At 37.9% G+C, this 72089-nt stretch overlaps 1 protein-coding gene and 1 long non-coding RNA gene across 2 annotated transcripts; one reads left to right on the top strand and one right to left on the bottom strand.

Moving 5' to 3' along the window:
- Positions 1-41450: 41450 nt before the first annotated feature.
- ATXN7L3B (ataxin 7 like 3B) lies at positions 41451-45165 on the bottom strand. Its single transcript, XM_043879638.1, has one exon. The coding sequence runs from the start codon at positions 44782-44784 to the stop codon at positions 44491-44493; it is 294 nt and encodes a 97-aa protein (XP_043735573.1). The 5' UTR covers positions 44785-45165; the 3' UTR covers positions 41451-44490.
- Positions 45166-65334, top strand: LOC122679226. The gene is made up of 4 exons (XR_006336350.1): positions 45166-45397; positions 55843-55881; positions 60641-60860; positions 64330-65334. It is a non-coding gene; the product is annotated as an uncharacterized LOC122679226 (long non-coding RNA).
- The last annotated feature ends 6755 nt before the right edge of the window (positions 65335-72089 follow it).

The raw sequence follows: 72089 nt of genomic DNA, 5'->3' as shown, positions 1-72089 counted from the left end.
TCCTTCTGTGCCTGTTTTCTGGAGAGTTTTTATCATAAATGGGTGTGGAATTTTTGTCAAAGGCTTTCTCTGCATCTATTGATATAACCGTATGGTTTTTATCTTTCAATTTGTTAATGTGGTGTATCACATTGATTGATTTGTGAATATTGAAGAATCCTTACATCCCACTTGGTCATGATGTATGATCTTTTTAATATGTTGTTGGATTCTGTTTGCTAGAATTTTGTGGAAGATTTTTGCATTTATGTTCATAGATAATATTAGGATGATGGTGGCTTCATCAAATGAGTTTGGGAGTTTACCTTCTTCTGCAATGGCAGGTGGGTTCTTTACCAGTATCGCCACCTGGGAAGCCTGTAATGAAGTGTAGGAATGACTTAAATTTAAGACAATGGTTTTATACAATTGACTCTTATTAAAGATGACAAATCATGTTTCCTGATTTGTTTTCCATACAAATTGTACCTTCAATTTTTTGCTTGTCAGTTTATTTTTAAATCTAGTTTCAGAACTCCATATTTATCCATATATCCATTCTTTTTAGATTTACCCCATATTCAAACTCTATATGCTTATTTTTATCCTCTCCAAATTGTTTGTTGTTCTTCCTAAACTATATCTTCTAGATGATTAAGAATAGGCATTTCTTGATATGATCAGGTATCATTTATATACTTAATATAAATACATTATTTCATCATCTTTTGGAGGCAGTATTCAACCATTTAGGAATTCTTCTAACTTTATGCCAAGTTTAAATTTCTCTGTTAATATCCACATGATATTTCAATAGACATTGGTAAAATTCTTAATAAAATCCAAATTATAATTACAGACACCAAGCCAACAGATGGAGTCAGAAATCCTAATAGATACATAATCTGGACTCTGAGGGTTTAGAAAAAAACAGAAATTCAGTGACTACATGCACTTTCCACCTTCCATAGGCCTCTGTTGTTGTTATTTAGTTGCTTAGTCATGCCTGATTCTTTGCAACCCCATGGACAGCAGCACACCAGATTCCTCTGTCCTCCACTATCTCCCAGAGTTTTCTCAAATTCATATCCACTGAATCAATTGATGACAAAGATGTCATCGAACCATCTCATCCTCTGTTACCCACTTCTCCTCCTGCCCTCAATCTTTCCCAGCATCAGGGTCTTTTCCAATAAGTCGGTTCTTTGTGTCAGGTGTCCATAGTGTTGGAGCTTCAGCATTATCAACAGTCCCTCCAAGGAATACTCAGGGTTGATTTCCTTTAGGATTTAGGCCTCTGTGCTCTTTATTGATTTATGTCTACTCCTTCATACAATTATGTTTCTGATTTGAGCCCTCAAAAGTATTTGAGTTTGAGGCCCCTGTATGATTCCCCACATCTACCAGCTTTTACCCATAACGTATCCATAATAGCCAGTTTATGATCTGGCTTGTAGGGTTTGCCAGTTACCCTCATTTTAAGTATACACAGAACACTGTTAGAAAATTAATTCTTGACTGTTTCCCTGGTTAAATATTAGTTACATGTACACTTCATTAAATGTTATTAATTGTGCATCTAATGTCTCTACCTTCTTGAAAGGTATGGCTCTATTTTTTCATCTCTAATCTTCACATGATTATGAACATATTGTGGTTCATGGTAGTAACTTATCATGTGAAATTTTTCCAATTCTTTGGGATTTTATTTCTCAAAACAAGAAAACTTAAACTTCATTTAGAACATGTAGGAGCAAACCTAAAATCCTGTACCCATCTTGGGATTCAATTCCATCTGAATAGCATTTGCTTAGTATGTCCTTATTCCTGAGAAAGAAAAAGGTACATATCAGGAGATGAAAAGTGGTACTTTGGTTATTATTAATCATTAGTTCCCACTGGCCAAGATAGCTTTAGAATCCTTTGCTTCACTAAATTTTAGACAAGTTTCTTCCTGACAAAAGACCCCTGACTTCCCTTTTCTTAGAGCTTTTACTTTAGAAAACTTGCAACTGTAAATTTTCTCTCTCCCTTTGAGATGTAAATCTTCCAGCCGCTGGCCCATTTTGCAACACAGGAATGTCTTTCTCAAGGACCTGGGAGCCATTCCTTTGAAATGTAATCATCAAGAAAGATAGTACCCCTGTCTCCCAAGCTCCAAAGCAGGAACCTAACTTCAAAAAGCACCAATTAGCAAATACATATGACTTATTCACTGTGACCAAACTCCCTGCTAATATGGGCTAGTATTTTTCCACTTGTTCAACCTAGCATAAAACACTCTCTGCCTTTTGTTTCAGGAGAGCCAAATTGAATTCTTTTCCCCTACTGCAACAGTATTGAATAATATCTTCCTTGCCTATTTGACTTATCTGGTACAATTTTTCTTTGACTTCATTAATAACTAACCCAGCTATAACTACCTAACTATAAAAAGTTGAAGTATTTTTTTTTCAAGAGTAGTAGCATTGTGTATTGTTTGTCAGTCTGTACTTCTATCCTCTTCACAATAAAACCAAAGGAAAGGTCCTGGCATTGCCCCTGATTGTGAATATCAGCAAACTAAACTCAGAGAGTTTGCTCATTTGTTTGAGATTAAGTGTGTTAGTCACTCACTATGTCTGACTCTGCGACCTCATGGGCGGTGGTGCAAAAGGCTCCTCTGTCCCTGAAACTCTCCAGGGAAGCATAGTGGAGTGGGTTGCCAGTAGCAAAAGGCAAAGAACCTAAGCGCTTCCATGGTGGCTCAGATGGTAATGAATCCACCCGCAATGCGGGAGATATGGGTTCAATCACTGGGTTGGGAAGATCCCTTGGAGGAGGGCGTGGCAATCCACTCCAGTGTTCTTGCCTGGAGAATCTCCATGGACAGAGGAGCCTGGCAGGCTACAGTCCACAGGGTCACAAACAGTTGGATATGAATGAATGACTAAGCATAGCACAGCCAACCTAAGCATTCAACTCCAAAATTCATGCATTGCACTGTTAGGCTAATATGCCTAGTTTTAAATAATATTTAATACTGCAGATTATTCTTCAAATCAGCCTTCCTTATTAAAATAACGATATTTCCCTTCTAGCTTTGTTTGTCTTTATCTCCAATAATTTGGCCACCTGATGTGAAGAGCTGACTCATTAGAAAAGACCTTGATGCTGGGAAAGAGCTTCTTTCCCAGGAGAAAGAGGGGATGAAGAAGGGGATGACAGAGGATGATATGGTTGGATGGCATCACTGCTTCAGTGGACATGAGTTTGAGCAAGCTCCAGGAGATGGTGAAGGACAGGGAAGCCTGGCATTCTGCAGTCCATGGGGTTGCAAAGAGTCAGACACGACTGACCGACTGAACAACAACAATTCCTATTTTTAAAGTTATGTTTTTTAAAAATCTGAACTCAATGGAACTATCAGTTATACTTCAACTACTTTCATTCCAATAGTTTGATATTCCTTTGAGCATCTCAGTGCTATCTGTATTCTCAACTTTTATATTCTATCTTTCTCAGGTTTGAAATATATTTATTACATTCACTCTTGGAGCTATCACTAACTTGAAAATGACATAGTCTCTTTTTCCAAAGGTTAAACAACATGTGTTCATTTTCTAAATAATGTAATGAGGCATAAAAAGTAAATTGCAGTAGCAATAGCAGCAAGATCAGATTGCTGATAGGAGAAGTGTTTAGAGGTATTATTGATGACACTGTCTGTAGAATTTATTCTTTATTGGGGATGACAAAAAGAATAGACTCACAGCAATCCACTAGACCATCACAGACATCCGTAGTGTGTAACTTGACCATCACCCACCCTTGGGCATTCAAAACATTAGATTGCTATGTTTTTTGCTTCATTACCTTGTTAAATCTTTCTGTTTTTAGTAACAATGGTTCTTTTCAAAATGTATCTTAATTTCAAATATGATATTATTTTATAAAATAAATTATAATTGATATTTTGATTTGTGTGCTATTCACTTAAAATGCCTTACATGATGATGTTTGTTACATGAATTTCTTTGGAAAAAAGTTTGGCTATTTCTCTATATTCTTCAAAAACATCTATCAACTGGAATATGAATAATTTATATATTAACTGGACTTGTGACTTACAGATAAATATTTTTATAACTTTTGGCAAATACCAGTCAGTTAACAAAGACACAGAGCTATACACACACACACACATGCACACTTTACTATATACAACGTAAGAGCTACCTATCTATCACTACCAGAGAGAGAAGCTGACTTCGTTAATACACACTGTCCCATGTTAAATCTTTTGTTACCTTTCAGGAAATCTTAGCAAAACATTAATTTACAAAGTAAAAAATGTGAAAAATCAAATGAATTTTATTTTAGTACAACTATAAGTTAAAATATAATTTGTAAGGGGAGCATGAAGTTTCATTTGAAGACAGGAAACTTCCTTCTCTCTGAAAATGCAAGATACGTTTTCTTCTGTGGAATTTAATAAGCTGATATGGATCAGTATCTTAGCATTCAGCTCAGAAGTGGAAAGCAAAATTATCTTTCTGGACAAAATGGTGACACATAATTACTCATTCTCCAAAGAAATCATTAGCACTACAGCACTTTTCAGTGCACATTTGCCTAGACATGATATCTATCTTGAAAAGTATTATTTAATGCAGAATATTCTGTCACCCTTTGGAATTTAACTGAATGTGCAAGTAACCAGAAACCAAACTCTGAGTAGACGGTCAGTATATTTATTATGCTTATGACAATGTCATGTATAATATGAGATACAGAAGATCACTGGATATAAAATACAATAATCCAGGCCAAATATTTCTCATTTAATTTTTTTTTAATTTAAAATGCAATTGCATGTCTTTTACCTTTTATACCCACTGAATTGGCTTATAATATAGGCAATATATTCTGCAGGAAAAAAAGAAAACTTGTCATTGACCTAAATTAAAAATATTTGAAAGAAAAGATATGTGGATATGAACAAGTCAAGGTCTATAAGGATGATATTTTGAATTCTATACTAACTAAAGTTACAAACTTTTCTACAATTAAGTGTAAGAAAAATTCATCATTTGGTGACCTACATTAATATTCTGCAAATTTGCCTGCTTGTTTTAGTCATCTCTGCTTGATTCCCAACTGGATTCAAGGTATTTTAATAAATGTTTCAGACCATAGCTTATGAGAGTATTCTTATTTGAAATACCATCTCATTATGAAATTAGTGGTATGTTTCATTTAACATTAATAAAGCAGAAATTAACTATGATGAGGAATCTTGATTATTCAAGTTGTAGTGAGCTGTAATAATCTATCATTATGGATTTTTTTTTCCTGTTTTGTGGACATAGGTCACAAATTTCTGACTAACTCAATGTTAAAGCTTATCCCAAATATATTTATTAGTATTTCAACATAAAAAATCTAGCTTTTGCCATGGATATTTTAGTCCTCACTAATGTGTAGGTGCATGAAGTATGAAAGAAGGCTTATGAAAAATCTCTAATTAGACAAATGCACCATTAAAAAAAGAAGACTTGGAAGTGAGTTAATTCACTACATCATTTGAGAAATGAGTAAGATGAAGAAAGCAAAGGCATTTTTTAGAGTAAGAAATTTATACTTAATTTGAGAGGTATTTAGTATCTTACTCCAATTTGTATTGGAATTAATTGTCAGTGTTTCATGAGTTTTTGTGTGTGTGAGTGCATGCATGCATGCCTAGTTGTGTGTGACTCCATAGGCTATAACCAGACTCCTCTGTCCATGGAATTTTCCAGGCAAGAATACTTGAGTTGGTTGTCATTTCCTTTTTTCTTTTTCTTTTTTTTGTCATTTTTCTTTTTCTGTGTGGGGGTATGCTTATAATTTTTCTTGTTAACCTCTATATAACTGCCTCACATTAAGAGAATTATCTCATCAGCTGGGAAAAGCCTAATATCCACAGGTTTTTGAAGAATCCAAAGGATTAACATTGCAGTTTACTGGCAGGAATTCCACAAATGTTCACTCCTGCATGATAAAATAATATTTTGTTAGAGCTGGTGATTGGAGTGGGAAATAAACTGGTGGTGGAAAGCATGCAAACCATTGATGCAGGACCATTTACAGAACTTACTTTAGAGCAACAATTCATTCAGTCTATTGAAATAAGCTCAAAATTCATAGATCAAGTAATTATCATGAAAGCATTTGTAAAGGAAACTTTTAAACTGATTCTTAGTCAAGTCATGATAATGATAATGACTACAGAGTAAATAATTTAAACAAAGGTCCCTTATATCACTAAAAGTGAAACATCCCCAGAACTTATTTAGAAGTATTTTATCTTCCATTCAATCATTTATTGGTTTTATTCATTGTTGAAAATGTACTGACATTGTACTAAGCTGCTAATTGTATTCATTAATTATAATTTCTGCAACACCCCTATGAGGCATTGATTGATATGAAGCCCACTTTAAGGTGCACAATTGGAGCACAGAAAAATAACTTGTCAAAGAAACAGCTAGGAAGTGATGGAATCAGAATACAGACCCCTTTGGTTTCATTCCAGAAAATACTCTTAACTGACCTGCTAAGTTGTAGCTGGACATTCAGCAATTAATTGTATTCCTATGTCTGGAAGAAACACTTCCTTCTTTCATTGAATTACAAACTACCTAGAATGTTAAACCATGTACTAAAACAGGCATATAAAAAGAGTATTGTATAAAATGATTTCTGCCTGAAGATACATATGCAATCATTAAAGAGTAAAAACATTTTTTTTAGGTTTAAAAAATGGGTGCAATTTTAATAGACAGGAACTAGCAAAGAAGGAAATGACAGTGCACTCCAGTCCTCTTGTCTGGTAAATCCCATGGACAGAAGAGCCTGGCAGGCTATAGTCCATGGGGTCACAGAGTCAGACTCGATTTAGTGACTGAGAACAAACACTATTGACAAAGAGGATACTTCAGAACAGACAGAGTCAAGAGCATGGGAGAAAAAAATATATATGTAGTATACTTGGGGAATAATGCAATGTTCTGTTTTTCCAAAGAGTAGAGAGTAGAGTGTTTGGTGAATACTCATAAGAGACAAAACTTAAAGGGGTTTGGGTTCAAATCTTGTAAACACATTTTAGAAAATGGGGTGTGGATCTTTAGAGAATGGGAGATGTTTGTACTTTTGATGAGAAGAGTAAGAAGCATGATTTCAATGGGTGATTTGTGAATATTATTCAGTAGGATGTGCTGTGTGTGCTAAGTTGCTCCAGTTGTGTCCGACTCTGTGCAACCCTGTGAACTGTAGCCCACCAGGCTCCTCTGTCCATGGGATTCTCCAGGCAAGAACACTGGAGTAGATTGCCATTCTCTTCTCCAGGGGATCTTCCCAGCCCAGGGATCAAACGAGTGTGTCTTATGTCTGACCTGCGTTGGCAGGCAGGTTCTTTACCACTAGCGCCACCTGGGAAGCCCATTCAGTAGGATACTAAAGTATACTTGTCATGTAGAAGAGAGATTAGTTGAGAAAATAGATAGTTCAAAACCAAATTCTCTATTGTGTAATTTTAAAATATATAAATAATTATGAAATTAAAGGTCAAGGTTTTGAAAATAGAAATTTGTATGGAACTTGCCATTTTAAAATGTTTTTTTAAAATTTTATAGTCTTTGAGTAAAGTAGAATAAACATTAGGGAATGCCTATTAACAACTAATTTATCCGAAATTTAGTAATTTAGAAATTTAGTAATATAAATACGTTGCATTTCTAGTAGACTTTCATGCTTCATGGAAAGAATATTAACAATGTTATTCCTCTGAATAGATAATGATTTAGTCATTAAGGAAGAGGTTTTTTGATATAATTAAGGTATTGCATTCAAAAGCATTTTTTCATCTCTATAAGTTGTTTTTAGGTAATTAATAAAAGTCTGAGCAATTAGATGTAAACACTCTAGAGCAAACGTTCCATTATGTTGCATACATTTTATTTCTTAGAATAAAATTTAAATTCTTTTAAATACAAATGTCTGTAAAACACACAGAAGAAATTCATAGCTTCTTTTTAATTGTTCTCATTCTTGAAATTATTTATTCCTTAGGATTCAGAGTTCCGTGAGTTTTATAATTTCCCCCAGTGATTAGTATTAGGTAGTTGAGATGGTCGCTGCAAACCACCGTGTGAGAATGCAGTAAGTATTCTGTACATGAATGAGTCCCTGCCTGAGAGCAGATCTGCAAGTCCAGCAAGGTTAGCCCAGGTCCCCCGCTAACGTAACTGGCTGCATAGCAGTGTTCGGTAACAGGTTTTAATAGTTTTCACACAAATGATACATTAAAAACACACACACACACACACACAAATAAACAGTTTAATCTTACAGTGCAGTGCGTTGAAAAGTACACTGCAGTACCTTCAAAATGTACAACGGCTGGTACCCAGGGGCTGGCCTCGAGAGAACAGGCAGGAAGCGTCGCTGGGCGCAGGAGGGGGAGGCGGCAGGCGATGGCGGAGCTGCAGGACCGCCGGCATCGGGAGCAGGGCAGGCGGCAGGTCACTCACGCGGAGGGCTCTGGTCCTTGCCGGGTGCAATTCGATCTACCCTCTGGAAAAAGGATTCGGAGATGCCTGGGTAGCAGCTCTGTTTCTCTCCTCGTAGATGACACGGTAGCCCTGGGTGGCGCTCTGAACAGCTGCCGTGACCTTCCTGTCCGTTCTGTGTTTGGGTCCGGCTCAGAGGTTAAAGTGTCCGCCTGTAATGTGGGAGAACTAGGTTCGATCCCTGGGTCCGGAAGATCCGCTGGAGAAGGAAATGGCAACCCACTCCAGTATTCTTGCCTGGAGAATCCCATGGAGGGAGGAGCCTGGTGGGCCCACGGGGTCGCAAAGAGTCCGACAGGACTGAGCGACTTCACTTTCACTCAAAAACTAACAGTGCCTCCTCATAAAGAAAACCCCTCGCCATTTCCTGTGTTGTGAATCTCTCCAGTTCTCCAGTTGAAGAACTTGACTCTTTGGACTCTCTTGGTCCTTTCTCTGAATCTGCAACTCCATCAGGTCTTCATTAATGAGCTCCTTGTACTTCATTAATCAGCAAGGAGTTCAGTGAAGTCATCCTCCTGCAGATCCAGCTCCAGCACCTTACTGAGGATCACCAAGTTGCTGAAGACCCCTCTGGACTCCTCATCCACCTTCTCAAGTCCACCAAAATCATGAAGAAACTGTGGGCAAAAGTCCTTCCAAACCCCACTCATAATGATGGCTGTAACCCAATGCCAAGGAAAATCAGTTTTTTTTTTATGAGTTTGTAGGAGTTTTAGTTCTTCCCAAATTGTCACAAGATTACTCCTGATTCATCACTTGCCTTTACTGCCTGACAAAAGCGTAACAGAAATAATATTTCTTGAGAGTTGCTGTAGCTTTCTGGCCCATAAGGTTGGATGAGTGACATAGTATTCTGTGGCACATATTATTCTGTGGCAGATGAAAGTCATAAATGCGGGTAGCCCAGAGCGCTGTCAAACATCAAAAGAATGTTGAATGAGACATCTTTCTCCAATAAATATTTCTCTACTTCTGGGAAGAAAATCCTGAAAATGGCCCGTGTAACGCAGGTTTTGGGTTTACTCTTCTATACAATAGGAAGACAACCCATGGGCATGTTTCTAAGGGCTCTGGGTTCTTTGAATGATAAACTAACAGAGGCTTCAGCTTTCTACCCCTGAAGCATTGTTACCAAACAACAAAGTTAGCTGATCCTTTGCTGCTTTATAGGCCAACATCAACTTTTCCTCCATGCTGACCTAACTTCCATCTGGTCTCCTCTTCCAATACAATCCTGCCTCATCTACATTAAAGACCTACTCGTGTCAATATTTCCTTTATCAACAATTTTTCAAAGCATTTCAGGAAATTCTGGGCAGCTACTGTATCTGTACTCACTGCCTCACCACTGACTTTTATGCTGTGAAAGTTGGCTCTAGCTTTGAACTGATGAAACCAGCCATGGCTGGCCTCCAAAGATATGTCCTTGATTCCTTACTGTGTTTCTTCTTCGTGTCTTCATAAAGGCTTATAGCTTTCTCTTGAATCAGCTAAGCCGGACACTGATGCTGATCCTGCAGCCACACACTGAAATGTTTCTCCATCTCCTCCATCACTCTTCCAGGCTTCTTCAATATTATTTATTGTCAACATCTTCAGCACAGCTGACTTCATCTGTTCCATGATCTTGTCCTTGTTCCTTAGAATTGTGCTGATGGTTAAACAATTCATGTTATTAGAATGAGTGATGTCTACCATCTTTTCTCTTCTCCTTGTCCCACTGTCTCAATTATTTTCACTTTTGTCTCCATCATTATCAGCTTGGTGCTGCTTTGCAGTACCAGTTATATCCCTGTTGGTTTTAAGCTTGCTTCCAGATATCTAGGCTTGAAATAAAGATACTACTCTATACAGTACTGTACAGTAAGTACAAAAAAGCACCACAATTTGTAGGGGATGCGTGCACATGATGATATATGACAGGCATGTGAACTAACTGGCTGGACATGTGAACGCATGTTTGCATCTTTGCAAGTTCAGAACTTGAAGGTTTCATGTAGGTTTTATTGTATTCCCAATTTCACAAGAGGTAACTATGAGAGTTCTTGAAGTCCTATCACCATCTTCCAAAACCTGGAGTCCACAAAAATTGGGTTTCTCAAATATATTGCCAGAGTTTCTCAAAATATAGGCTTGAACAAAGACTCTTGAAAAGACTTGTTCTGAGTTCCAGCATATGAATTTGCACTATTGAATGCAATAGGTTGTTGCGTCTGTAATTCGGCTTCTCTAAGTTAAGTGTCTTTTCTCTTCAGCCCACCATTCTGTATCTATTTTCACACTAGAGCAGGTCTTTCTGTCCATTAGTCTCCAAAACAATTGTGAACACCTTCAGAAATTTCCAGAGGCTAAAAATCATACTTAGACCTCAATAACTGTATGCTGAATGGATAAACGAGATGGTTCCTGGTTGAAAAACAAGCACAGATGAGAAAAGCAGGGTCGATGAGCTAGGAGTAATGTACTTTTCAATATCTGTTGGTTTCACCAGAAATCACAGAAAGGCCAGAGACAACTTTATTAGTTAGTGAAGAAGTCTATTGCTGAAACAATATTTTCTCAGTCTTATGCTGCTGTTTTATTGAATTTTTCTACAAAATCTGTGTTTCGGACGCTTCGCCTCTGGCTTGAGTTCCGGATGCTTTGTCTGTGGTAACAAAGACAGGCTGCAAATAGCTCCTCTGCCTCTTGGGCTTCCCTGATCGCTCAGCTGGTAAAGAATCCGCCTGCAATGCAGGAGACCTGGGTTTGATCCCTGGGTCGGGAAGATCCTCTGGAGAAGGGATAGGCTACCCACTCCAGTATTCTTGGGCTTCCCTTGTGGCTCAGCTGGTAAAGAATCCGCCTGCAATGCAGGAGACCTGGGTTTGATCCCTGGGTTGGGAAGATGCCCTGGAGAGGAGAACAGCTACCCACTCCAGGATTCTGGCCTGGAGAATTCCATGGACTATGCAGTCCATGTATAGTCTATGTACAGTCCATGTACAGGGTCGCAAAGAGTCGGACATGACTGAGAGACTTTCACTTTGCTCCACTTCACTGCCTGCCCTTTCAGGTTCCACTTTCACCCTCACTCATGACTGAGGACCCCACAATTCTCCAGGACCTCCATGCACTCAAAAGCCGCAGGGTTCCTTCTCAAACACTACTTCAGTTTCCCAAGGCAACAATATATTATAGGTATTAAGATAGTGCTAGGAGATCATGTCAGGTTTGTTAAGATAGGAGGATATTTCTTGGAAAATGAAGCCACCACCTGCCTGTGTGGAGTATGTGAGTAAAGAAGACATGAAAATACAGAAACCAGATTATTAACGCTGCGAGTCAGTGAGACGAGAAGCAAACAATAATTGACCTAAAGATACAGGGATGGCATAATAGCGCCTTTGACCTTTCGCCTTATCCCACAAGGTCCCCAAAGCTAAGGCTAGAATATAATAAGGCTTTAGTCTTGAATTCTAGTGCAGAGCTCTAGTCCATGAAGACTGACTGAATAGGATTGCCTTTTGTCTTTGCCGGAGGCAGTCCTCTGTTGCTCAGTCGTGTCCAACTCTTTTGTGACCCCAAGGACTTGTAGCCCACCAGGCTCCTCTGTCCATAGGATTTCCCAGGCAAGAATACTGGGGTGGGTTGCCATTTCCTCTTCCAGGGGATTTTCCTGACCCAGGGATCAAACCCAGGTCTCCTGCATTGCAGGCAGATTCTTTACTATCAGAGCCACTTTGCTAGTATCAGGGACACCTTTTAACCAGGGAGCTCTCTATAAGGCCCCAAGCAGAGCTGATTTCATCTTAGATCTTAGTCAGGCATTTCCAGGACTGTAACATGAGATTTTGTGCATAGCTTAAAAGAATCTCAAAGAAGAAATTAATGACTGTTTTTCCTCCTCTAGACTGAATTCCTCTCTTTGATTGCCTCAGCCACAGGGAAAATTTGAGAGAACGGTTATAATAGCTCTTTGCTCAGGCTTACTGGATACAGTGAAAGTTCTGCCCACATTTGCTCCTGAGTATAAAATATGATTGGATAGCCTTTAATGTACTTCACCTAGAACACTAAGATAATATTATGCAGACTGTAAAACAATTACAGCTTCAAAGTGTCAACTTAAAAAAAATGCACAATGTGAGAGTTGCAGGTTAAGTTTTATTGGGGACAAAAATGAGGACTGCAGTGCAGGAGACAGCAGCCCAGATAGCTCTGAAACTGCTGCAGAGCGGCAGGGGGCGGGGCGGTCAGTATGCATGTGATTTTGGTGAGGGGGTAGTAAATACAATTGAGAACATATTTTTCCAGAAGGTTTCTATTAGTTTCATGAAGTTTGCTAGTCATGAGTAACAGTTGTCACCATGAAGGATTTTAGTGTTTTTCTAGATAAGAGGCCATACAAGAATTGGGCTCATAAAATCATCTCCTAAAAACACCTAACTCTCTGAAGACCTGTCCTGCCAGTTGTTCCCTGGGCACAGAGTGCCTAAATTCCTGTTCTCCATCCACCCTGAGCTCCGTTCAGGGGGTGTTGAAGGTCAGCAGCTGCAGCAGCACTGGTTTAATCCTTGTAGAGGTAGGTGGCAAGTGTCCATGGTTAGTGCCAATTTGTAGTTGACAAAAGTTAGGTTACAACAAGACAGGGTCTTGAAGTTAAAGACTCTTTTAGAATAAGAAATCCATAGAAACCTAACAATATATTATGCTTAGTCTGTAGAACAAGTCAGAGGACCATGCACATTGTGGCAAAATGGATGTTTAACAATAAAGGGAAAATAATAAAGCTCAAAAATGTTTACCTTATAAGAAACTGAAACACAGTCTATGGAAATTGGGTTGGTTTGATGGCTGAAGAATTTTGAAGATCTATATTATACTTCTGCATATGTTTACCTTACACCAAAGCTATGCCCTCTTGATTATTATGGCCCTAGTCAGGAAGATCCCCTGGAGAAGGAAATGGCAGCCCACTCCAGTATTCTTGCCTGGAAAATTCCAAGGACAGAGGAGCCTGGGGGGCTACAGTCCATAAGATTGCAACGTGATACAACCCAGTGGCTGAGTACACACGCACAAGGCAAGCCTGGAATTTGATACATTGAGTCTTGGTTTTCATCTTTCTCCAAATTGTTTCTGCAGTCATTTGCATAGACATTTATGGAGTTTATAGACAATGTCAAGACTACAGAAGATGGGTGAGGATGCTTTCCTCTATGGGAGCAGCGAGGACCCATTAGTGCTCCTGAAAATACTGTTCTTTAGCGCCTGGCTCTTCACAAGATCAAATGCATTGATAGTCATGCTTACCATGAGGATAATGATAACAACTGAGAAAAGATGTAGTTTAATTTTTAACATGTAGTTTAATTTTTGGTTTCTATTTCCAAAGTAGCAACATACAGCCGGAATGAGAACATGATGCAATTTGAAAAACATGACATTAGGAAATGGATGAAAACTCAAATGGCAATTCTCGAGTTGTTGCCTTGCCTTATTTGATTTTCTACAGATGCTGTTTGTTCTCAGCAAAATGTACTGCCACCCAGCAATAATTGATGTGCAAGTTTCTACTACTGGAGACTTTTTTTTTTTTTTTCCTGAGTCCTCACTGATTCTGCAGATCAACAAAATGTTATAACCAAGGGCCTGTATCTTTTCCATGACTAGCATTCTTTTTGCACCAGAAATCTTTTTTATAGATAGTGCTGAATAAATATTGGCAATAATTAAAAGTGAAAATACACTGAATCATAAAAGTAGCAGAATTTGTATATTTTTATATGTGGAGCATGTCTTCAACTTCCAATTGTTCATGACAATGGTGAATAGATAGTTGATGAGCCTAAATATTGACAAGTAAGAGACAAATGGCTTTATATCTAAATAAACCAATTCCCTTCCCTATAATTTTTTCCCAAACTACTAAAAATATCAAACAATTGGGGCAAGTTGTCAATAAAAGTAAGTGAGTACTGGATATATTGTAATTCATTGGAAGGACTGATGCTGAAGCTGAAACTCCAATACTCTGGCCACCTGATGCAGAGAACTAACTTATCGGAAAAGACCCTCATCCTGGGAAAGATTGAAGGCAGGAGGAGAAGGGATGACAGAGAATGAGTTGGTTGGATGGCGTCACCGATGTGATGGACATGAGTTTGAGTAGGCTCTGGGGGTTGGTGATAGACAGGGAGGTCTGGCATGTGGCAGTCCATGGGGTCACAAAGAGTTGGACACTGAACTGAACTGAACTGAACTGAACTGAACTGAGTGACTGAACTGAACTGAACTGAACCGATGAAATTTCCTGTGAAGTGATGATTACTTAAGATGTGAGTAAAAGGTAATCAGAGAGAGAGATGGAGAAATGAAATTTCTACAAAGAAGAATCAGCTCCAAAAGAACAAAACAATAGTTACCTCAGCTAGGTCTTCATTTAAGATTTCCTTTTATCTTTGTTGAGTAATCTTTACTCAGTTACTGATTTTGTGGTGGAAAATTGGAATGACAGGACAGAACTCTCAGTGAATCCAAGAGGGCTTCCTTGCCTGACTGCGTTCCTTAAGGTATCATTGTATTCCTTATTCAGGTATTTTCTGCAGTTCTTCAAAGCCTGTTTCCAAACTTGTGTGCTTTCTCCTATTTTTGCAGCTGATTCTATGCTTGCTGTTTTGTGGACTAAAGACAACAACACTTCCGTACTATATGATTTTTGGTCATTTCTTAACTTCTCTGTTAATCCTTTCCTCATCTTGTGGGCTTAATGAAACAATAGATATAAAGTGTTTAGAACTGTTAACCAATGTTTCAGAAACAGTGACCTGATTGAAATAAAGAGGCATTATTTGGGGGTTTGTTGGGACTGCAGCTCAGGAGACAGATTCAAGAATTGCTTGAATTGTGTTCCCCTGGACTATATAACAGCAAGGCTTATAAAGGAAAAAAACCCACAAGGTTACATAAATTGATTGTCAAGAATTAGGATTTGAGCTGACAAGAAGAGTGTTTGTTAAGCAAGAATTGATTGTGGTCTGGAATGATTACATAGTTGCAAAGCAGGGAGGAACTTTGAAACTCCTTGCAGCTAGAAGTAGACTTTTTTTTTTATTGTGTCCTTGAGTTTGATACAATTCACAGAATACTCAAATTCTCAGTGATTCAGGAATGTGTGTCAAACTACACCCACAATGGCCACCAGGTTCCATTTTGGATGCTTGAACCATGAAGAGTTACTTCATTTTAATTTTTAAATAATTTTAACTGTTTCATCAGAGCAATCCCTGAAATACTGTAATGACTAATATGTTAGTTGCTGTGTTACTGATATTTTTGTATCTCTACACCCACATTTGTTGACCCTCTCAAAATTTCTTCTAAATTTTCATCCATATTCTGTTTTGCTGTTGTCACCTAAAATAATACGTGCAACCTAAAAATTAAAAGGTATGTTTTATTTGGCAGAATTTTTTTAAGGATTTAAACCTGGGAGGTAGCCTCTTAAGTAATCCTGAGAGAACTGCTACAAGGAGGTGGGGAAACCAGCCAGGTTATATAGGAGTTTTGCCATCGTGACTTCCCCACTGAATGCAACTAATCTCTTGGACAATATGCATGAAGTTCTTTGCTGCAGACTGTGCCAAGTTAATGCTAACAGGTGGACTGGGGGCTCAGAGTACTGGTGTCCTCTTGGTGTGGTAATGAAAAGGAAAATAAAAGGAGTGAGTCTTTTTTTGTTTTTCCTTTCCCTTTCCTGAGAACAAAGAACATAAAGAGAATAGTGAGCAGGCCTGAATACTCTGGGTTGTTGTTGTTTTTTTTTTTTTTTTTAACTTTAACTACTCCTAACTCTGCATGTCTGTAAGCAAGTTTGCTTTTCTGCCCTCTAACTCTGAATGTCTGTAACTTAGTTTGCTTTTCTGCCCCCTAACTCTGCAGGAGCTATGCTATCTTCCTTTGACTCTGCACTAAATACATCCTTGTATAGGTGCTTGCCCTTACAACATTCTTCCCCTCATTGGTCTTCTTTTTTCACAAGTCAGAAAGAAGACTTCAAGGCACTGAACTGCCAGACTCCATTACTGAGTTACTGAGACAGCCTATGACTGTCTCTGAAACAATGCAAGAGGAAGAAATCAAGATCCTAACACCTTTGTTCCTCATCACTGATTCCAGACTGTGAGTCCTCATCTTCTATAAGCCTTTAGACTCCTCATTGAGGTGGGGGCACTGTTCCTGAGGCATGAGCCTACTGTGTTCCCCTCTCCAGCTGCTGAGAATTAAAGTCACCTTTCCATTTCCTCCAAACTCTGCATTTTTTATTCAACTTCAGTGGGCAGAGAAAGCCAAGATTTTGACCAGCAACAAGGCTAAATTTTCTGTTTTCTTTTTCTCCAAGCCTCAAAGATGGCCTGTTCTGTACATCTGTGTGTCTTTTTCTGTTTTGCATATAGATAGGTGAAACAGATCACCAGCCCAGGTTGGGTGCATGAGACAAATGCTCGGGCCTGGTGCACTGGGAAGACCCAGAGGGGTCTGGTTGAGAGGGAGGTGGGAGGGGGGGATTGGGATGGAGAATACATGTAAATCCATGGCTGATTCATGTCAATGTATGACAAAAACCACTACAATATTATAAAGTAATTAGCCTCCAACTAATAAAAATAAATGAAAAATAAAATAAAATAAAAAACAAACAAACAAACAAAAAACAAAGATGGCCTGAAGCCTGAAAGTGCATATCAGTTCGAGAAAGAAGCAGTTTCTAAAGAAGCGCTTTCTTTTTGATTAGAGGAGTAGGAAGCGGAGGCTGTATGAGACAGTGAGTGGAAGAATTTTCTGTTCTTGTTTTCAGTCTCTCCCACCTTGGCCCCAAGGCAATTGTAGGGGGTGTCTGTTTAAACTGATCAGTTGTGAGTTCCAACAGAGCAGCATTCTCTCCATCATGTGCTCATGTTCTAGAGCAGTGTCTGGACATAGGAAACACTCAATAAGTATTCGTATAAAGAAACAAATTAAAAAGGGGGCAAAAGATAGAAGAAGGCATGTGAAAAGGAATATAGAACAATCAAAGAGAAGACCTTAGGATATTTCAATCCTCAAGAAAATTTACCCAAAAAGAACAAGTAGGATCAATAGGGGCTTCCCTGGTGGCTCAGCAGTAAAGAATCCAGCTGCAATGCAGGAGGTGTGGGTTCAACCCCTGGGTCGGGAAGATCCCCAAGAGAAGGAAAGGGCAACCCACTCTTGTACTCTTGCCTGGGAAATCCCGCAGAAGAGCCTGGTGGTCTTCAGTCCATGGGGTTAAAAGAGTCAGACTCAACTTAGTGACAAAACTACAACTACCACCAGGATCAATAAAGTCATTTAAGATCATTTCTTTGGCAGATGAAGTAGAAAAGAAAAAAGCCTGCATTGGTCAGTGCTTCCCTGGCAGTCCAGTGGTTAAGAATCCACTCTTCCATTGCAGGGGGCTCAGGCATTCAGTCCCTGACCACGGAACTAAGATTCTGTGTGCAATGCAGCATGGCCAGAAAGAAATAAAAATACTGCATTGGTTAGAAAAAGTAAGACATTTCAGTGAAACTTTGCATTAGGCATAACAATACATTTCATCTTCTCTTCAGTCATATCTGTATGTATGTAATATGGACTTGCAAAAGCAGGGATGCCTCATGAGATCTGAATAATCTTCATTTTCTATATTATGACAAAGAATCCAAAAAAGAACCAGGTACTCCTCAATCCACAGGCATTTATTAGGTGCCACGTTAGTCACGTGTTTTAGAGAATGGAGTTTAACTTACTAAATTAAGGGGATTATTTTCACAATAATTGGCCTCAGTAGACTTTTCCAATAATCACTGTGCACTGAGCACCCTGAAATAGGAGAACTCAATGGATAAAAGTTGCAACCCTCTCTTCTGGGCTAGAACTTTGGCTTCCCCATGACTTGCTATCAGTGATAACTTTATATTTTTCTTCTCTGTGCTTTTTTTTCTTCCCTCCCTCAGACATCTCTGATTTCAAAGTTTAGACAGTGTGATAAATCATTCCATATCTTGGACATCTTCCAAGCAAAATGCCCTCATTCTGCTTTTTTGTACAGTCTTTGTAGCATCTCATGATTTTATTGGATACATCAATTGTGCAGAGCATTTGATTGTATATGGGCAAACATGACTGGACAGTTTCTCTAGTTTATCTTCTGTGTGATGTATCCTTTAAGCAGTCTCATAAACACACCCGGCCATTTCCCCAGCTTGTCCTCCCTCTGCAGGAGCAAGCTGAGGGGAAAATGTACAAAATCCTTTTTCAAACAATTTTACTCACTCTGAGGACTAGATGGGCAATTACTTCCCCTTTTTAAATGTTTTGCATTGTGTTCAGTGCTGCTTGATACTTAGATAATCTCTTCAGTTACCTAGTCTTTAAATATAGGAATTAAGTCCAAGCTCCTGAAAAAGTCCCACCAGCCTACTATACTTGGCCTTGCTTTGAATATCCCCGGTTTTAATTTCATGAACATCTGTATGAGAATTACTATATCCAGGTAGGAAAATCTTGGCCACTTGATTCATGTAGGACACACAACCTTCTCATCAACTGAGCTTTCTGGAAAGCTGAAGACAAGCATTTATGAGCAGCAAAGCCTTGAAATTAATTTTGGAATAGACATCATTTAAAAATGTGTTACGAAAAAAAAATTTTAAAAAATGTGTTACGTTTTTCTTATGCATGATTCTAAGATACTAAAATAGAAGCACATGGGGGGCATAAAAAGATTACTAATACCACTACTGGAGAGATTTAACGATTTTTTTCAGGATCCTTTTTCCTTCAAAATTGTCAAAATATGGTCAAAATCACCTTGGGAGTAACTAAGACTCCCAAATTTTCCTGTGGGATTTTTTTGAATCAGACTCTCCCAGAAAGCATTTGACTGTTTAGGTGGAGAGGGGAGGGGAGCTGCATGGGTAGGAGTTCGCCCTAATGCAAAATGGTGATCACTGATCCGATTTTAGACCTTTCGGGTTTCCCAGGTGGTGCAGTGGTTAAAATATCCACCTGCCAAAACAGGAGATGCAGGAGACAGATTCGATCTCTGCGGGGAAGATCCCTTGGAGTAGAAATACGGCAACAAATTGCAGTGTTCTTGCCTGGAAAATTCCATGGACAGAGGAGCCTGGCGGGTTACAGTCCAAGGGGTCCAGCACGCCGCCCTGTCGCCTTTTCCTGCGAGCTGTTTGCCCCTTGCTCTGAGGCGGGCAGCCGCCTGCCGTTTCCCGTTGCTCAGTGCAGCGGCCAGTAACAGCCCTCCCCCGCTGTCTAATGCAGCTACAGTCTAAAAAAGGATAAATATGGTTGAAAATGGTACATTTCTTTGCAAAAGAAAAGTAAATATTCTCTAACTGTACACCCAAGGGGCTCTCTTGTGCACATTTTACCAACTTACGTGATGGGCTGGGAACAGCTTTATTTTGTCTCCCCGTTGCCTTAACCATACTCTTTGGAAGTCCTCTTTCAGTCTTTGGATGGTATTTCAGGTTATACTATAATTTAGGAATCGCTTTCTGATTCTAAAAGATCCCATTCAATCTAAATCAAAACTTTGAGCATGCATTCAATTTGAAGCGTTCACCTCTCACCAGGTGAAGCACCAGTGTGCTATAGGTCCAGCAGAGAGGAAGAGGGGTGAAGGGATGGAACCTGGTCTGTTATTTCACTCTCTTTATTCCAAATGACTCTTCTCTCATCCCCACTGCAATAATTTCCTATTTGCATCTCTCCCTTGATTTTGCTCAGCAGTGAAAGAACCCACCTGCCAATGCAGGAGACCCAGGTTCAATCCCTGGGTCAGGAAGATCCGCTGGAGAAGGGACAGGCTACCCACTCCAGTATTCTTGCCTGGGAAATCCAATGGACAGAGAAACCTGGCAGGGTTCTCTGACCATGAGGTCATAGAGTCGGACACAACTGAGAGACTAAACCACAACTTGAATTTGGCAGGTGTCTATATTTATTTCCCAGAGGATATTAGTGGTTTCTTTGGAGAACACCAACAATGCATCTTATCTTTTTGTGGGGGATTTATTTTCTAGGAGATCTCACATCACCTTCACAAGCTTCTTCCCTCACTCTTGGAAGGGAACCTTAGCAGACAAGGGTTCATTTGCCTTGGGAGGCAACCCTTTTGGGTAACTTCCATGGCTTCCTCTAGGACCATTGGAAAACTCACAAACCCTTTTCCCACAAAACATGGGAACTTCAGGTCTGCTAACACTCCAGCCCTTCCACCTTTCCTCCTTCCTTCCCACTACAGCTTTGTTTGGCCAGCTTGTGATTCGCAGCTTCTTCCAGAGAAGAAGCTGTCCTTTCTTCCCTTGCAAACTTATAGTAACAAATGGCAAGTGTTTTCCCTGAGTACACATTCAAGTTTCTGCAACTCAGCTGCATCTTTTCTATGGAGACAACTCTAAACTCTATGAGCAGTTTTTTCTTGGGGTGGTGGTGGTGGGGCTCTACCTTTCTGACCTGTAGAGGAAGGACTCTCCTTTCTACCTTCCTAGGAGAACCACATGCATGCTTAGTTGTGTCCGACTCTTTAGCAACCCCATGGACTGTAGCCCACTAGGCTCTTCTGTCCATGGAATTCTCCAGGCAAGAATACTGGAGTGAGTTGCCAGTCCCTTCTCCAGGGATCTTCCCAACCCAGGGATAGAACCCACATCTCCCGAGTCTCCTGCATTGCAGGCGGATTCTTCCCACTGCACCATCTAGGAAGTCACTCCTAGGAAAGGGAGGAAGGAAAATGCCATAGTAGTTTCCATCTCTAATGTTCTCTACCCCCTCCCCATTTTTTTTTCCAGTTTAAAGAGTTTATTTCTAAAACTTTCAAAGCCTGTTGAGTTTCTATCATATCACATTAACCTTTCTCTCCAGAAGAAACCAATTTTTAAACTTGTATTTGTATTTTCTTTATAATTTTATCACATAACCTTTTCAAACATCACCTGGAGAGACCTGGGCTTCCCTGGTGCCTCAAATGGTAAAGAATCCATCTGCAAAGTAGAGAGCTGGGTTCAGTTTCTGGGTTTGGAAGATTCCCCTGGAGAAGGGAATGGCAACCCACTCCAGTAATCTTGCCCGGGGAATTCCGTGGACAGAAGAGCCTGGCAGGGTGCAGTCCATGGGGTTGCAGAGTGGGGCATGGCTGAGTGACTAATCACAGCTCACAGGAGACTCGATGAGTGCTGATGAGGACCAGTTTGCCACCTCTTAATAGGTCCTCCGGCAGGGGGGCCCCTCTCTTTAGAGTGCAGACCTGTACTTATGGCTTGTCCTGAGGTTTGCAGCCTCGGGCAGTCCCTCTGGACAATAGGAAAAGTCCCATTGGACACTCAGTTACAAGTATGTTGTGTGAACTGTGGAGCAATTACTTGGTATTATTTGTCTCAGTTGCCAGGAGCCTTTTTCATTTTGTTTTATTTTACATCCTGGTGTACTTTAGATTTTCAAACCTGCAGTGCTGATATATTTCTAGTGTTTGTTTAGTAGTGTGTAGGCTGCCCTGTGTCATTATTTTTTAATGTTTCAGATTTATGTCTCATCCCCCAAGCTAATTATAAGTGACTCACTGAATTCTTAAAATGTCTTATATTGTAATCAAATACATATATATTAAGTTTCAGCATTGTTTGAAAAAAGGCATTCAATATATATCTGTTTATTAATCATATGAGTTTTTCCTCTAAAGTTTTCTTCCTTCAACATGGCACCTTTTCAAGACCAATACTTTGTTATTCTCTGTGTTAAAGAGGAAAGAGATTGGAGTTTGGGTTAGATAGTCAAATGCTGCTTGACCACTTAACTAGATATGAGATTTGCAGAAAGATCTTCTACTTCAGCCTCAGTTTTCATTTTTTAAAGAATAACACCTAATTTGCCTGTTCTTAAGAATGAAATTCTGCCATTTTGCAGAGATGGGAATGGACCTAGAGACTGTCAGACGCAGATAAGTAGGTCAGAAAGAGAAAAGCAAATATCATGTAGTAATGCATATGTGTGTAATCTAGAAAAATGGTACAGCTGAACCTATTTGCAAGGCAGAAATAGAGACACAGATGCAGAGAATAGATGTGCGGACCCCTTAGGGTAGGGGGACAAGGGGGGGACATGGATTGGGACTAATATATACACACTACTATGCATAAGATAGATAACTCATGAGAACCTCCTATATAGCACAGGCAACTCTATTCAATGCTCTCTAGTACCTAAATGAGAAGGAAATCCCCCCAAAGGGAAGAGATAAATGTATATATATGGCTGATTCACTTTACAGTACACCTGTAAATAACACATCAGTATAAAGCAACTATACATCAATAAAAAAAATTTTTTTTAAGAATTATATGTTGCAATGAATATACATCTTCTGGAACTCAGCAGATTTATATGCGTTAGTACCCTTCACTCATCCTTCAATTACTCTTGTCTTTCTTAAGATGTTCTACTCTATCTTCTCTAAATTAGTGATGGCAATTTCTTACTCTCAGAATAATTAATCTTTCAGAATCTGTACCACAAAATGTACAGATCAGCTACACCAGCCGCCCTTCACTCACTGTATTATATTACCCTCAGAGTCCTTAGAGAACTATAAAAAATATATGCACTTGCCAGGGGCACTATTGTTGCTTTTTCTGATTCCTTCTGAATTCTATGATGTAATTAATCTAGGCTTGGTGCTCTGTCAACTTCAATAATCCTGATAACCTTATTACACTCTCCAGTGGAGAGATAAGTATGAGGCAAGCACCTGAGGGAATTAGATTCTCCTGTCACCGTGACCAGCCAATGTTTTTAGAAACCACTTCACCCCCTCGTGTATGTGAGAAATTGTATATTAAACTGAGGATGAATAGAGCTGTTGTGTTTGCTGACTTGTTTTCATAACTGGGGGCTGGGTGGGGGCGGAGAGCTGGTGAGGATTCTAATAAGGAAGAAGAAAATTAAACTGCATCTGTGTAGGTAAAACCAAGAGTCTATTTTCATTATTAAAGCTGTTTGTCATCGCAACAACCACTGGTTGTTGTCTCAGGGAAGTATTGTACGTGCCTGCAGTTTCAGAAAACAGCTTCTCAATTTCACTTTGCTGTTTTTGACTTGATTGTTGGGATGACAGTGTGATCGGATACCTGAATAATAATAAATTTTGGCATGCAGATTTGAACAGTGAAGGAAAAAGATGAGGAAAATAATGGTGGTGGCTTAAGCCCATGTTAAATTTATGCAAAAATATGGTTAGCCAAATGATGAACAGATGCAGCTGAGTATTTCCATCATTTTTGTTAAATATCCTGCAAATGATTCTGGCTGGTTATGCAGGAAAATTGCATCAAAATGAAGTGTGTACATGAGTAAAATATTAATGACTGATCTCCATTCAATCGACTATAGAAAATGCAGCTGTTTTTAGCTTCCAGCTGTGGAAACATAACTTACTTTTTCTGCAGGGGAAGGAGAAGCAGATATCCCATTTTATTTCCATATTATTTCCTATTTACTTATTTTTTTTTTCTTCCCTTAGATTTCTGCCACCTCTTTCTTATAAGAGTATCTCCAACACCCTCATAATCTTCCTGAGTAATATGAATCAGCACTTGTAAACTTTATTTAGACTTCTGGTAATGTGTGTTAATCATGAGCGGTGGGCATCTTGGGAAAGAACCTATTAGAGTCCCAGTCTCAAGTAACTCTTCTGATGGAAGGCTGTGTGTCTTTCCTTCTAAGTCAAAGCTGCCATAAGGCCAAGAGTAGGCAGGAAACTAGGGACTGTCCTCACTTCTCATAAAAGCTTAGCCAAACTTGGGTGGTAATGATTAAATTCAGACTGCCATTTTCAGAGACAAATAAAGGCATATAAGCAGTAGGGTAGGATGAGGATAGGCAGAAGGCTAAAAATGAACAGAAAAGTTAGTAAGTAAAATCTGTGAGGCAGAGGTGGTTGAAAATAAACAGAAAACTCACGTGGAGCAAAAGAGAAGAGAGAGAAGTGAATTGCTAATTATCATAATGGCATAGACATATGCAGCCAGAAACTGAAGATCATTTCATATGCCACCTCATTCAGTTATCACAGCAATCCTACAAGTATTCTAGAGTCCGTCTAAGTCCTACGCATATGGAAAACTGAAGTTCAGGAACATTAAAGTATTTATATATATGTATATATACACACCCAAGATCATATCGTTGGTTGAATCCTACACTTTGGCTCCAGAGTCCATGCTCTTCAGCACTGTGTTACTGAGTTGCTTTCAGTCACATGTGTGGGAGTGAGAGAAAACCTGGAAAGTAATCAAGTTGTCATTGTGTCAGAAAAGGAGAGAGTACGTAGCAGTTACCTTCACTGAGATCAGTTCTATTTCAGAGTCTTTTCCTTAATCCTGCCATAATTCTGGTTAGGAAACTTACCCTTTTCTCCTATGATGCCTGGCTGGCTGGTACTGAGACCTCCAGCATCCTTACTGATTGAAGTATTCTAAAATAATACGAAAGGAAAGGAAAGGAAAGTGAAGTCGCTCAGCTGTGTCCGACTCTTTGCGACCCCATGGACTGCAGCCTCCCAGGCTCCTCTGAAGATGGGCCTAAAGGAGATGTGCAGATGTGGGAACAGAGTCCAGGCAAAGACATGAACATGGATAAGTGCCCTGAAATAGAATCAAGTCTAGCTGGTTCTACTCTAAGCAAGAAGTCCAGTTTAGCTCTATTTTAACAGATTATTTCTGTGCTACTTCAAACGTCCTAAAACTTCGGACCATAAGAGTGATTGATACACTGGAAGGGCTTAACAACCACTTGTTAAAAGAATAACTACATGAATAAAACTGAACAATATTTAGGCACTGGGTATTGATGAGTAGGAATCAAATAGTACCAAAATGGTAACAGGAGGGGAAAACCAGTTCAAGCATGTAACATGATAACACTTCTTTAATTCACTAATCTGCTCTTGATTTGGGCTTCCTTGGTGGCTTGGATGGTAACGAATCTGCCTGCAATGCGGGAGACCCAGGTTTGGTCCCCTGGAGGAGGGAAAGGCAACCCACTCCAGTGTTCTTGCCGGGAGAATCCCATGGACAGAGGAGCCTGGTGGTCTGCAGTCAATGGGGTTGCCTCTTTGTTCACGTTCAATGTTTCATTGTACCCAATAGCCTCATGATGTTTACTTGGCTTCAGAGACTTTGTGTTTTTCCAAACAAACATACTGCTCATTAAAAAAGCCATTTCTAGGGATCGGGTAGAGAAGAAGGTGGGAGGGGGGATTGGGATGGGGAATACATGTAAATCCATGGCTGATTCATGTCAATGCATGACAAAAACCACTACAATATTATAAAGTAATTAGCCTCCAACTAATAAAAATAAATGAAAAAAATAAAAAATAAAAAAGCCATTTCTAGCTTTTCATGTATGGGGAATAATGCCAATATTTGACAATTTCCTTTTATCAGACTGTTCATCTGTGTAAATTTATTAGGATCATTCATTTCTAAATATCTTCTGAATTGATTGCTAAGTCAAAATCAGATCCTTGCCGAATTGGCTTCAGGTACATGTGAGTAACTTCAGTGTTCCTCATTACCAATTCTACAGACATGCCCTTTGACCAACTCAAGTTTTATGTTAGATAATAATCCATCTTCAATATAAACTGCAATTGTATGTAATTGTGCTCTCTAGCATATTAGAACTAGGGAATTCATTGACATCCACTTTGTCCTCTCTTTTGATGAGTCTCATTTTCTCCCTTATTCTAGTCATGTGCCTGTATTTCTTCAGTGCATAGTGTGCGATTCACTTGGTGTTCTGAGTTCAGCATCTAGGTCTGCTCCTGGTGTTAAATCTGTCAGATGTCGGCACAAAATATGGTTAAAAAATCACTTTTATTCACTCTTATTTTTCAGTGCCATTAATGAACATTGGTCATAATTCTATAAGAGCCTGGCAGTACTCATTTGAGTGATAAGCACCAGGCTATACTGAAAATCCTCCACCCTTCAAATGTTTGAGTTATCAACCTTAAACCAAATCTCTCAGTTTCAATATATAATTGTATTAGTTTGTAGGGACCACCATAACAAAATACTACAGACTGGGTGGCTTAAACAACAGAAATGCAGCAATGCATTTTCTCACACTCTGGCACTTGGAAGTCCGAGATGGGAAGGTTTGATTTATTCTGGGGCCTCTCTCCTTGGCTTGCAGAAGGCCATCATGCAGACGTCCTCACGTGGTCGCGCCTCTTCTGAGTCTGTGTCGTATTCTCTTCGTCTACAACCCCAGTCATATCGGACTAGGGCCCACCTGTCCCGCCCACGGGGACCTCACTGTGTCTTCATTACCTCTTTAAAGGCCATGTCCTCAAGTATTATCACCTCCTGAGGTACTGCAGTTAGGACCTCAACACAGGAGTCTTGAGTGGACATAGGTCAGCCTAACGATGGTATTCCCTCACGAAATATCTTCTAGAACAGGTGGACTGGTACCTCCTGTCAAGTCAGTGGCGGCATTAAATTAGAAATAAAGTATACAATAAATGCAATTCACTTGAATCATCCTGAAACCATCCCCGCCCTCCTCCTTGGCCCATGGGAAAAGTTCTTCCACAAAACTGGTCCCTGATGCCGAAAATGTTTAGGGACTACTGTTCTAGAAGAATCTCGATGGCCTTGCTCTATTAAGTATCTGGACATATCCAGGTAGCTCACACTGAAAAAATGCCTCTCCTGCAAGCAGAGGACTCTGGTGGTTTTCAGAGGCTAAAGGGAAGAAATCATTGAGTAGATAATTTTGCTGCTCTAGAGGGTAGACATATGTTAAGTTTTAACAAAGTCATTATACAATAAGTATGTTTGAGTGCATGTATGTGTGTGAAAATGTGATTTTTTTTTAACCACAAAAAAATTTTATGTTATAAACCCCACTGTAAACATAAAAACATCAAGGCTTAGAAAAGTCAGGATGGGGAACAGATGTGCACCCATGGCTGATTCACGTCAAAGTATGACAAAAACCACTACAATATTGTAAAGTAATTAGCCTCCACTTAAAATAAATAAATTAAAAAAAAAGTCATCTGATGTGAAAAATGGCAAGATGCTATTTCATAGGGCTGGAGTTAAAAACCAGATTTCTATAATTTCAAAACCCTCACACTGTTGCTGTTGCATAGGAAGATCTCTCTAAAGGCTAAACTCAGTTTTGACCAAACTCATGAAAAAATTATTAAATGAGACTTTCAGAAATGTTCTTTTCTTCTTTCATATTTGTAGGCAGTAACCTAGTGCTTTTGTTAAACTAACGGAGGTGATTCCATTGAGAAATTCAGTTCAAGTAGGCTGATAGTCAAAAGAGATTTTAAGACTTAAAATCTCACCAAGGGAACAGCAAGTAAAATGCCTGTGCTTACTACTGATGATAATAGCAGGCTTGTCCTGCATCTTAAAGCTGTACTAATTTAGAACCATTCAACTAAAATAAGATGTCTATTACAAATGAAGCTTGTGTCCATTTGTCTGTAAATCACATCTGGCAAAAACAGCCAGATGATATCCCCCAAAACTGGAAAGTACATTTGCCATGGCTCAGTATACAAAAATTCATGTTGAGATGTACAGAGAGGTCTCAAAGGATGAGATAGTTATGCTGCAGTGTAAGAAAAATATAGAGATGGTAAGACTGCCCAAAAGAGACATGTCAGACTTACTAAAATGCTACAAATAACTAATCATCATTTTATCTAGAATCCCCCAGTCAATAATCATCATGACATATTCTTAAAAATACTATTTTCATGACTCAAATTGAGAAGTTAAAATCACTTCTTATTTGGGCAAAGATATTTGTAGCATGAGAGGTATAATTAATAAGAGCTGTCAATTCTAATTCTGTTGAATAAGCCAGAAGTTTTAAATAAAAGGATATGCTTTGGAATTCTTTCACCATGTATTGTATTCATAACCAAGTATTCTGCACTGATACAAAAGCAATCCTGATAATTGGAAGAAACCCTGTTAAGACAAAGCAGAAAGAATGACTTCTAAGTAAAAATAAATAAATAAATAAATAAAAAACAAGAAATTACTTGCAAATTAGTGAACATGTAATAAAAATCATGATGTATCAGAAAAATAACATGTATTTCAGTGTACAATCTTCAGTGAGAAACTCTAACCCTGGGATATGTATATCCTAAGGTTTTCCTCCATTTAAACTTTAGCATGAATGATTAAAAGTTCTGTGACTGTCCCCTAAAAGGTACAAGACTAGTGAAATAAAATTTGCTTTTGAGAGATATCTCAGAGGTGTATAATAACTGCAATATTTAAAATTATAAAATTGCAGTAATAAAATGCAGTATTTAAATGGATTAATTGAAATGTACATGTGTGTGTGCTTGCTCAGTCACTCAGTCGTGTCTGACTCTGAGACCCTATGGATAGTAGCCTCCAGGCTCCTCTGTCCATGGGATCCTCCGGGCAAGTATACTGGAGTGGGTTGCCATGCCATCCTCTAGGAGATCTTTCTGACCCAGAGATCAAACCTGAGTCTCTATATGTGTCTTGCATTGGCATACAGACTCTTTACCACCCAGCCACCTAGGAAGCAAACGGTACATGCAGAAAACCACTATTTTTTAGCTTTCCAAAATATAGTTTGTACATTTACAGATTTTGGTTACAAGAGATCACCCATTTATATTGCTAAGTGATAATGGAATGGATTATTGGTAAGAGGAATCATTACACAACTCGAGTCCACAGAGAAAAAGAAGTACAGAAGAGGGAATCTACATAAATTATGTAATTGTATTTTTCCCATGTTTAAAAAATATATGGACAAAAATTATTTTGAAAGGGGAAGTCAAATTGTTACATTTTATTGAAATTTGTATTATTTTGAATTAGATACTTAGAGCAGCAGAAATACTGGCAGTCTTGTGACAACAATGGAATTACCCTTTAGAATCAGCAAAGTACTTAATGAAGAAAAGGTAAAGGTTAAAGGGCTTGAGTAAGCTCTCTTTGTCACAAGCTATGTTCTTCACATGTCACACTCTAAGGATTATTTTATAATATTTACACTTCTATACATACTTTAAAAATATTTTAAGAGCAAAATGAATTGTCAGTTACTCTCTGAAAGATTCTCCCGTTGGACAGTCTCACAATGAAATCACTGCAGTGCATGGATACATGTCTAAGTCATCAAAGAAAGAAATAATTCACTCCAGAGAGATGATATTGTTTTCTTCCAGAAAACTATCATTGTTATGTAACCTTTGAACATGATTAAAATTCAATGGCAGACAACATCGCATTAAATAAAGGGCAATTAGTTAAGGTTCCGACAGATCTCTCCCACTGAAGGTATTAGTGAACAGCTGTAATATTCATGTACATTGGCTGGTCTGAGCCAAATAGCAAGAATAAGGCATGCTGCAGTCCCGTCATGCCCGCGTCCTTAATTAATTCTGACATCACTGTGAGGGTGAAAGGGTGGAAGTCATTATCCCTCTTTCAGAAGTGAGAAAACCTGAGTCTGAGAGAAGTCATGGCAAAGGTCAGAACACTCCCCTGACAGCACCAGGACTGCCACCCACTCCTTTCTACTCTGGAGTTTTCACTCAAACTCAAAACCGTACTTGGAAATAATCTAATAAATTGGTTAGATCTCTCTGTGTGATTGTACTTGAATTCTTTTTTTTAGATTAGTCTCTTTTCATTAAATGACACTCAGAAGCCATTTTGCTGACTCTCAAGCTGAACTCTTCAGTAATTGGTTGATCTGTGGCAGAACCACAGAATTAAAAACAAAGAACAAAATCATTGGGGAAAAACAGGGCATTTAAAATGGTAGCCTAAGTGATTTGTTCTCAAGTCTAAGAAATAATGTTTCCAATGTGTGAACACTTTTGAAAAGTAATTGCTTAAAAAATAATAATCAAAACTGACATTTATAGGCACATGAAATTATCTGTTGCTCTAAAGAGACCTGAGATTTGACCATTATGGTTGGTCACTCAGTTTTCATAATGGCAAGAAAAGGAAACACTGGGGTTGATAAAGTCTTAGAATTAGACTAACTTTAGCAAGCACAGCAGTAAAATTAAACAGTAGGATATACGAACAAGGGAGATCAATGAAGAAATATTTTAAAGCCAGAGTTTTGTTTTGGTTTGTTTTTTTCTGTTCCAGTGGTAAAATTTAATTGTAACTCTCTAAGATTTGTTAGATGCTTTTGTTGTGGTGGTATATGTTTTGTTATAAACTTTTCTTTTGTTGTATTACTCTACCAAGTCAAAAATTTGTGTTTCTATGTAAAATTAAAACATAACAATTTGTGACTAAATCATATAATAGTCTACCATTGCAATCTAGCATTTTTAGCTTTCACAAAAGTTGTGGTGATCTCATTAATGCTGTCCCTAAAAAAGAAACTAAATTAATCAAACTTTAATTGCCAAGGTACTTCTTAGAAAATGAAAGCTATGAGATGAATAGTAATCTATCACATTTGCATTTTGTAACCAAACAGAAAATCTCCACGTTTTACTGTTTAAACTCACAATGTATTAAGCTATACTTCCTAAAAATAATTTTAAAGTGTCATGATTTTTAAGGGAGATTGAATTTGTTTAAAAGTGTGAAATCTTACATTTGTAAAAAAGAAAGTAGATTGGAAAGAAAAAAAACCTAATTCTTGAGTTCTGCAGAATAAAAGCCAGGAATACACAAATATCTAAAAAGAAGATTTTATCATTGAAATAATGACAAAACAATTTTGTTCCTCCTTGACAGGAACAAAAGAACATTGTTTTATTCTCGGAACTAACAGAACAGAATATTGTTCAGTTCAATATTCACTTTTTATTCTATCATTTATTCTATCAATATGTATGTTTAATACATATTTGCCAAATATCCATTATTTGCCAAATATTGTGCTGGGCAGTATATGAGACAACAATCACCAGTTGTCATGAAACTTACATTCCAATAGAAAAGTCTACAGTTTGTAAGGAGTTATGCTTGATCTCTTCATCTCCATTAGTAATGGGGGAAGTGGGAGTGATGGTGAGACCTGAGACCAGGGTGGTGGAGCCGTGGGATCGTGGGCAGGGAGTGACATTTCAAAAGGGCCCAAGAGAGTGCCACAAACGGGCACTGCCATTATCTGATGCCATTCACATCTCACATATTACTGAGAAATTCTGCCTATGAATGGAGATGAAAGTTCCCAACCAAGAACTCTGAATGTCGCTTCTGTCAGAACAAAGCTGCAGGTCCTTGACATAACATTGCGTTTCTGTAGACACATACACGCTCTGGAGGACGCCACAGTTTGGCAGACAGGGGCTTCTTGTGTATTCACACTGAGCTTGTGGAGCCCTGTTCCCTGAAGACCACACACCAGAGCAAGCAGGAGACGCCATCCTCAGAAGCTCCATCCTTGTCCTCGGAGCAGCTCAGCCTCCAGGGAGCTGAGTGGTGGAGGGAAAGCCCAGTCTGCAGACAGCAGGCTTCTAGACTTTACGGCCCCCTGGTCTAGACAACCTGTGTAACCAGGCCCTCGAAGGAGTGAGGCGTCGCTGTGAAAGCCGTGGGATATCACTCCTATGACTAAGCTACTTGTTGGCTTGAGTTCGTAAAAGGAAGACGACCTTGTGTGAGCCTCACCTAGCCATGTCAGTCCTTAACAGAGGGTGAAGCAGAAGAGATGTTCTTTTGTTGACTGCAAGCTTTTGTGTTGTGAGAGAAGGGGAAGGTGGGCTCTAGAAGCTGAGAGCCCCTTGGGTGGAGCAGAGTGACAAAAGGCTGACCCCACATCTCTATTTGCAGGACACCCAATTACCTCTGAAGTAGCCTGGACTTCCCCTGCATCCTCACAGTTATCCATAGGTCTAGATATTGAGCCTTACCACCTTTGTGGAACATTTTATTCAAGAACAAATCTACAGTATTTTATGTCCATCAATGATAATGTTTAAGGCCTCGAACATTATCTTCATCCAAGTACCATGACTAACTATGAACAGAATATAACACGCCATTCTGAATTACACCTGCCTACGCTCAGACGGTAAAGCGTCTGTCTACAATGTGGGAGACCCGGGATCGATCCCTGGGTCGGGGAGATCCCCTGGAGAAGGAAATGGCAATCCACTCCAGTACTATTGCCTGGAAAACCCCATGGACAGAGGAGCCTGGTAGGCTACAGTCCATGGGGTTGCAAAGAGTCGGACACGACTGAGCGACTTCACTTCACTCACACTCTGTTTAATGATACTGCCTGCCAATACCTGTGAGTTGCTAAATGTTGCCTGCTACGAAGCATTGTTTACGAGTATTACTGCAGAGTAAGTGATTTGGCCCCATATTGCAAACTGCCTGTGGTTTTGCCACCTATTTAGAGGTAAATCTTGAAGTCTAGACAGTTTGCTTTCCCTTGTGAATGCTTCTTATGGGACTCCCAGAACATATAATAATGGCTTATTGCTTCATTTTTCCCACTCGTCTCTGTCCATTCTTAACTCCAACTCACATCAAGCAGGTAAGAACCAGCTACAGATATCTTTAACCATTTGATTTTCTCATATATTTCAAATGATCCCATTAGCTAATCACAGTATGGCAATGCAGTTCATACCTTTATTTCTAACCTCTGATTGGTTACAGACTATTTTCAAACATCATATTGCAAGTAAACAATACTTTCTTTGAAGATTTGGTCTCACAATCTTCATCACAGTTTGGCCTTTGATCTCTTTTAAAAACCTCTCTCAATTCTTCTGTGAGTTATAACTAGGGTAACCATATATATTATTTTGGTTAATAATTTATCACCCTGAGCTCAACACTTTCAAAAGGACAGAGGGACAATATCAATAACAATTGAATAACAGGTGTAAATCAAGAGTCTCCCAGGAAAACCAGGATGAATGATTATTCTTTGGGCCTTGTTAAGGCAGAAAGTCTGATAAATACTTGCATACATCCACAAGATAAAGTAGCTTAATTATTGTTTTCCACCTGAACCTAGTGAATGTCCCTAATATACCACTTTCTGGCTCTGAGTTTCCCTCTCAGGCCTAGTTCATTACTTTCCCAATAGTAAAAATTGTAACTGTTATAAACGAGATTGCATTACTTTCATGGAGGTTGGGGATTTTGGACTGTATCATGGATTATTCTTTCCCTTGCTAGTAATAAACAACTTATAATTAATACTAGATAAACCAGTTGGAGTTTTTACTTTTTTACATACTCTCTGGGAGTAGAATATTACCCTAACAGAGATGGTTTTATTAAACTACTGATTTTGTGGCCTGTTGTCAATACTCAAGGAAAGAGTTGTTACAGCTAATGTTGCTGATAAATTGATGATGAGAAGAATCAAAGTCTTAAAATTTTATGAAGAGTCATTGAATCTATGGGGGCAAATTTCTGACCAAACTCTTGTATTAAAAATTTAGCTGAATGAGAAGTAGAAAAAATATTAATACTCAGAGACTGGGAAATAATATATGAGAAAAGTTTAAAAATACTTTAATTGTTAAGCAACTGAGCAGTTCATTACAGGCATTCATTCTGAAGTAATAAAATAATAAGCTGAATTAATTCACATTTTCCATTTATCTTTTCACACTGCCGTTTTTTGACCACAATGTAGAGCTCTCTTAAATGAACATTAAACTCATTCGCAAAAGAATGGATCCTTTACAACTAATCTAAAGATATGTAAACAGAAGATTAGTGACATCAACATCTATTGGAACATATAGGGCTTCACCAATGGCTCAAGTGGTAAAAATCCTCTGCAATGCAAGAGACACAGGGGAAGTGGGTTCAGTCCCTGGGTGGGGAAGATCCCCTGGAGGAGGAAATGGCAACCCACTCCAGTATCCTTGCCTGGAAAGTCCCATGGACAGAGGAGCCTGCTGGGCCACAGTCCATGGGGTTGCAAAGAGTTGGACACGACTGATCATACCACACTACTGGAATACGTATTGCCTTTAAATGCTCAGGGGCAGAAGGATGATATAGTTTTCTTATCATTCCAGAGACAAAAAAATTGCAGGGCTATAATCTAAGGAATAAATAATTCTAAAACATAACTCTTTATAAAGGCATTACAATAAGCCTGACATCATGTCTTTAAATAGTCACACTTTTAAACCAAATAGTTCATATACACAAGACTTAGCAAAAAAAAAAAAAAATCCAGCGTCCCAAACATTCTAGGATGGGCTACTGGAGATTAAAAGAGAGGATGAATGCAGACTTATTTTCTGCTTTCTCTCTAGGGCAATAGTTCTCAACATTTAGAATGCATCAAATTCACTGGGGCATGTGATGAAAATTCAGCTTCTCAGAACTCACTTTGCATAAGATGAAACATGAGATGCTTGTGGGACACACAGTTGGAAATGTCAAATATGTCCTCGATCAGGTAGACCTGAAGAAGAGATGTGAGCCAGGCTTAGAAATGACACGTTTCTAGGTAATGGGGAGGTCTAGAGCCAAGCTGTAGAACAATTTACAAAAAATTACATGGACTCATGTGAAGGCACCCATAAACTAACTGTGCAAAATTCTCTGCATTTAGATGGTAAAACTGGTCTTGGGAATACAATGGCTTGGGTAAGTTATTTTCCTATGCTCTAGCTCATAGAATCAGAGAGTGTCACAGGTGGAATGGAACCAAGAAATCATTTCATTCAAGCTTATTAATTTAGCAGCGAAGAAACTTCCCCAGAGATGAAGTGACAGAATCAGGGGCTACAGAGTTTGTTGCAGAGTCAAGACGTTGCACTTTTTCTTCCAATCTATTTTATAACATCTAAACCAACTTTTGAATCACTGTTGGCTCCAATACTTAAGCAGAAATAACACAAGCACACTTAATTCCAAAAGAAAATTTAGCTGTAAGGGAAGTACTTAAGAGGCCAACACTGTCTTCCTTCAAAGTACAGAAGTGGTTTCTCTGCAAATAAGGTCTTGAACTGTAATAATTCACACAGCAGTAACAGCAGAAGCATCTTAGCTAACTTTCTCTGAACTGGGCTTTATTTAAAGTTATAACTCTTGTTTGTGTACGTGGGTATGTGCATGCATGTGTGTGTATGTCTAAAAACAGAAAATGCTGGGGGATAAGAACGCAGTTGGAAAACAGTCACTTTAGGTGACAAAAACACGTTAGAAGTGGACAGATCACCTTGTATTCTTGCCAACCTAAGGTTAAACTTGCAGGTAAAAGGTGTTATTACATTGATGTGAGTTTGTTTTCTTAGAGCTCTGTGGAACTATATCCCTAATTATGATTTATCTATGTACTTGATGGAATACAAGTAGGGGGTTTATGCCAATAATAAAGGTCACCACCTAAAGGCATAATCCTTTCTAAGTTTGGATTGGTTTATGACTGTATTCATCTTCTGTTGCTGCTTAACTACTTATCACAAATCTAGCTGCCTAAGACAGTCCTCACTTAGGAATCTCCCAGTACTCTAGGTCAGAAATCACGCTGGGATGAGCCTCTACTGAGGGCCTCACAGGCCAAAGTTAAAGCCAGCCTGGGCTCTCACCTGGAGGCTCTGAGAAGAATCAGTTTCTGAGCTCACCCAGGCTGTTTGCAGAATCATTTCTGTGGCTATGGGTCTGACACACTGTTTCCTCGCTAGCCATCAGCCGGAGGCTACTCTCAGCTCCAAGGAGCACCCCCCACATTCCTTCTTACTTGCCCCCTTCATCTTCAAAGCCAGCCACATCAAATCTTTCTCACACTTCAGGTCTCTGTGATGTCTTCTACTACCAGATGGAAAACAATGAGGTTTTTAAAGTTCTCACCTGACTAGGGAGCAGGTCAAATCTAGCTAATTAATCTCCAGATCTTACGGTCAATCAACCTGAGATTTAATTACATCTCCAAAATCCCTCCAGAGCAATATTTAGATTTCTGTTTAACTGAATAACCAGAAGACAAGAGTCTCAGGAGACGGTCTTTAGAATTCTGCCTGCCACATAGCATTTTTACCTACAGCACAAAATAGCAAAACTGAGAGTATTCTTTGGACTCATGATATTCTGAAAAATTTTTTGCAATATCCTTTAATGCTAAGTTTACTGGCAGTTTGACTTCCTCTGAAACTTCTTTGTCCTTTTTATGACAACCAGTTTCCTCATTTGTGTTGGTAGTCCCACCTTGGTTAAGTTCCTCTGGCCGAATTCCTTCCATCTCTAGGAAGCTGGCAGTGTCAACCACTCTGAGGATCAGCGGTCTTCTAATTACATCAGTTACATCTTTACTGCTGCTGCTCCTGCTGCTGCTAAGTCGCTTCAGTTGTGTCTGACTCTGTGCGACCCCATAGACGGCAGCCCACCAGGCTCCGCCGTCCCTGGGATTCTCCAGGCAAGAACACTGGAGTGGGTTGCCATTTCCTTCTCCAACATCTAACTACAGTGCCAACAAAATTAGAACTCCTGGGACTTCCCTGGCAGTCCAGTGGTTAGGAATTTGTGCTTCTGTTTCGGGGGGCATGGGTTTGATCCTTGGTCAGGGAACTAAGATGCTGCATGTAGTGCAACCAAAAAATAGATAAGAATGAATGAAAAAATTAGAACTCCTTTCTTGTAAAAACAATGATTAGATGCAGAATATGATAGCAGTTAAAAGAACTTAAAAAAAAAACAGATGCTACTTTTATAGCAAGTTTGTATTTTGTGAGAACGTGTTTATGTTTTGAGAGAATGTGAGGAACCTGAATACTATTAGGTAGCCAAGAAGTGTATTATCTTGGGCACATTATATAGTCTTCAGGCAGGGGTTTCTCTAACAGGGTAGGGTGACAATGTGAAAGCAAGGGTATAAGTATCAATTTCCAAAGGAAATGATGATGATGATGTTATTATTTTAATTAGTTTATTTAACCTCAGGCTATGGCAGAGGCTTTTTTAACTGTTGTTTCTAAAATCAGAAAGATCCCTGTTTTTCTTTTACTCTGTTCATTCTTTCACTAAGGATGTAAAGATTATTTTAGGTATCTTGTATTTAAGGGGGGCATAATGAATGGTCTCAATTTGTGATGATCAAAGTATAATCTCCTATTCCCATGTGGAAGTTCCTGGGTTCTGTATGTCCTCCAGTGCAGTCCCATTTTCTGTTTTTGCTTGTCTTTGGTTGTGTATGTGTGTGTGTGTGTGGGGGGGGGGGGCATCCACACATGTGTGTAATAGGAAGAGAGAGCTGAATATTTCCCATACTTTTTTGGGAGGATAACAAGACAGTTGATAGTATCTTTGTGGCAATTTATTCAGCATCCAGGTTCTTTTTGCATCAAGAAGTCTTTCTCCAATATCCAGACCATGATACACATAGAACTGGAAGTCTAGTTCACATTTTTGCTATAAATTTTATTACAGAGGTACATATCCCTAAACACAATATAGCATTGTTTTGCATACTGTTTCAAATAAAAGGTATCAAATTATAAGATCAAATGTTTTATGAAGTATTTTATTTGTGCAATCCTGTTATTTTCACTTTTGCATTTGACTTTTTAAAAAATGGATATTTATATCTCTTTCAATTTTTTCATAGTAGAAAGCAATGCTGCAAGAGGTGGAAATATCGGGATATTGGTTATTCACATCAACTGCAGTAGATATTCCCCAATTGCTTTCCAAAAATTTTTTTATCATTTAACAGTCTGCAATGCACAAGACTTTTAACTGTTCCATATACCTGTCAGAGTTGATATCATCACACTTTTTTAGACTAACTGGTATAAATTGGTATTTAATTTGCTATTAGTTTTTATTTCTCTGAAACTAAGTGAACTTTTCACATTTTTTTTTTTTTTTACTGTCATTTGGCTTTCTTATTCTATAAATGAGCTGTTCTTTTATTTTGTCCATTTGTCAATTATATAATTATTTTGTTAACAATCTTTTTTTAGTTCTAAGAATTTTAAGACTCCTACTAGCATGTTATGGTATCTTGTCATTGTGTGTGTGTTTCTGGTATGATGGTTCATAGATAGTTTTATTGTGGTCCAACATATCCATCTTTTGTTTGATACTTTTATTTACTTATTTTTCCTTACCTACAATTATGAACATACCTTTCTGTATTTCCCTCTAAAGATTTGATGTTTTACTTTTTCACAATGTCTTAAATCCTCATGGGAATTAATTTTTGTGTCTAGAGTACAGTTTTAATATTTATGGCTAATCTATTCCAGAACTTGACAGTTCATAATCTACTGACTACAATACCAATTCAGTCACACATCAGGATGACATAAATGTGTTTGTTTTCCCATCTAATACTGAACTCTCTTCTATTGTTTCTGCACTGCAATCTCACTATGTATAAGATCCATTTGTCAATATGATCTTGTCTATTCTTGTGCCTTGATTTTCATATAAATCTTAAAATTAACATGGAAACATCTATTTGGATTTTAATCAAGATTACTTCCAACTCATATAATTTGAGTGATGATACTGACTTTCCTACCCACGAACATCCCGTCATTCTCCATTTATTTTGGTGTCTTATGATCATTTATTTGAGTTTTAACATTCCAGATGAAAATTTTTTTTCATAAAACCTTATACTTCTTGTTATATTAGTACTACATAGGACTGTATATACTTTTGTTGCATTACATTATAAATGCAAAATTTACAATGTTTCATTGTTCTGATTTTGGATTCTTATAACTAGCAACTTAACTGCATCCTATTATCACTTCCAATGGATGTTCCTAGAATCTATACAACTATCTATTTAGATATCATCTGAGAAGGAGAGTTTTGTTTCTTCCATTCCTGCTTTCAAAGAGAAAGCTTCCAAGTATTTGACCACTAAGCAAAGCAATTGTAGATTCCGATACATAAATTATCAGTGTATGGAAGTTCTTTAGCCCTTGTTTCTATATAACTAGTATTTTTAAAGCCAATAATTGGCACTGAATTTTGCAAACTGTTGTTCCGTATTGAAATTTCACATGGATTTTCTCTAATGGTGATGATTTTCTGAATCAAAATCTTTCCTGGGATTAACATGACTTGACAAAGTTTGGAGTTGGTTTGCTAACATCTTCCTGAGTTTATAATGATTTTTGTTTTTGCTATACTGTCTGTAAAACTCTATGAGTCTAGTATTTTTATATGTATTTGGGTAGAAACAGGATCTTTTTAAAGTTCTAAATGTAAATTACTACATTTATTAAGATTAAAAATAAAAATTCCTTGTGAGTCACTTTTGTTAAATACATTTTCCACTTTTTCAATGTTTTCATTCATTGTCTTAAAGTTTTCATTAGCATCACATATTCATTCTACTTTAAAGGTAATTTATCTTTTAAAAAACTAGTCCTTTCAGTTAGTAAATTCTCTTGCTTCAACAAAGTGCGCTGGCCTTGCACTAGCATTGTTTTTGTTTCTATAATTTTGTCTTTGAATTGTGGGCGTCACTGCTGCTGAATACATTTTCTCATCTCTGAAGGGACTATTTCCTTTTCAGCTCACATATGTTCAATTAGGTTCAAGTAACAAGGATCAAAATTTTCAAAATGGAAAAATCAAAACCAAGAAATCTACAGGTTTTTCTTTCTGAGCCAGTGCATCACCTATATTTTCTCTGGAAAATGTGTTAAGAATCAGAAAGCTTGTGCCCTCCACAACAGATTAAAACTTTCAAAGTCTGACATTATCTCTGAGAACCAGCAATTCACTATCCATAATTGAAGACTAATATTAAAATATATTTAAAGAAATCTATTCCTGAATCCTTTACTACTTGGGCATATCTCATTTTCTGTCAACATCAAGAAATCATTTATTTGGTTCCTGACCTCATGTTACATGCCACAGTTAAAACGTAGTATTTAAGGAGTTAAAGGGTATGTACTTTTTTTTAAAGTATAAAGATCATTAGTTAGAAAACATGAACAGAAGTAAACTTGTATGTCCTGCCATCAAGTAATTTAGTAGAGGTCTTGCAAATACCTCATTTCAGAAAAGTAGGTTAGCAAGAAATATATTAATTCAAATCTAAACATACAAAATAAGATACAAAAATATTTGAGGCAGCTGCATGAGTGTCAGGTGACTCAATACATGTCACGTGTCAGTAAGGTCCCCTGAGATATCTGCTTCAACAGGTTTCCTCTGGTCCCGTTCCTGATACATTTTATTCATCTAAATACTATTTATGCTTTTGGGCTGTTTCAAGACCTAGAACATTCAGCAAACAAGTGATTTTGATCAATATTAAGGAGCAATTGCTACAGTTTCTAGGGAAAGTGCTCTTAACTTTGGAATATGAACTGGAATAAATTTTTAAAAAATCTCTGAATTAATCTAAAAAACAAATTTACAGACCTAAACCCTTGGAGTAAAATGAAAAGTATTAGAAACAAATTAACTTTTAGAAAGGCTGACTCATTATTGCTATGAATTATTTGCCTCTCAAGAGCAAGAATATGTATATATTAAGCTACCTCTAGCACCATTTAAACTAAACTATCCTTCACACTGGACTTATTTAGTGACAGGACTGGATTATATTTTACCACCTTCTTACTTATTATCATAAAAGGAAGATTGTATAGCTTCTCTTTCTTACTGGCTGTTGCAGAAAGCTAAATCTGAACTATCAGATGAAGAAATAAAATTCCTCTCTTCTGATAAAACTCCTATTCAGAAGAAAATGACTAAGGGTCAAGGGTCAACAGTGGTTCAACATTTATTTCACTATGTGAAAACCCAAGAAACATGTATAACCTTAAAAGATGAATATAGAGTCCAAATAAAATCATTTTTAAAATCTTGTTTATTGTCATCATTTGCCAATGAGGAGATGCAGTTTATTTACACCAGCAGCCATAGGGGCAAGGGGAATACACAGTTAGTTAGCAATCTGTATAGGATGGACTACTTATGCAAAAATAAGACTCTCCAAAACAGAGGACAATGAGTTTCACTATACTTCCCCAATGATCCCAGCATGCGACAATGCCAGGCAATGGCCCCTGGGCATGCGGTGGTGGGAACTAATGTATGGAAGAAAAAGCCACAAATCACAGAAATTTGTAAAGAACCCCTCCCCCCCCCCCCCATACATACACACTCAGATACATAATAGAATTACAGGGTGAGCAATACACTTAATTGAGGAGATTAGGACAGGAATTATGCTGTTAAGAGGAAAGCTAGGTAGGGAAAGGGAGAGTTCCTAACCACTGTCAACTATATGCTAGGGAGAATTCTCTCCCTCAAAATGAAAATAGTCTATCCCCTCAGGGCACCTGTTAGACCTAGCCCACCTCATACTCAATCAGGGGGCCACTGCCCTAATAATGGGGGGCAAAAAAACCAAAAATACAAACCAAGAGGGAGGTAATGTGAACCAACCACTACTCAAAACTATTTCCAATTCTTCCTCCTCTAACCAGGAGAAAAGGCCAGAAAGGAAACAGCAATGTCACAATCTGAGCTCCCTCTCTGAAGTAAGAGTGGACCATAACCTTAAGTTTAGCCTGTTTCCCAGACATTATTGTAGGTAGGCCAGAGTCTCACTTAGACCCTCCTTGCCTTCTGCATCTCCTTAGAAGGAGATGTCTATAAAAAAGTCAAGGGCAGGTAACCCCAAATTATTTTAGTTCTTGCCAAGATCTGACTTTATTACAATTTTTGAAGCCCAATCTATAGCTAGGACCTGATGCTGAGCAGGACAACTCTAGAGGGAGAACGCAATAATAAGCAGCCTCAAGGCCCATTACTATGCTTCCCTTACCCCTGCACGGTATGTAACCCAAACCAGTCCAAGGAAGAGTCCGAACAGTTCCTTCTGGGATCAGGAAGGATACGTGCACAGCAGGGGTGAGAGGAAATGGATCAGGACCTACTCCACTCCTGCGCATCAGTCCTTCAGTGCTCTTCTGCTTGGGTCCTAGAGGCAGTACCCAAGTGGAGGGGGGAGATAAACCTTCTCAGAAAGTGAGACACAGCAGGAAGGCATATCAGCAAGGCAGTCCTACAGGGGAAATGCTTAGGTATGACACTGTTTATCACATACAAAAAAAATTACTTTCTCCTCCCATCCCAATCCCAATAGAGGGAGCCATAAGACAGATTCCGCTCTCTCTCACAAACACAAGAAAACAAAACAAACTTAAAAGAAGTCAAGGAAAGGGAAACTGGGCAGGCTTCAGAAGCAGGAGAATCAAGAGAGAGAAATTAGAACTGGTCAGCGTGAATGAAGAGTGGCAGGCAGCACCCGGGGTGATGAGCTGCACCAGACAGGCAGTGGGGCAGGGACTGGAGGACATGGGGCCAAGCCAGGAAAATGAGGCTGGGCCCCTTACTGGGGCACAGATGAGGTAAGAAAACATTTCAAAGAAAGCAGCACCGTTCCCGCTCACCTTGGGGGCTCCCACCCCTCTACACAGCATAAACTTCAATCAGGGAGTCAAGTGGAGAGTAGCTTTGATACACAGCTCACAGTTCCCATCATCCCCTACCCCATTCTCTAAAACCAGGGGGTTTCTGGGGGTCCTTTCCTTGAAAGGTCCTGTCCTTCACGCAACAAAACGACAGCTCGTGTTGTCAAGAAAGTTCAAAGGGGACTGACTGGAGGGCACTGCCCCGTGTGAGGGGCAGGTGGGGACCATCTAGATGTTCGCCACCACAAAACCCTGTGACTGCCCAACCCAAGGAGCAGGGGTGTGCGACAGGATACTGCAGTCAGATGAGAGATGACCCAGGATTGCTCCTTGGTTCCCAGCACATTGCTGACTACAGATGGAAAAGGTCCCCTCTGGGCTCAACTTTGAAAGTTCAGCCTCCTGGCTAGCCATGATGCTCTTCCATAGTTCACTTCTGCCCTGAAAGTGGGAGGCAGGTAGTGACCTGGCACAATAACCAAGTTAGACCCACAGACTGGCAAGGTAACTAGTGACTCGAGAGTAGGAAAATGCCCCACTGAACTGCTGTCCACAGCATAAGACATCCAGTTAAGAATCTTGCAGTTTGAAAGATCGTGCATAGTTGCAGAAGGCCCTGCTACCTCCCCAAGGGATCATTACTCAATCCTCAGCCTGCTTGGATAACCAAGTTGTCCATCTGCTAAGCCTATGCCACCAGATGCGGTGCAAGAAAGAGGGCCCTGTTGAGCAAGATGCTAGCCCAAGTCCCCAAGTCCGTTGATGTCATTTTTAAATGCTGGACCTTTGGGAAACTGGTGACTTTGAGCTTTTCTTCTCCTTGCAGTCAAGACCACAGAGCTTCTCCTACAGATTCGGCCAAGAATTCTCTTTCATGGTTTTACTAGACTGGAATGCCTAATATCCAGCTCTCATCACTGACTTGCATGTGTCTTGGAGAAACCCAGGGCTGAGAGATCAGAGGTGTTGTCCCACTGTGGCCCAACGATAAAGGCCTGTCCATCAGTTATGTCCAAACTGTCACGTACCCAGAAAGCCCTTGACATCAGGCAGACAGAAAGGCTGAGGAACCAAAGAACTTTATATGCTGGGTGCACAGCTGCTCACCTGCGCACTGGGGACAGTACGGGGTTCTTGCGCACTAGAAATCAGCCGCGGCACGGCGCGCTGGATCCATAGTACAGCTCCTCCTGCTCAGGATTTCAAAGCTGACCCAACGCAATACACTTATACAAGGATCTGAATTCCTAAATTCTCCACTTCGGGTTTTTAAAGGGTAGGATCTTCAGTGGGAATTGGGACTTTTGTCTGATTTTTTTTTTTTTTTTTCTACTTAGCTACCTAACTTCTCAAAACCACAGGACTGGTCTATGTCATTGACCTGGTCACCCACGGACTCTCACGTGGCGGCTACTGGAACTCCGGAGGTGAGCGTTGCAGCTGCTGGTCAGGCCCATTCCCAGATTCCCCAGGAAGGGAGCAAAGCGGGAGGCGACACGCTCCTTTATCTTCAACTGGCTGAATGCCAAAATCCTTCACGTTACCAGTCTCTGCGAATTCCAGGTAGAAGTAGCCACACTTGACTGCCCGGTGCACCTCAAAGCAGAAGCCCAAACAAGAATCCTCTATCAGGTCTACGTATATCTCCTGAGCGATGGCCTCCAGCTTGTTAGTATCCAGGTTAGCCAAGGAAATTTCCTCCATTTTAATCTGTAAACGGCCGTGGAGAGGGCGCTCGGATTACTCACAGCTGCACGGCGGCAACACGTCGGGCTCGGAGGGCCGCGCCTAGGCCTCTAGGCCTGTCAGGGTCGCGTCTTCAGCGGTGAGTGCGGAAGCGTCCGCCGCGGCAACGGCAGGGAAGCAGCAGTCAGCGGCGACTGCTCCGGAATCCCAGGTCCTTCCGTTTTTCCTGGCGTTTCCCCGGGGCTGGGACTTGCTGCTCGGGCTGCCCGGGACTCACCGCCGCCAAACGCTGTGGGTGCCGCTCTCCGCCGCCGCGGCCTCTTCCGCTCGCTGGTCCCGGCTTAGCCCCGCCTCCCCACTTCCGCTCCTCAGCTCGCCTGCGCACGGGCGGCGCGCAGACGCGCGGGGCTCGTCCCTGCGCGCAGCTGCCTGGCGAGCGTCGGACTCAGGGAAACGGGTGGGAAGAAAGTAAACTGTGTTAGACTCTCATTTCTGTAATGGGAAAAAGATGCTAAGGATGCTATTTTATGTTATTTTGTTTACAAATTTAAACATTCGCTATTGAATTGAGCACCCATGCTGATCAATTCCCCCTTAAAAAAGACAAAAGACGACTATGTCCATGTTTGAGGTATGAGCTGAAGTACAGTTTTAGCATTTGTTCTCCAGATGTTTGAAAATTTGACGTGTAATTGACTTATAATCATTTATACCACTGCCGCAGTTGTCATTTAAATCCACTAGATGGTGCAAGGAAGCAAATTACAGTATAATTTTTATCTTTGTTTTTTTTTTTTTTGAATGAAAAACTAGGCACTAAAGACATAATTCGTATGTATTGATCACATGAACCTAAGGCATTTGTCTCATTTATAAGACCATTAAGCCAGTGATTGTAAGTAAATCATCATATATATCTCTAAAATAATCCAAAGAGAAAATTATGAATATTCTCTATTGAAGAGGGAGGAAACCTGATCTACCTTAAAGTTAAATACTGGGAGGGAGGTAAAGGAAGCCTTTCCTAAAATTCTGCAGCATGAAATAATGGGATCTTGAGCCAGTATGAAAAGTGAAAGTATTCGTGGCTCGGTCCTGTCAGACTCTTGCCAATGTCATGGACTGTAGCCTGCCAGTCTCCTTTGTCAATGGGATTCTCCAGTTAAGAATACTGAAGTGGGTTGCCATGCCCTTTTCAAAGAGACCTTTACAACCCAAGGAGCAAACCCTGAACTCCTGCATTGCAGGCAAATTCTTTACCATATGAGCCACTAGGGAAGCCCTGCCTATCTGGGTTTAAATCTTAGATCGAACATTTACCAATTCTGTGTCCTCATCGGAATAAAGCTAGCTCCTATTTCATGGCTAAAATTAAATGATAGTTAAAAAATCTTCTTGTGACAACTTCTTACATGTAAGCAAGTATTCAATAAGTGTCAGCTGTTTTAATCATAGTTATAACCATTAGTTACGAACTTGAATATATTACAAGAAAAATTTCCTGTATCTTGTTAGTCTTTTGTACCCACCCCCCCACTCATCACTGTGAAATAGAGTGGCATCTTGTACCTTTATACTTTATCAAAATGCAGCTGTAGCCAAAGAAACAAAAACTTTAAAATCATCTATTTGTATCTGTCAGATTCTATAATTCCCTTTCCAGAATAAAGGAAAATATAGATATGTATCTTTCCAGACAGGTACAAATAAGGATTTTCTAATGTACGTAGACATTATAATGTATATATATTGTGTGTGTGTATATATATATATATATTGTATATATTATATATATATTGTATACATTATAATGTATATAATCATCAGACTACTATTAAATAGTTTTAGAATTCATTCATAGAATCACACTGTATATTTTTATGAGCAGAGGGTTAAGTACTAGTTTAACTATTAGTTGATGAGTATTTAGCCAGTACTTGTCCCCATCCAAATTTTCTGATTGTATGTTCTATCACCTTAAGAAACACAAATTGGCAGATATAGAGGATTTTGAAAGCTTAAGCTATTTAAGACCCATGCATGACAAAATTTTTTTCCTTTATCTAGGATGGAATTTTTTTCCATTGTAGCCTTTGTGCAATTTATACATTTGTCATTCATAAATTGGTACCATGCTTTGATATAAGTTGGAATCTGCATATTATGTGCTAAGCCATAAAATATAATGATTAAGTGCATACATTCTTGAGTCAGATGGCCTCCCTTCTACTAGTTACTATTTTTGTGAACTTACCTTATTTACTTAACTTCTGTAAATCACAGTTTTCTCATTGTAAAATGTCAATAACATTTTCATCATACAAGGTTGTGGTGAGATTTAAACTTGACAATGAATTTAAAAGTCTTCACAAAGTGTCTGACAAATAGTATATAATATTGTTTACCTACCAATTACATGCCTAGTTAGGTAAGAAAATACAGATAAAAATACAATCATTTCCACTCCCTCCTGACCCATGCTTTCTCCAAATTTCACTTAAATCAATGATTCTCAAAAAATCCTCAGGTGTAAATAAACCACTCAGAGATCCTTTTAAAATATAGATTATGATTTGTTAGTTCTGAAGTAGTACCTGGGTTTCTGCATTTCTAACATCCTTTGATGCTGCTGGTTCCTGAACTACACTTGGGTAACAAGAAATGAAAAGAGCTTGATTGTGTACTATTCTTCATATTGTTTTACTCCCATATAATTTTTCTCACCAAATTATTGTGAGAACCTTTGCATACTTGATTTTGACAGAAGAAGTGATTGTTTTTCTGCCTCTTAAATCCTCCTTATATTGTAAAAGAACTCAAATTCTCAATTTATTTAATGAAAAAATAGTTTATTCAGAACAAATGTGAGACCATCATATTAATTAGAATACAAATAATCAGGACTAGGACTAGACTTATATTTCTTGTCAGTGTTTTATTATATTTACTCTTAGAAAAAGAACACTCTTATGATGCTGAAAATTTATGCTCATAACCACCTTGTCACCTCCTTCTATTTGTATAATTTAAAATTGCCTTGCCTGCCTGCCTGCCTGCTAAGTCGCTTCAGTCGTATTCAGCTCTTTTCTAAGCTATGAACTGTAGCCCACCAGGCTCCTCTGTCCATGCGATTCTCCAGGCAAGAATACTGGACTGGGTTGTCATGCCTTTCTCCAGGTGATCTTCCCAAGCTAGGGGTTGAACATCTCCTGCACTGGCACGTGGGTTCTTTACCACTAGCGCCACCTGGGAAGCCCCTAAAATTCCCTTATGTCTTGTTAAAATGTACTGAAATTCTTCATGTTAAATCAGTGACATGTCACAAAAAAGATATTAGAAAGAATTTTGTTCCATTCCAATTAATAGGGTTGAAGGCATGTAAGCCTTTGGTGTACAAATATTTTTAAAAGTAGAAACTCTCCATTATCTAAATCATTTTTCTCAATACAAAGCAAGTAACAGGGATTTGATTCTTCATAAATGAGTGATCTTCAAAGAATATATACATCATATATGATTAAAATATTTAGAGTACAAATTAAGGGGAGTAAAAATATATTGAAATTTAATTGTCTTTGATTATTCTTTTGCCATTCAATAATCATAATATATACCCTGGGAGAATCAGCTCTTGCAAAGAGGAGCATGTTTTAAATTATTTAAAGCTTTCTCTTGGAGACTGAAATTTCCTGCTTTTTTGTGTGTGTTCACATAAAACAAAATAGTGACACAGTAGAGTGCACTCAGGGATACACCTGGGAGCCAAAAGACCTGACTTATCAGATGACATTTGGTCAGAAGGTGAATTCACATTTGTCAAAAATAGACACCTGGACTTAGGTTTTCTGACTGGTCCTTTGAAAACTAAATTTCTGCAAATCAAGTATTCTGAGGAAACAGGTTTCACCAAATAAAGTTCAAATGTTGGATCCTGGGTGTTTTCTTATCACAGACTAATCTGTTCAACTTCCTAGGGCGTCTGGAAGCACCCCACCGTCTTTGGGTTAAGAGCATTATTTGTCTTCAGAGCTCCAAGTGGGTGTTGTCATTATCTTGCCTAACATCTGGAGATGTAGCCTGTACATGGTCATTTTTAGTTGAAAATATTGTGACTCCCATCAAATCCATTTTCACCTATAAAATATTAGTTAAAACTTTACTTGCTTTTCTGTACCTACCTAGGTTTTTAAGGTAATTGAAGAGTAAATCAGAGAGAGAGGTAACATTTGACCATATTGTCTTCTTTTATTACTAGGACCATGCTTTATGTCAGAAATAAACTATATAGTATGATGCCTTTTTGTCTATAATTTTCTGAAAGAAATATATGTGTGTCATAACTCAACTGTAAACATTCATATGTCCTTCCAGGCATGACCAGCTTGAAGTTTCAAATTCATCCTCTGCTGAGATCCATTTTTCAGGATTTGCATTTAAAACCTGATTATCATGCCTTGCATGAGATTCTCAGATGCTGAAATTTGATATGAGATAAGAGTGTCATGTTAAAATTGCAATGTCAAAAGTAAATTTACGATTTTAATCTGCCCTACTAAACTGTGATATCAAGGTGACTTAGTGAATTTTGGCATTTATAGCAACTATGGTTTACTATCTACTAAGGAAAAAAAAACAACAAAAAAACTGTAATCCTGAGCTAACTCCAGTTGGTAAGCAGTATAGTATGCTAATGTGAAAGAACAATTTCAGTATTTAGCATAACAGTCTTTCTTTAAAAATGATATTTTGATAGATCAATTGGTCAGCATCAGTTTGAACTATGTGAAGAAGCTCTCTGGAATTATTTCCACATATTTGCATGTACAGGCAAATGTTAAACATATTTTTCAAGTGTTTATGACACTGCCGTTGAAGATTATAAACTATTTTTTAAATAAAAATAATTATTGCTGGCCCCTCCTTTTGTGAGAGAGTCTGCATGGTAGTGCAGAAAAGGCTATTTGTTTATCTTATATGTAAATATAAGGATGGGCTCAGAAAAATGTAAACTCAAACAATGAAGATAATTTCTGTTTAGGCAATACCATTGTGATATGGCAACAATTAACAGAGACTTTAAAAAAAAAACCTTATTTAATAGAATTTCAAATTTACAGAAGTGTCGTGAGGCTATTGCAAATAATTTCTATATAACGACTCTTCACTCGACTTTAATTAACATTTTGCTCCTTTTACTTTATCTCTCTGCTGTTTTCTGCATCCCTACCTTACTGCTGCTGCTGTCCCCTCCTCACTGTCCCCAGTCACAAACTACTCTGCGCTATTGTTTTTCCTAATCTATTTTGTCCGTACATTGCAGACATCATGCCTTGCGTGCATGCTAAGTTGCTTCAGTTGTGTTGGACTCTTTTTGACCCTACAGACTATAACCCACAGGGTCCTCTGTTCATGGGGATTCTCCAGGCAAGAATACTGGAGTGGGTTGCATGCTTTCCTCCAAGGGATCTTCCTGGCCCAGGGATTGCACCCGCATCTCATATCTCCTGCATTGGCAGGCGGGTTCTTTACCAACTGAGCTATCAGGGAAAGGAAGAAAGTGAAGTTGCTCAGTCGTGTCCGACTCTTTGCGACCCCATGGACTGTAGCCTACCAGGTTCCTCCGTCCATGGGATTTTCCAGGCAAGAGTACTGGAATGGGGTGCTATTGCCTTCTCCAGGAGATCTTCCTGACCCAGGGGTTGAGCTCCGGTCTCCCTCATTGTAGGCAGACGCTTTACCGTCTGAGCCACCAGGGAAGCCCTAATAATTGAATATGTGTGTGCCTTAAAAACAGGCATTCTTTTATATCACCCCAATACAGTGATCAAATTTAGGATTTTGACTTGTTTAGGAAGTGACTATTGTTTTAAGTCTAAAATAAAATCCATATTCAAATATTGTCAAATGTGCTAATAATATCCTTTATAGTATTTTACTCTCTAGATCTAATCCAGTGTTATATATTGCCTTTACTTACTGTGTCTATTCAGTCCCCTCTAATCTGTAACAGTTATATAGCAGAAAACCTTGAGAATAAAAGAATATTGTACACCAGTTCAAAGACATTCCATTTCAACTTATGATAATAAAAATATATTTAAAGATATGCCATTTCCCTAATTATACCTTGATTATGGTAATAATGTGACTTAACAGATTAGGACTCTGTAGCTATGTTGCTTGAAAATGAAGATGATAATGAAGGAAGTTTATCTACCAGACTAAGTTTGCCATGCCGACATATTATTATTATTATTATTTTTTAATAGATGCCTTCTGGAACTTCTGTTACATTCATTTTTTAGATATATTTAAGGACAGTAGTATTGATTTCATTCCTTCTCTGCTAACATATGTACTTCAGGAGATCTTGAATTTGCTAACTCTAGTTTTGTCAAGCACAAAACTTTTCAGAAATATAACCCTCAAGGTTGAAGAGTTTCTGTTATGATGTAAACTCTTGCTTGGGCCTGTCCTGATTAGTAAAACATATATTTTGGTTGCTAGTACACATGAGAGTAAACCAATAGAAAGTAACATCTAAACATAGGAATTACTGAAAAACAATGGCTCTCTTTATTTAACCAATCTAAAAGAAAAAGGAAGAAATTATAATAATGTATTAAAGTCTGATTTAAAAAAAAACAACAGCTAAGGCCAGAGATGTTAAATGAATTGTCCAACTAATTGTTGGCAGAATTAGAACTAGATGTTAAATCTTCTAACTTCAAGTTTTCTCTCTGTTACACAATGGTATCTCTAATATGTACTTTTTAATTTCAAACTGTCAGTAATGACTACTTCCCATAATGCGTTTTGTAAAACACTTTAGAGTCAGCATTAATATGTAATACAGCAGAATCTTATTGCCAGGTGTAGCATGCACCAGTGGCCAAAAACAAAAAATTAAAAAAAAATTTTTTTGCTTATGCACAAGGTGCTAAAACTCATAAAGTGATGCTCTACACAGTGTATTTTTTAATATTTTTATGTTAGAACTCCAAAAGGAGTATATTTGAGATTAATAAACCATGCATTCCACAAAATGATCATAAACTTAATTTAGAAACATATTTTGAGAGTATTAAAAATCAGAAATTCACAGAAAAGTTTTTACTGCCTAAAAGTAATGTTATTTTTAGAAGTTTTCCAACAAATTGATTTTAAATTGTTCAGTGCAGCATTGTTTCTTTCTTCTTCCATAACTGTTTGGAACTGTTTGAAACTTCCATAGTTTTCAAGCTATAGAGAAGTTTTCATGTAATTAATTGAGCATACTTTTTCCCTAATGACTAATGTCCATTAGGTTTGTTTTTGTTTATCTTTTCCCATCAAGAGCTGTCTCATATTTTCTTAAGTCAAGCTGTTAGACTGGTGGGTGGGATGTCTTTACTTCTTATAGTCAACAGACAGGCATCTGGCAATTGCCACCAAGCGAGAGATTAATTTTCTTGCAAATATCCTCGTAAGGGTAAAACTAAAGACAAATTTAAGTACTACCATGAGGGTATCTCAGAATCTTTCACAAATTAAGTAAAGATTTTTTATTATTATTATTATTAAAGTAACTCTGGTTTCTCTTTTTGGACTTAAATTTATTTTATATTACCTCTCTTTTTTTTTTTTTCTTTGTTTATCTGAAACTACTCTTTGGTTTTCAGTTCTCAAAGGACTTCCAGCAGTTTGATTTGTCCCTATTGCCAGAGGTTATTAGCTGTTTCTAGACCCACTTTTTATATTTGCTGAAAATTAACTCTTACATGTTCTCACTCTGACAGCACCGGGCCTCACCCCTTATGGGCATCACCATCTACTTGTGCTACTCACTTCCTTAGCAGCTCCCAGTGCTAATCAGTCAACTGCAAATAAATTCCTAACATGACCCACAAACATTTTTCTCTTACTTCCTGAGTTGTGTGGTTCTCATGTGCTGTAAGTGCCTAGGCCTTGTATTTTGGAGAAAAATACAAATATAGATGTGTGTACCATCACTGGTGTTTGGTCAAATGCGATGGGCTTCCCTGATAGCTTAGTTGGTAAAAATCCACCTGCAATGCAGGAGACCCTGGTTCAATTCCTGGATCAGGAAGATCCATTGGAGAAGGGATAGGCTACCCACTTCAGTATTCTTGGGCTTCCCTTGTGGCTCAGCTGGCCAAGAATCCGCCTGCAATGTGAGAGACCTGGGTTCAATCCCTGGGTTGGGAAGATCCCCTGGAGAAGGGAAAGGCTACCCACTCCAGCATTCTGGTCTGGACAGTTCCATGGACTGAGAATTTCATGGACTGGATAGTCCATGGGGTCACAAAGAGTTGGACATGACTGAGTGACTTTCACTTTCACTTTATATAGTAGATCCTTAATACTTTATACACCACCAGAATCTACTGCACAAATTTTAGAATTCAATTTCATTTTTCAGTATTACTATTAGTTAAATTGATCTTTCATAACTCAGGTTTTTGCCTTAGGATTCCTCAAAGAACAAAGTGAAAATTTAATTCTTTAAAATAGAATAAAGCTCATTCTGTCTTATGGATCCATTGGACATATGTCCAAATCTAAGCTACATTATAGGATCTTGGTGATCTCATTTTTTTCTCTATTTTTTAATGTTTTTATATTTCATCATTATAAGGGCTATTTCATCAATAGTTATTAATTGTCCTTAGTTAAGTTTTAAAATAAAAAAATAAAAAGAAGAATGATGGAATAATCTAGATTCGTAGGGGTATGAGAATCATTGAGTTTTTGTGAAAAAAGTTGCGTTAGAACACAGTCACATATGTGTATGTATTGTACATAACTGCTTTTGCTTAAATAGCAGAGTTGAGTGAGTAGTTGCACCTGAGACCATATGGCTTGAAAGCCTAAAATATTTACTATATAACCCTTTAAGAAAAAGTTTACTTATGCTATGTTTCTTGTGAAAGTGAAAGTTGCTCAGTCGGGTCTGACTCTTTGCGACCCCATGGACTATCCAGTCCATGAAATTCTCCAGTCCATGGAATTCTCCAGGCCAGGATACTGGAGAGGGTAGCTGTTCCCTTCACCAGGGAATCTTCCCAACCCAGGGATTGAACCCAGGTCTCCTGCATTGTAGGCAGATTCTTTACCAGCTGAGCCACAAGGGAAGCCCATGTTTCTCTTAGAAGGACAAAATGATAGTGAAGGAATTACTGTTATCCTTCACTTTTGTTATTTTTGTTGCCAACTATCACATTATCTTTCTAGAAGATATGAGAGAAACCTGGAGATACCACCTCTATAACCTGCTTTTAGCTTTTGTTGCTGTTGTTTAGTTGTTCAATCATATCCACCTCTGTTGTGACTCCATGGACTGTATGTTGCTCACTAGGCTCCTTTTTCCATGGGATTTCCCAAGCAAAATTACTGGAATGGGCTGCCATTTCCTTCTCCAGGGGATCCTCCAGACCCAGGAAATGAATCCACGTCTCCTGTGTCTCCTGCATTGCAGGCAGATTCTTTACCTCTGAGCCACTTTTTACTGAACACAACCAAGAAATCAGAATTTTTCATTTTCTAAACTTAATAGCATAGAGAAGAAAATTGACAGAGGAGGATGTTTCACAATTATTAGGTGAATTGGAAGATAAATTCTAACAGACAGATAACAGTACTCTAATGTTGATGGTGAAATGCATCATGGATGTGAAATGGATTGTCTAAGTGGAATCTTAGACAAGGAGACAATAAGTGTTCAAATGACAATATTTAGATGAATTTTCTAGAATATCTGTGTGAACAATATATTTCCTAGAACAAAGGGAGTAGGTGATTTAATCCAGTTGTTATTAAATAGGAAAAACTTCATCAGGAAATGTTTTGCAGTAAGGACTTAGACTATTCTGTCTTGCTAAAATTAGGTGTTTTCATCTTTATGATGTTTGTGTGCCAAAATTTACTTGTTACAGAAAAATTTGTAATGTTTAAATTTGTTTTAAAATTTAGAATATAGTTGTTTTTGACTATCTTTTTATTTTTGCCTCTGTGAATTATTTATTAAAGGACAAAATTATTTTTCAGGTCCATTGGATCCAGACAACAACTGGTACTGACAATTTTCTTGATGCACTGAAAGTTAAATATTAATGACAAAAAGAAGACACAAAAAGGAGTGAACTTAGGAAAGTTAGATTTAGTGGTTTTAATTCATAGTTTTTAAAAAAACTATATGATATTTAGTGGGATATTAGTGTGATATTTCTGTACTTTAAGCATTTGTCTTTCTCTGGGAGATAGCCTGTCTGTATCCCAAGCAAAATCTCAAGCATTCAACTATAAATAAATTTATTGGCTTTTATAATAAAGCTTTCTTTTAAAACATACAAGTGGCATATCCCCTTAAAATAATTCTGTGCAGTGAGATTCTCTTCTGGTCAAACATAAATGCTGTCACCAACCTTCTTTAGATCAGAGGTCAGCTTCCCAGAGTTACTTTGTTTTGTAGTTTTTCCTTTGTGTACCTGCCTTTCCCCTTATTTTTCATTTGAGCAGATATTTCTGTAGATATGTTTTCATGTACTTACTTTTGGTTCTTGGTAAGTTTTCCTCATGACTTTTAGGTATATTGTAAGGCAGCTTTTTTCCTTAGCCCTCAAATACTTGCTCCTATAAATCCCACATATATAAACAAAGTACAGCATAGAATACAAGAAAAAATATATATATACCCTTAAATTATGATGAGCTATAAGAAAAAGTTACATTATTTTTTAAACTTCTGTTCTTATACCTGAAATAATAAAGCCAACTTTTTGACACCATATATTGACAATTGTTGACGTGGGGGAGACAAGTCAAGTGAATAGTGTCAGGCTTAAAGTAGGCAGTTTGCAAGTTGACAAACTCTGGGAGTTTGAGCAAACTCCAGGACATAGTGAGGAATAGGGAGGCCTGGCGTTGCTGCAGTCCATGGGGTCGCCAGGAGTCGGAAACGACTTAGTGGCTGAACAACAAGCTGACAAAGATTTACTCACTTTTTACAACTTTTCACTGCACGGAATCCATTGTAATTCTATACAAATTTCACTGTATAATTTTCTTTTTTTTTAGGGAACAACAACACAGAAGAAGACAAGAAATATGAGAAAGGTAGGAGAGAGCTAACTGGTTTCTAATTTGATGCCAATAATTGTTTGTGTTAAGGTTGCAAAAGGTTAAATTCATTACATCTACTCTCCAGTGTCTTTAAGTTATAAATTTTTCCATATTCATTTTTGCATAAATGGCAGTTAAATTGAGGTACTTTGACGTTGCAGCCTGGGCTACTTACTATTTACACAACCCTGCACAATTTTAGTAACAGCTCAGACTTAGTTACTTCATCTGTAAAATGGACATTAATATAGTGCTTTCCTTATAAGGAATTGTAAAAATAAAATAAAATATAAATTGTTTAAAAGAATGTTGGGCATTAAGTAAGTATTCAGTAAACATAACCTATTTGTATAGTGATAATCATTTTTTTCACAGCACTAGCTAAAACTTTTAGTGCCCAAAATCCTATAAACCTTTACAGACAACTGCCCTATATGAAATCCAGGTCTTTGACTCATTTACTGTTAGAGGAATCCAGCTATGCCTGGCATGAGCTTAAAAACACTGAGATCTCTTTCTCATATCCCACATTTTGGGCCCGTATATGCATTGACATTAGATCTGCTGCATCTGTTCATGCATTTAAATGGAAGTTAAAGACTTTCTCTTTTGATCAAGTTTTAGGGTTTTCATAATTTATATGCACCACACTATTCTACAAGACTTTGTTTGAGCAATTTTCTCTGTTTTATCTGTCATTGGTATTTTTATGCCTCTTATTCTGCAGCCTTTAAGATGTGATGTGAATAAAAACAGCTTTCTAAATAAAGATTGATTGTCTGGTAACAGTTACACAATAAACAACAGGCTTCATATGAGACTTTTAAAACACATACGTTGGTTTAAATGATAGAATGGCACATATCATAATTTATGGAATTGTACATGAAGTAATACCCTCATGTAGATGTTAAAGTTAAATTGGGAATTTTTTAAGAAAAATTTTTGCAGATGCTTTGTTCAAATTGCCAAAAACATCTGTGTATAGTGTTTTCTTAATATAGACATTGGAACCACCATTTTTTCCTTATGAAGTTTGATTCTGTCCTACTGAGAGGAATATCTTTTGTTGGGATTGAATGAACCATTCCCAAGCAAGTCCACAGGTCAAAAATCTGTAGTCATTAAATTTGCTTCCATTAATCTTTTGACAATCTTTTCTAACACTTTTTCAGTCCACTGGAATAAAGTAGAATGTTTAGAAAAAAATTTTTCTAGTTTTTCCTATATAAGGGGTTTGTTGGATTTATATTTGCATTATTTCATTAAAAATATGATGTGACAACCTAGAAGGATGGGATGGGGTGGGGGTGGGAGGTTCATGAGGGAGAGAACATACATATACAAATGGCTTATTCATGTTGATATATGGCAAAAAGCCCCACAATATTGTAAAGCAATTAAAAAAGCAATTAAAAAGACTAAAAAATATGACATGCATTTCAAGAAGAGATTATTTTTATTGATCCTCAGTGAAAAGTGAACTTATGTCTGTAAGATACAGTGTTCAGTTCGGTAGCTCAGTCGTGTCTGACTCTTTGCGATCATATGGACTGCAGCATGCCAAGGCTTCCCTGTCCATCACCAATTCCCAGAGCTTGCTCATACCCATGCTCATCGAGGTGGTGGTGCCATCCAACCATCTCATCCTCCATCATCCCCTTCTCCTCCTGCCTTTAATCTTTCCAAGCATCAGGATCTTTTCTAAGGATGAAGTTCTTCACATCAGGTGGCCAAAGTATTGGAGCTTCAGCTTCAACATCAGTCCTTCCAATGACTATTCAGGACTGATTTCTTTTAGCACTGGTTTGATCTCCTCGCAGCCCAAGGGACTTTTAAGAGTCTTCTCCAACACCGCAGTTCAAAAGCATCAATTCTTAAGCTTTCTTTACGGTCCAACTCTCACATCCATACATGACTACTGGAAAAACCATAGCTTTGACTAAATGGACCTTTTTTATTATCCAACTCTCACATCCATACATGACTACTGGAAAAACCATAGCTTTGACTAAATGGACCTTTGTTGGCAAAGTAATGTCTCTGCTTTATAATATGTTGTCTAGGTTGGTCATAGCTTTTCTACCAAGGAGCAAGTGTCTTTTAATTTCGTGGCTGCAGTCACCATCTGCAGTGGTTTTGGAGCCCAAGAAAATAAAGTCAGCCACTGTTTCTACTGTTTCCCCTTGTATTTGCCATGAAGTGACGGGACCAGATGCCATGACTTAGTTTTTTGAATGCTGAGTTTTAAACCAGCTTTTCCACTCTCCTCTTCCACTTTCATCAAGAGGCTCTTTAGTTCTTCTTCACTTTCTGCCATAAGGGTGGTGTCATCTGTGTAACTGAGATTATTGATATTTCTCCCAGCAAGCTTGATTCCAGCTTGTGCTTCTTCCAGCTCAGCATTTCGTATGATGTACTCTGCATAGAAATTAAATAGGCAGGGTTACAATATTCAGCCTTGATGTACTCCTTTCCTGATTTGGAACCAGTCTGTTGTTCCATAACTGTTGCTTCCTGACCTGCATACAGATTTCTGAAGTGGCAGGTGAGGTGGTCTGGTATTCCCCTCTCTTTAAGAATTTTCCACAGTTTTTTGTGATCCACACAGTTAAAGGCGTTGGCATAGTCAATAAAGCAGAAATAGATGTTTTTTTGGAACTCTCTTGCTTTTTCAATGATCCAACGGATGTTGGCAATTTGATCTCTGGTTCCTCTGTCTTTTCTAAATCCAGCTTGAACATCTGGAAGTTCACGGTTCACGTATTGCTGAAGCCTGACTTGGAGAATTTTGAGCATTACTTTGCTAGCATGTGAGATAAATGGTGCGGTAGTTTGAGCATTCTTTGGCATTGCTTTTGTTTGGGCATGCTTAATTATCATTCTTAATTTTTTATAAACCCAGTTTAAAAAATTGTTTTTAATTTAATTAAAAATGCATTAAGAATGACCATGCTTAATTTTTTAAAAACCCAGTTTTTATCTGGAACTCTTTTGCTTTCTGTTTATGTATTATCCTTTATCCCCTCATTAGAACATAAGTACCATTAGTTTAGATGCTTCATTTTGGTAATTGTTTTATCTTTACTTCATACTTAATTAATTTTTCTGCTTTCATCTTTTCTTTTAATACTCTAACATAGGAGTCAGACATGCAGGATGTGTGAAGCATGTATAGATACTTTGGGATTATTGCCTTTATATTGCTCTGAGACCTTAAGAACATCAGTTACATCAATTTACCTTATTTCTTCATTTTGAGTAATGTAGATATGATTGCTTGAGAGATGAAAACTTAACGTTTGTTTCAAAGTTATGGAAAAAGTAGTATATCTAAAATGTTGAATATATATGGGGAAAGTTGACTAGTAACATAATGATTAAAGGTCTATTAAAATGCATGTATTTTTAAAAAGCTGACTAAAGTCCAGAAAGATTATCATTCAACTTTTTCTTCATGAGAGATGAGAAATAAAGAAAATGAGATACTAATTTTTTTTTAAGAATACAACACTTCATCAAATAAATTGTGTATTAAATCCCATAGTTCATTGGCTCTTTATAGAGAATGCTAACAACTCTGTAGGTTCATATTTCTCCTTCCAGCACAAAGATTTGTTCCAATTATGATTTTTAAAGTATTTTATTAACCAACTCCTACTCCCAAATTTAGTGTTTTATTTCTGTTTTAAAAATTGCTGTCTTTGAGAATTTCTTTCCATTTAAATAATTTGTTGAAAGTGGGGCTCTCATCTTGGGCATCATTGCCTTAATCATCATGACTCATAATTTAAAGAAGTTATTTTCTCTGTGGGTTAAAAGTCGATCCACAAGCAGATATATATATCCACTCTTTGAAACATAGACTTAACATGTATAAACTTTCAACAGAAGGTTCATCTCGCTCTGCATCTCCTGATCACTGCTTCCCATATCCAGTTTCCAATGTTCAGCCTTAAGGTTCCACCTGCAATGCAGGAGACATAGGCAGACATGGGTTCAATTCCTGGATAGGGAAGAGCCCCTGGAGGAGGAAGTGGCAACCCACTCCAGTAATCTTGCCTGAAAAGTCCCATGGACAGAGGAGGCTCGCGGTCTACAGCTCATGGGGTCGCAAGAGTCAGACATGACTAAGCTCATGTGCAGCAGCAGCAGCTTCAAGGTTCAAGAGAGGAGCAGTACCACTTGAAAGGAGTCACTGCAGAATTCAAAGAGTCTTTCATTCAATTAAAACAAGACAAGCCCCAAAAGTGCAATTCCTTTTGGAGAAACGGTCAAGGAAATCATTTTTTGACTATCCTAGTAACTTAAGAGGGATGCTCTAACAAAATTTTAGGTTGGGGCTTATTATGGTGGCAACTTGAAATATTGAGCTGAACTTGTAAGCTTAAATTTACTATCTGTAAATATAGCTGGAAATGTAACACGGACTAATGGAAATACATTTAATTTCAGACCGGAAATGGCAGCTGTAACATTATTATGTAGGAGAGGGACAATTCTAGATAAATCTCTTCAAAGAGTGGCAATAACTTTATTTAAATTTGATTTAGTTATGCCTTATTCATAGTGATGTGGTAAACGTTAAATGCAGAATATAGAACAAAATTTGTACTCTTTAATGTACTATATAGTAGACAATTTTACCTTGGACTAGTTAAGAAGAAAGCAAAAATAAAGCTAATGGCTTGCTGCTCATGTAATTTGGGGTTACATTTTTCTTCCTCTCTTCTCTAATTTTCTTGACCTATAGAAGTGTGTGAGAACAGGGAGACCCATGGCTGCTTATTGGGAAAAGCGTGCTCTTCACTTGCCTACTTACTGGTGCACCAGGCAGTCTTACATACATGGCTCTAGGCCTTCAGTCGTCAAGAAAGAAAATGAGAGCCTCCTTGGGACTTCAGAGTGAGACTCTCCATGGGGATGCTCTGTCCTGGTTTGTCTAACCTGAAGAGGAGAATAGATTTCTCAAGGTGGGTAAGAACTAGAACCCAGGGTTAGACTTTTAGTTCAGAATGGGTGGTTGTATATTCCCTATTTGCCCAAATACTAATTTGCTATTGTGTTAGAGGATTTTTATTTATTTTTAGTGAGTTCGTGTGGGCACACTCTCAGCCCCTATCTATTCTTTATATTTTTCACCAACTTTCTTTAATATAATCCTCATATGTGGTGGTGCGACTAAATACACTCTAAAGAAGAATTTAATTTTTACTAGTGTTATTTGAAATTATGATATACAAATGCTTATTAAATGAACAGGGAATTATTGGCAGAGTTAGTTAAGGTGAGAGACAGAGAGCAATGTAATATCCATAGAAGCAATTGTGTCTCTTATTTCCTGGAAATGTGTCTCTTTGAATGGAAATTATATATTATCTACTTCAGGATACATATCATGAAGTATATCCATGTTTATATTATGTGTACTCTAAAATAATCTCTCCTAGTTGTTTCTTTGTTTTGCACATATATTTTCTTAAACTAAGCCAAATCATTTCTGGGATGATTGTGTTAAAATGTTAGATCATGTCACTCCTCCAGAGAAAACTTCGAGTGCCTTCCTACCTAGGAAGAAAGCTAAAATTCTTTTTTTTTTTTTGCTAAAATTCTTACTTTGTACTTTAACACCTGGCAGCAAGTAGCCACTGTCATATCTCTGAATTTATCACTCACTGATTTCTCTCGCTTGCTCTCTTTAAGTCACACTGTTCTGATTGTGGTTCTTTAAACATGACAGACTCACTTTTGACTTACCATCTTTTCATTGGCTGTTTCTTCTTCCCCAGAGATCCATGTTATTAACCTTTTAATTTCCTTGAACTTTTTGTTCCAATGTGTCCTCCATGAGTTCTAATTGATTGCCCTATCTAGACTTAAAATCCGCTTCCGCCTACCATAGACTTAGATTCCTAAAGCTGCTCATCAGCAGATTATCGCCCCCAATTATATTAATATTACTCTTTCTCTTGTGTGATCAGCTTTGTCTGACTCTGTGACCCCATGGGCTGTTGCCCACCAGTGCCCTCTGTCAATCAGATTTCCCAAGCAAGAATACTGGAATGGGCTGCCATTTCCTGCTCCAGGGGATCGTCCTGAGTCAGGGATCAAACCCAGGTCTCCCGTGTCTCCTGCATTGCAGGTGGATTCTTTACCACTGAGTCACCAGGAAAGACCCAATTATATTACGAGATGCATTTAATTCTGCTTTTCTGAGTCACTTTGATATACTTATTTCATTTATGCTTTCTCACTGTAGTGCATCTATTGCTAAACTTAAGTTCTTCTGTCCATCAAATAAGAGAGGTCTTTACTGAATCACCAGAGTGGGTAAACCCTCAGTTTTCTGACTCGATAGTACCTTCAACTTTCCATTTTTGCACACTTCATCAATTTTCCTTTTGATGTCTGGTTAGAAACTATACACTTTCAAATTTATGACTACCCATATAATCCAAAATGAGCATTATTTCATCACCCGTAGGTGAATAAAGCAGTGATTCTTCTTTAGCAGTAGAGAATAATTTTGACAATCAAATTATATTACCTTCTTTCAGTTTAAAATAATGAGTTTTAGGACTAATGTGATTCCCTCCTATTCTTTTTTCTTAAATTTCCAAAGCCCACCTAATTCCAGGATGGTGGTAGGTAGGTAGCCTTAAGGAAAGGGCATTTGTTTTGGGGCTGCTCTCACAGCCATGGTGTGATTCGTCTATACTGCAGCCACTTGCTGCTCTTGCTGCATATTCCTTTTAGCTTAATATATTTTTGAAGACATTTAATTTTGAATAGTTTTAGATTTACAGAAAAGTTGCAGCAATAGTTCAGGGAGTTTCTACATACCCCAAACCCGGTTTCCCCTATTAACGTTGTACATTAGCATGTTATATTTGTCATAACTAATGAACCAAATTACTTGTGGACTCTTACCGATTCTGCTAGTCTTGGTTTTGGTTTTTGTCAAGATAGGTCTACCTGATTTTACCCTTAATTAGAGGGTGTTGCCTTTATTCCCTGGTAGCTCAGCTGGTGAAGAGTCCACCGGCAATGCAGGAGACCCCGGTTTGATCCCTGGGTTGGGAAGAGCCCCTGGAGGAGGGTATGGTCACCCACTCCAGTGTTCTTGCCTGGAGAATCCCATGGACAGAGGAGCCTGGCAGGCTACAGTCTATGGGCTCTCAAAGAGTTGGACACGACTGAGTGACTAAGCACAGAACAGCCTTTATTCCAAAGGAATGTCCTTGCTGGTCTCTCAGTTGAATGTCTAAAATCATCAGCAATGTGTCTTGTCTCCAAATGAGCTGTAATTGCAATATTTTCTATTCTTGGGCGAACACTGTTATCTCCATTCAATCTAGTCCAACTCTACCTTTTTTCTGCTAAGGCTAGTCGGGTCTTTCTGTGAGCATACAAGACTTGTCTCTCAGCCAAAAGCTCATGGTGAACCATCACAGAAGCTTCTCTGGCCTCTTCATTCAACTTCTTCCTTTCCAGGAACCTGCCTTGAAAATTCCATCCCCTTCAGCACTCTAGATTCTTATCTCTGCTTCCCAGCTTGGCAATGTATTGCATCACTTGGGGCCCACTTCCCTGATACAAGTAAAGAAAGTATCTGTCCTCAAAGCCCTGCAGTGCCCTTTCTCTTAAAAATCATAGCACTGCTTTGTCTGTTTTGCTCCATGCAGTAAAAGATCTTCATATATTTTGTCTGATTTTATAGTTATTTATAGTTGGAGATCACATAAGATACCGGTTACTTTTTGATGGTTGGAAATTGAATTGTCACATAAATTGACTTTTATTATTATTTCAATGTTGGAAATTTGTGAATGGCTAAAAATTAAATTTGTTGTTTAACTATTAATTTATCACTCTAAAACTTTTATAGCCAATAATATTTCCAGGTATATTTATGACCCATTCTTAGAATGTAACTCTGCTCTTGCTAAAGTTTTTGAGAAGCTCTGGTATATAGTATAAACTTTTGGTTCTATTTTGTTGGAGACTTGTTTTTGATATTCTAAGCCAAACTTTTAGAATACCAAACAGTTATTATATTTTTTCAAGTATCTGATCCAAGAATTTAAGTGGTCATCTATAGTGAACAAAAGTCTAGGAAGGTGAGCAGGTTTTCAAGACTGTTTTGGACTTTATGACCAATAAATTAATACTATTTTTGTTATATTTTTTTAATAAGGAAACATCACCTCAAAATCTAGTTTAAATTCAAAAAGGAACACATAGCTCACAATATTACTGACAAAAAAATACACAGGAGAATAAATCACAATATTATCCAGTAAACTAACCTCTTCTCTAGGTGTAATGTATGCCATGGGTATTTTATGCACAGAACACCATCTGAGACTAACATTAATTCTTCTTAGAGTCCTGGAATACATCTTCAGGAATATTCTTCTTTGTATTATCTTTTCTAAACAGGAAACAATGAGCTTGAGGAAGTAAAACTAATTTAATGTCTGTCACGCAAACTTCCATCTATGTCTCAATACAAATATACTTGGGTAATTTTAGTATAAGAAGAAAGAATCCTATGGATTCAGCTAACAGAGTAATAAAAAAAGTACTTTAGAAAGGAGAGTATGGAGGCTCCTGATGAAACTAGGAGAGCTACCATATGGCCCTGCGATCCCTCCTGGAGAAAGCATGATCCAAAGAGATGCATGCGCCCCAGTGTTGACGGCAGCACTGCTTATAAGAGCCAGGACATGGGAGGAACCTAGATGTCCACCGCAGAGGCACGGATAAAGAAGATGCGGTGCATGCATACAATGGGACGTTACTCAGTCATTAAGGAAAATGAAGCAACGCCATTTGCAGCATCATGGACGGACCTAGAGATTGTCATCCTGAGTAAAGCAAGTCGGATGGAGAGGAGAGACATTGTGTGGCATCCCTTGTCTGTGGACCCTAAACAGAAATGATACGAGCGACCTCACAGAACAGAGACTCACAGACTTCCAGAATGAACTTTTGCTTTTGAGGGGGAGGAGTGGGGGAAGATAGTTAGGGAGTCTGCGAGGACATGTATGTACACACTGCTGTGTTTAAACTAGGTAGCCAACAAGGACCTTCTGTGCTGCACACGGAACTCTGCTCAGGATTATTGGCAGTCTAAATGAGAGGAGTTTGGGGGAGAATGGGTACATGCGTATGTGTGACTGGGTCCCTTTCCGCTCACCTGAAACTATCGCAACATTGTTTGTTAATCAGCTGTACCCCAACACAAATTTGTTTTTTAAGTACCTCAGAAAAAAGTAAGCAAAAGTTCTTAAACTATCAAATCTTTAGAAGGTTAAATCTTCATCCTGCAGTAAGGATTGTGCTGGTCACACTGAGAACAGAGCATCTTGGTGACATGGTGATGCATTTCCCAGCCTCAGTTTCACTGTGTATTGTGTGATTATTCCAAAAGACATGCTAGGTTTGGACATGGCTTTGTTTTTTTTTTCTGGTAAATATATTTCAGAAAAATGAGTTTTGTGTTGGCTTCCTTTTGTAATATGATTTTTCTAACATCAATATCAAGAACTGAGTCAGCATAACACACTGAGAGGAGATAAGATTCCTAACGTTGACACGTTGTGCATCTGACCCAATTCATCATAGGTTGTGATGTGAGTATGGTGTGACATTTAAGTGTTTTGATGATGACTTTTTTTTTAATTAGAGGTGAAAAGGAGGCCTGATTTCCCAGTACCATATTGGCTCTCTCCTTGTTATAATTCAAATTACTATGCTTTGTAGAAGATAGATATACAAATGTTATCAGAATCTTATAACAAACTAGGCTTTGATTTATTTTTGTCTTTATTGCAAGCCTACTTCAATGAATAACTGACAATATGTTAACCAATGAGGACGGTTTTCGGAGGTTCTGTAGGTCAGTGAAGTTTGTTGCATTTGAAATGACATGAAGCTAATCATTATGTAATTATCACATATGACCTTACATTATAAATGCATTTATGAATACTTTTATATGCTAACAATCAGATAATCAAGCAAATTTGTGTAATAAGATTTCTGGTATTAGGGATATGAGGAGAAGATTAATTAAATGAAATACGATATACAAGTGGAATATCCAGTTTAACTATGAAGTAAAAGAAACTACTAACTGCCTTATAAATATGAAACCTGACATCATTATCATCATGTATTTTATGGAAACCTACTTCACAGATCTGACATGGAAGCATTTATTTGTGTCTTTCATCAAGAAGTCAGAGAGCTAGTTCTGGGATTGTATGGCAGGTTAGTAACATCTGGAGTTTAAAACATCCTGGCCTCCCGTTTTTTTGTGTGTGAACTTTCATCTTTGTAGTGTCAGTGTTCACGCTGTCCTTGCAGATATTGCATTTGATTTTCAAGCAGGAAGACATGTGAGGAGTGAAAGAGCTGATGGCTAATGTGCCATTTCATCTCCCTGAGGAGCTTTCCAGGAGGAAGTTCCACCAACATGCTGATTTTTTAATCTCATGGTGAGCACTGGGTCGTATAGTAAGCCCTAACTGTATGAGGATTTGGGAAGGTTAGTATTTATATTTCCACCTAGTTAAGGAAGGCAAGAGAGAAAGGAAGTGTCTAGTGTCAGAGCTGAAAGTTCACACTACCTGTCATCACTAGTATGAGCAAACCATGGGATTAAGATTCATGGAGGCAGGGCCACCTATTCCCAGAAATAAAAAGTTGAAAATATTTAATAAATGCTACATCTGGTAGAAAATTGCTTTTATGGAGAAATATATATATATATATATATATTTTTTTTTTTTTTTTTTTCTCTAGCATTAGGTATGTCTGTATGTGGATGACAAGGGGGAAAATCACTACTCTGTGTGAGAGGAAGTTTTTAACTTTCTAAAGAGCTAAGAGTTAGAGATATATCAGAGTATAAACCCTGAAAAAGGTGACCTGCCTGTAAATCTTCAAGCTTTGAGTAAAGTTGCTAAATTCACGAAATGCTTATTGCAATTTAATTTTTTTTTTAAACTGCAGAGAAGTTGTATTTTACATACTGTCTGACATTAGAAAAAAGTAGGAGGAGCATGTGAGACAGGGCAAGAGAAGAAATCAGTCTTTAAGACAGTATTATAAAGAGAAATCTGACTGTCTCTAAAGGCATGCGGCATTTCCCGCAAGTTAAGATTTTTTTTTTTTTAAGAACTGTCAGGGCAGGGAAAACCCAGCTGACCTATAGGCTACATATAGAAGACTTCAACTAATGAATAACTAGCAAGTCAAGATTGTTGCAGAAATTCATGCATATGTAACTATGTAGTAGATGAAAAAGAGAGAGAGAGAGAGAGAGTGTGTGTGTGTGTGTGTGTGTGTACGCGCGCACTGAGTGTGTGGTTTAAAAACCTTTGATGCTGGATTTTCTTTTCAAGTTATCATCTTTGTTGTTGTATGTTAAAAAGAAAACTTTTCCAGAGGGAACCTTTTTCTTAGCCATTTCTTTATTGCATTCTGTCAGATAACAAACTGAAAGTGAAGTGTTCACTAAGTCCTTAAAAAAAGTTTTCTTGAATTTGTTTTCTAATGAGATTTTTGAATCACGGTATAAACACCATTTAAGATGGTTACATAGTATCTAAAGTATCTTTATATTATAATTTATAAAATCAGTTATATGTTCATGCACATTAGGTTCTTTCCAACTTTTTATGGGAAACTGTACAGTTTGTTGCATATCTTTTTGTACCAATCTGTTCTCCTTTGGTGTATACTCCTGCGGTGAGTTCACTGGATCAAAAATTATACGCAGTTTATATTTTTATATAAGCTGAAAAAACAACTACCAGTAAGACTATACTAATTTCTGCTAACAAGTTTTATTTGCTTTTATTGGAGTATCAGCAACAGTGAATATCTTTACATGTTTGTTAGCTAATTGATTTAATTTAGAAGTTTTCTATCTTATCCTTTGCCCATTTTTGTCATGTTTTAAATTAAGTTCATAATTTATTTGTAAAAATGGTGTATGAGAATTTTAATGCTTTCTTTGATACACACAAATATCAAAAAAGTATGAGTAATAACAAAATACAAATATATGTGAAAAATACATACAAATATCAAAGAAAGCATTAAAATTTTCATACATAGTTTTCACAAGTAAATCATTGGAAGGACTAATGCTGAAGCTGAAGCTCTAGTTCTTTGGCCACCTGATGCAAACAGCCAATTCATTGGTAAAAACCTTGATGTTGGGAAAGATTGAGGTCAAGAGGAGAAGGGGACAACAGAGGATGAGATGATTAGATGGCATCACTGACTCAATGGACATGAGTTTGAGCAAACTCTGGGAGATAGTGAAGGACAGGGAAACCTGATATGCTGCAGTTCATGGGGTTGCAAAGAGTTTTGGACATGACTTAGTGATTGAACAACAACAAATTAAGTCAATTAGCTAAAAAGCATGAAAAGATTCACTGTTGCTATTATTCATATAAAAGCAGATAAAATTTGTTAGCAGAGAGGCTAATGATTAATATTTTACTTATATATGTTTTATTTATTGTGACAAAATCTTTTCATTTAGACTGTCAAATATATTGGCTTTCAACTATATTATTTCAGGTTCTATTTTGGAGTTTTTAGTATTCCATCAATACAAACATGTTCAACATTTTCTTGTGGTGTTCTCTTATTATTATTGTCATTTTAATGAATGTGAAATTTATTTTAAACTGAACAGTAACCTGTGAATCTAGATTTAGTTTTCAAAGTAGCCAGCTCATTGTAGTAACAATAAATGATAATATACTTAAAGATTTTAAGTATAACTCCATTATATACAAAATGTCCTTGAAATATTTTTGATTTCTGAGCTCTCTATCCTGTTTATTTAAAATGCATCATGGATGGTCCAAGTAATTTTTCACTAGTAGCAGAAGAAATTGTTCCCTGGAAGGAAAAATTGAAGTATATTATACGGGCTTCCCTGGTAGCTCAGCTGGTAAACAACCCACCTACAATGCAAGAGATCCCAGTTCGATTCCTGGGTCGGGAAGATCCCCTGGAGAAGGGAGAGGCTACCCACTCCAACATTCTTGGGCTTCTCTAGTGGTTCAGACAGTAAAGAATCCACCTGCAATACAGGAGACCTGGGTTCTATCCCTGGGTATTCTGTTTATTTAATATACATCATGGATGGTCCAAGTAATTTTTTACTAGTAATAGAAGAAATGGTTCCTTGGGAGGAGCAATTAAAGTATATTATACAGTGTATGTTTAATTATATAAAGTCTATTATACTGCAAGAAGGCTATAATAGTTTAAAGAGAGGACACACATGCCATTATTATCTTAGTCCTGGATTTCATACTGGGAATTTTCATTTAGGAGTTTAATGGTGAAGACCTGGTTGAACTGTATCTACAATGTGGGGCTTTATGGGAAGGTCAAAGAGATAAGCCATGTGTTTTATGCATCTCACCTGCTGCCTTGAAACTGCAGTCTTGAAACAAGTCCATTACTTGAACTTAACATTTCCCACTCCAGCCTCAAGTAGCAGGGCTCTATTTTGCCAAGTTCTGTATTCCCCAAGACAGTTATATCATAACTGGGAATGTTTCCTATTACACGTTTTAAAAGTCTCTCTTATTACTTCAAACCATAACAAAAAATTTAACATGTGTTGTTTGGTTAACCAATAATCATAACTTCTATTGTACACACACATATTTGACACTTGCTTTTTATTAGGGCAGGATTCTCCCACAAATAACTTTTTAAGGTCTTGTTCATATATTCTTACTCTACATTTCTATTTAGACCTCACAATTTAACTACAGTAGTGCTACTCTTGTATTTGAGGACTTTTGCATCATTGCTTATTTATTCTTTCCACAGAAAAGTGTGAACCAAAAATTTTACATATAACAAAATTATTCTTCAAAAATAAAGAATGCTATTATGCAAATACTTTTTACTGCTAAATGTAAACTTAACTTACATCTCAGTGATTTAATTTCTAGAACTGTACTCAAAATAAATGAAAGTATTTATTCACACACACTTGAATAATAAAAGTTGTAAGCAATCTGAATGTTTATCAACTGGGGAAGTGGCTAAGAAAAAGATACATATCCATACAGTAGAATATTGCAGTTCAGTTCAGTTGCTCAGTCGTGTCCGACCCTTTGTGACCCCATGGACTGCAGCACACCTGCCCATCACCAACTCCTGGAGCTTGCTCAAACTCATGTCCATCGAGTCAGTGATGCCATCCAACCGTCTCATCCTCTGTCGTCCCTTCTCCCTCTTCTTCAACCTTTCCCAGCATCAGGGTCTTGTCCAGTGAGTCAGTTTGTCATATCAGGTGGCCAAAATATTGGTGCTTCAGCTTCAGCATCAGTCCTTCCAATGAACACCCAGGACTGATTTCCTTTAGGGTGAACTGGTTTGATCTCCTCACTGTTCAAGGGCCTCTCAAGAGTCTTCTCCAAAACCACAGTTCAAAAGCATCAATTCTTCAGCGCTCAGCTTTCTTTATGGTCCGACTCTCACATCCATACATGACCACTGGAAAAACCATAGCTTTGACTAGATGGACCTTTGTCAGAAAAGTAATTTCCCTAGTTTTTGATATGCTGTCTAGGTTTGCCATAGTTTTTCTTCCAAGGAGCAAGCATCTTTTAATTTCATGGATGCATTCACCATCTGCAGTGATTTTTGAGCCCAAGAAAATAAACTCTGTCATTGTTTTCATTGTTTCCCCATCCACTTGCCATAAAGTGATGAGACCAGATGTCATGATCTTAGTTTTTTGAATGTTGAGTTTCAAACCAGCTTTTTCACTCTTCACCTTCATCAAGAAGCTCTTTAGTTCCTCTGTTTCTGCCATAAGGATGGTACCATCTGCATGTCTGAGGTATAATATTTTTTATAATAGAATATTATTTTATTCTGTATATAATGTAATACTTTATATATATTATTCTATAGTATTATTTTGTTCTATTATATATAGAATAAATATGTATATAGAATATTACAATAGAATATTATTTATAAATAAAAACAGAGCAAAATAATGTTCTTGTTACAACACAGAAGAATCTCAAAAATAGTATGGCAGGTAAAAGTAGTCACATGCAAAGGATTGCATATTGTATGATCCAGTTATATAAAAATGTCCAGCATTTATTATTTATAGACAGATGATGACCATCTAATGTGTGTGAAGTGATACCTCATTGTAGTCTTGATTTGCATTTCTATAATAATTACTGATGTTGAGCATCTTTTTTATGCGCCTGTTGTCCATTTGTATGTCTTCTTTAGAGAAATATCTAGTTAGGTCTTCTGTTCGTTTTTTGATTAAGTTGTTTTATGTTATTGAGCTGTTATGAACTATTTGTGTATTTTGTAAATGAAACCCTTGTCAGCTACATCGTTGCAAATATTTTTCCCTGGTTGTATTTTCATTTTGCTTATGGTTTCCTTTGCTAAGTTTTATTAGGTTCCATTTGTTTATTTTTATTTATATTCCTATTGCCTTGGGAGACTGACCTATGAAAAATTACCACAATTTATGTCAGAGAATATTTTGTCTATGTTCTATTCTAGGAATTTTATGGTGTCATGTTTTACATTAAGGTCATTTATTTCCATTTTGAGTTTACTTTTGTGTATGGTGTAGAGAGTATTCTACTTTGTTGATTTACTCTTCTACTTTTCCAGCACCTCTTGCTGAAGAGACTGTCTGTTCTCCATCATCAAAAAGTCTAAAAATAATAAATGCTGGAGAGTGTGTAGAGAAAAGGAAACCTTCATACACTGTTGATGAGAATGTAAACTGGTGCAGTCACTATGGAGAACAGTATAGGGGTTCAACTACCATATGATCCAGCATTCCCACTCCTGGGCATATATCTGGAAAAGACAAAAATTCTAATTTGAAAATATACATTCACCCCAGTGCTCACAGCAGCCCTGTTTACAATAGACAAGATGTGGAAGCAACCTAAGTGTTCATCAACAGATGAATGGATAAAGAAGATGTGGTTTGTATACACACACACACACACACACACACTCACAACACATACACACAATGGAATACTACTCAGCGGTAAAAAGGAATGAAATAATGCCATTTGGAGCAACATGGATGGACCTAGAGATTATCATACTAAGGGAAGTAAGTCAGACAGAGAAAAAGACAAATA

This window comes from Cervus elaphus, chromosome 3 (genome assembly GCF_910594005.1).
Source record: "Cervus elaphus chromosome 3, mCerEla1.1, whole genome shotgun sequence".
NCBI lineage: Eukaryota > Metazoa > Chordata > Mammalia > Artiodactyla > Cervidae > Cervus > Cervus elaphus.
Note: the sequence above shows the minus strand (reverse complement) of the source record. Positions and strands in the feature narration are given on the sequence as shown.

Excerpts from the sequence above, each read along its gene's own strand:
- ATXN7L3B (XM_043879638.1), bottom strand. The coding sequence starts at position 44,784 with ATGGAGGAAATTTCCTTGGCTAACCTGGATACTAACAAGCTGGAGGCC.